At 48.4% G+C, this 72,089-nt stretch overlaps 1 pseudogene; it reads right to left on the bottom strand.

Moving 5' to 3' along the window:
• Positions 1-17,972: 17,972 nt before the first annotated feature.
• On the bottom strand, positions 17,973-69,561 carry LOC8028456 (annotated as a pseudogene).
• Between the last annotated feature and the right edge of the window lie 2,528 nt (positions 69,562-72,089).

Genomic DNA, 72,089 nt, shown 5'->3' with positions numbered 1-72,089 from the left:
TCAGGGGTGTTCCCTTGTCCTTGACGGCCTAATAAAAAAGACAAAGAAAAACACTCTTACAACACGGCACTATTTAAACACTACCAAAACATGTGATATGGGACTTGTTACTCCTCCAAGATAAAGCGTATTTCCATTGTAGGGTTGTAAAAAACTGGGTATCGTAAATTAATATATATATATATATTCCTTTCCTGCCCGGTAAAAAAGGTGACCACAAATATGAAATCTTTTGTGGATTTTCAGACCATTGAAAGCCTCTTATAATATATCTGAACGATAAAAAAGAAAATTTAGACTTTTTCATTTTCAAAACGGACCCACACAAATGTGTGGGTCGGGCTTTTATTGCTATTAATCTCACGAACTGTAAACAAATATATGCCAAGGAAAACATTGCCTCAGGGACACATTTTCCTCACAGGGAAGTATGAAATCACTTGAAGCAGTTCCTCTCGCTTGTCAGGCAAAGGTAAACGTTGCATTCTTCGCAACGCGTCCTCGACCGTGAGTTGCATCCCGACAGCCTGCACATTCGGGGGGTCTTCAGGGCATCCACGGTGGGCCAGTGGTCAAAGGAGTCTAGCCGCTTATCTTCACCGGGGAGCTTTGCCACCTTGTAAGGCTGCTGAATCTGGCCATTTGAGACGTCAATCTCTTCCGTGGCTTCCCTTCTTTTTTTTAATGTTGAGCAGAAAGCTTCAGCGACTGCCAGGCGGAAGTTGAGAAAGTCCTTGGTGTCTCGCCGTGGCACAGCATTTGCCCTGCAGGCGTCTCTGTATTCCATCCAACATTTGGCAAGAGAGAGGTCGATCATGTGGAGGCTGACCTTTAAACTCCATTTCCTTGTCTTGATGGCGATCCTGTAATATTCCAACAGCTGATCACAAATGTCGACGCCCCCCATGCACGGATTGTACCTTGGGACAATTGCCGGTGCTGGTACATCGATGTACTTTTTTCCTGTTTTCACCAGCGCTTTACAGGTTCAACAGGACTGGCTCCAGCAGAAGTTGATGCAAGGGTCACGGCTCTGCTGTTCTTCCACTTGACTACAACCACATTTCCATCGCCACGGGTGTACTCTTCGTATTCTCCCTGCTTCATGATGTTGTCACTTCGAAACCGAATGTTCTTAATGCGATTTGCCATTATTGTTGCTGTTCCTTCGATGTCCCTCTTTAGAAGCTCACCCAAGAGAGGGATCGTTTTGAAGTATCTGTCAAAGAAGGTGAGGGACCTCTCGGGCAGAATTTGCACAAGTCTCAAAAGAGCATTAGGACCAAGGCCAAGTGCTGTGTCAGCAAGAGGGGTTGATTTCCATTGATATATCTCAAATTCTATCACCAGGCCTTTGGAGGTGGTCGCAACAAAATTTTTGAGTCCCACTGGCCGTGGTTTCCCTTTGACGCACTGTCGCAGAGAGGACCTTCCCGTGAAAGGTATTATCTGTTCATCAATGGAGTAGGAAGCAGGTTTCCTCTCCAGCTCATGGCAACGTTTTCTGACAGCATCAATTATTGGCTGCACTTTCCACAGTCTGTTCTCGTCTGGTTCTGCAGGTGGCCTCTCCGTGTCAACGAAGTGGAGGCATGTTCTTAGCATCTTGAACTCTTCACGTGCCATGACACTGCTCACCAGCTCGAGCTGAAGCCCCCTTCGCCAGTACATGTGTATGTGCGCAAACCGGAAACAACCCATTATAATGTGCATGCCAAACAGTTGCTTGATCTTGTGTGAAGTCACCTTCAGAACCTTTCCAGTCTGAGACATGTGGTACATACATGTCTTTTCAGCAGCGTTCTCGAAGAACTCGTCGTCGAAGTATCGCACAAAGTAGCTCAACGGTGTGCCGACATTAGTTGGGGGTGTTGTGTCCCGGGCTACGGGGACACTGCGAAGTGAGCAGCCAGTCTGGTCCGCGCGTTCTGATATACTGTTCTTTTATTAGATTGAGCCAATAGAAGCAAAGAAAGATGAAGATGAGAAGAATGATGACAGCATCGAACTATTTACAACACTGTGAAGAAGATGAAGTTGAAATCGAAACTAGGTGAACACAACATTCTCCCCCCTCCTCTTGAATTTGGAAATTAAGAATGATACATTGAATATAGTTAATAGAGAGAGCCAAGAAGAGAACAACATTTCAAGGAAATTACAAATTAAACCGGATCACTATACAGTACCAAAGGCATGTGAACAACAACAATTACACATATATACAACTGGCAATTTTTTTCGATGTACAATGCTAAGTTCGTTACCTTGAAACCAAGAACAATTTCGAAGGCATCGCTCAAGGTGACACGACCCATTTTCAGACTTATTTACAGCACATTCATTCCAATTCTACACGTTTAGTTATTCCTGACCAGGACTATAGACGTTAACACATACTACTACATGTACTCATTTTTAACCACTCACACACACAGGTTTCATGAGATAAACTATGACAGTTCCGTTATATATAAGTTCTACTGAATCGCTCTGGTGGTCGCCGGCTGCGCTGAGACCGTCGCAGTCTTGGTACTTGGGGCGGTGCTGCTGTTGAATTTGGATCCGCTGACCCTGGTCTCAACCGAGGTGTCAGAGCGACAGCTGTTGGTTGCCAGTCATGATGACTGCACATCGCCTTTGCTTTGTCGTTGGTTTTGTTTTGGAGGAGCCTTTTAGGCACAGTCACCTCCGGCTCTGGAACGGTTGCTAGCTTGGAGGCATTCCATACCTTGCCGTCCTCAAGTCGGTAGGTCCACCTTCCGACTTGCTGGGTTATGCGCGTAGGAGAACTGAAAGCTGGGCTTCCCTTAGGCACTTTTCCAAGCTTTTTCACTCTGACGAGGTCTCCCACTCTGAAGCGCGGTATCCTAGCCGCCCGTCTTCCATCGGCATATCTCCTGCAGCGGTCTTGTCTCTGCTCTACACGCTCACGCAGTCGCCGCATCTCCTCAAACGGGTTCTTGAGGAACTCTGTGTAGGATAGACCCAAAATGTGCAGCCTGTGTCTTGGCTTGCGACCGTGGAGCAGAAGAGCAGGAGACAACCCGGTGGTGGCGTGCGGCGTACAGCGGTAGACGAAAAGGTAGTCCAGGACTGCAGCCTGCAGTGCGCGGTTCTCGAGTGCTGCGCACTGTATGTAGGACTTGAGGGTTCTGTTGAATCTTTCCACCTGCCCATTGGCTTGTGGATGGTAGTTAGAGACAAGCTTGTGTTTGATCCCCCGTTGAGCCAGGAAAGTTTTCAATTCCTCAGAAACGAACTGGGGCCCATTGTCGCAGACGAGACTGTCGGGATAGCCCTCGCGCGTAAACACCAGATGTAGAAAATTAGTCACCGTTTTTGTGGTGACGTTAGAGCAGAACTGAACTTCCGGCCATTTAGAGAAGTAATCCACCAACGTGATTACGTAGCGGTATGCCGGTGGCGCTCTCTCGAAAGGGCCTACTATATCGATGCCGACCTTTGACCACGGGCGATCCGGCAGAGGTGCCGGTTGCAGAGGCGTGGTTGCCGTCTTCGCGGACTTGTCGGCTGTCTTGCAGATGTCACAGGCGTCCACTGCCTGCTTCACATCCGCGTTCATGCGAGGCCACCAGTAAAGTTTGCGAAGGCGAGTTGTCGTCCTGACAATGCCAGCATGACCTTCGTGTGCCCTAGCGATCAGCGTCGCTCGCATGCTTGTTGGGATGACAAACTGCTCACCCCTTAAAAGAAGGCCGTCATCCACCGAGAGTGTGTCTTTCTGATCATGGAGAATGACCTCATCTGCGGACAACGCCTCCAGGGTGGCCACTCAGAGATGATGTAGGTCATTACTACAGAAAGGAGCGGGTCCGCCGCAGTTTCCTCTTGTAACTGCGCTTTTGTTACGCATTCACTGTCCAGGGAGACAAATGACACAATCTCTTCGTCGAATTGTGTTCCGCCTTCGTCATCTGGCACCGGAAGCCTGGAAAGCGCGTCTGCAACCTGATTTTCACTGCCCCGCTGGTACTCGACTTGGAAGTTGTACTTCAGGAGACGGGTCGAACACCGCGTAATTCTGAGTGGGCGAAGACCATTTCCTCGGGTGTTTAACAGTGCAACGAGTGCCTGATGGTCTGTCCGCAACTTGAAGCGACGACCCCACAGGTACGTGTGCCATCTTGCACACGCCCACAAGCATGCACGGGCTTCTCTTTCCCCCGCCGAGTACTTGCGCTCTGCCGGGGTCAGCGTACGTGATGCGAAGGCGACCGTCTGGACTTCCGTGCCGTGGAGTTGCTGAAGCACGGCTCCAAGCCCGTACGCCGAAGCATCGGTAGTCACAATGATGGGTAGGTCTGGATTGAACATCCTGAGTGTTTTTGAAGACGAAAGCAACTTCTTCACTCGAGTGAAGCTCTTGTCCGCGGCTTGGTCCCAAATAAAGGGCGTGCCCTTCCGGAGGTACTTGCGCAAAGGTTCTACCTCAGACGCAAGGTGGGGAACGAATCGTGCATAATACTCGACCATGCCCAGGAAGGACCTCAGCTGCGTCAGGTCTGTTGGGATCGGAGCAGCTTGAAGAGCATCCACTTTTTGTTGCAAAGGAGCAATTCCGGCGCCGCTGACTTTATGTCCCAGAAAGGAGAGTTATAGGGCGCCGAAGACACACTTGTTGTTAAGCTTGAGCCCTGCGTCAGAAATGCGTTGAAGGACCTCCTGCAGACGTTCCAGATGTTCTTGTTGAGTCTTGCCAAAGACGACAACGTCGTCAAGGTAAAACAGTACGCCTTGACAGCCATGCAGGATTTTGGACATCATCTGCTGGAACGTTGCCGGAGCAGACGCTAGTCCAAAACACACCCTTCGTGTGTGTCCAAAACAGCCCTTCGTGTGTGATGAATGCTGTTATGTCACGGCTTTCTGGATGCAATGGCACTTGATGGTAAGCAGCCGCGAGGTATAATTTTGAGAAGTGACGGACACCGTGTAGAGCGCTCAACAGCTCTTCGATGTGAGGAAGCGGGTAACTATCAATTACAACCGCTTTGTTTGCGCTACGAAGATCAACGCACATCCGAATGGTGCCGTCTTTCTTCTGCACTACCACAATGGGCGAGACCCATTCTGAGGCATTAATGCGCTTAATCACGCCTTCTTGTTCTAGGCGTTTGATTTCTTCCGAGACGGCTTGCCGAGCCGTTTGAGGGATTCGTCTCAAGCGATGTTGAACCGGTGGAACCGACGCTCGAATCTTTACCTTGCATTGGATTCCTTTCACTCGACCCAAGCCAGGAATGAAGAGGTGATTAAAACGTGCGAGACACGCTGGAAGTTTTGGATTTTGCATTGCCGGTGCGGATGCGGTGGGCAGAATTACTGCCGCTTGTTTTTGTGGCATGGCACGCACCGCCCACTCTTCTTGCAGCGCCGCAGACATGTCGTCGGGCTGGCAGGTTACATCAGTTGTAGATGTGGAAGGTGTTGGTTGTCGACCTTCCGTGTTGTCAGTAGTCTTCTCAGATACCAAAGGAGGGTCTGGCAGTCTCGACGCTTCATCAGGCTCGTCAGCGTCGGTATAGAAGCATGTTCCGGCTGCTCCACTCATTTGAATGTCCAGTGCTACCACAGCGTTCATTCCAAGTAGCGGCGTACCGTTGCCCGCTATATAAAACAGCACTTGTGCCTGTCTCGTTTTGAACGTAACAGTGGCCGTGAAAGCTCCCAACACGTTGATGGGTTCGCGGGAAAAATTCAGCAACGTGACAGGGGGTGGCACAACTTTGGCGTCGCTTGCGAACTGCTGTATAAATGTGGACTTGTCCATTATCGAAACAGACGATCCCGTATCAAGCAAGAACGGTAGTGACGTCTTAAAAACTTTTACCGTAATGAAGATTCGTGATTTGCACATTCCCGTGATGTGATTCACGAGCGTTGAGTCTTCGTCATCGTCGTCGTCGTCATCCGACAGAATCTGTTCGACTTTTTTGCGCCGCGGCCGTTGTGAATAGCCCTGGGGCGTGTTTCTGCAGACAGCGCCGAAGTGACCACGACGACCACACTTGTAACAGTAAAGATTCCGGGCTGGGCACGTGTCGTAACTCTGGCAGCGTTCCAACCCGTGTCCGCAGTTCGCACACGTTCGTCCATAAATTCTCTGACTGTTACGTCTTGGGGGTTGGTCTTGCCACGAGCTAGGCGAAAGTGTGAATTGGACCGACCTACGACCTGGCTGTCCAGACCGTCGTGGTCCACCTCCAGACGATTGTTTCCGGCCGGTACCACCACAGGTGGCACAGGGCGAAATAGCTGGCGCGCGTGCGTCGCGCGTGCTTCGAGATGTCGATCTTCGGCTCTCAGCACGTTCACTCCTTGCGGGAGAGCGAGAACTGTACCGACGGGAAGACTCTCGAGGTGATGAGTTGCTTGAAGACGGTGGTGGTGTATGATTCCGTCTCAAGCTCCTTTCTGTTGACGATCCTGCTTCGAAGCCTGCACTTCCGGTGGAAACGTTGCAAGTCGATAGAGAGTTCGGTGAAGGCGTCGATGCCGTTGTCCATTCCCGAACTTCACGTCGTGCACGTTCAATGTTGAGAAGCGTCTGAAGGACCACGTCGAATGGAAGAGCGGCATCTAGAACCATTCGCTCTTGCATTTCAGACGACGCGACGCCGATCATGAACTGTTTCCTGACCTCTGCTTGCGTTTGGTCTCCAAAACTTGCCGGAATCGCTAAGGCTCGCAGCGCCGACAAAAAGTCTTTGAGGGACTCACCCTCTTGTTGCTTACGAAGGTGAAATTGCAGCTGTTGCAGAGTCACGTTGACGGGTTGAGTGAACTCTGCTTCCAGGAGTTCCACCGTCTCTTTGTAGATGTCTCTCACCGGTGGACGGCAAGTTTGTTCGCCGCTTGCTGCTGCCGACGTTGCTGGCGCCGTTGCAACAGCACTCTCGGGCGTTGGAAAGGAGTCGAATATCTGTTGGCCTGCTTCGCCGAGACAGTTTAGCAGCATGGCCTGCCGACGTTCGGCGTCGTAATCTCGAGCGCCAGTGGCCAGAAGATATCGCTCAAAAATGCGTATCCAACGTTTCCATGGAATGGGCGGAGTACCCGGTTTCGCCAAGAACTCTGGTGGAAGTCTGCCGCCGGACGTCGCCATCATGGGTTGATGACCTTCTGCTTGCGAGGGAGGCCGTTCTATAGCACAGCCATCTTGAATGTGGCTGGGGATGACCGAAGGACGCGGCTGGACGAACAGAATAATTCGCCGAGAACCAGCCGGCGAAACCAAGGGCGCAGCCGATGTCTTGCCGGTGAAGACAATCGGGTCCAGGAACTCCTCGTCGCCAGAAATGTATGTTGTGTCTCGGGCTACGGGGACACTGCGAAGTGAGCAGCCAGTCTGGTCCGCGCGTTCTGATATACTGTTCTTTTGTTAGATTGAGCCAATAGAAGAAAAGAAAGATGAAGAAGAGAAGAATGATGATAGCATCGAACTATTTACAACACTGTGAAGAAGATGAAGTTGAAATCAAAACTAGGTGAACACAACAGGGGGCTCATGGTCCTCTTCACTTGCTGGAAGCTGATGCGGTTTTTCAGTGAAGGTCTTCTTTTTCCATGAAACGTTTCTGGTCTTTTTCTTTAATGTCGCACTTAACGATGAAGGCGGGGGAAAGAGCCCTTTAGACGTTGAAGGAATCGGGGCGGCTTCCTCGTTTTCTCCTTCATTATCACAGCTTTTTGCATCTGGAGCATGTAGCTCCCAATCGGGGTCGTCGTCATCACTGCTGTCACAATCGATGTCAGACGACTCGAGAATCTTGAGTATTTCCTCCATGTCAGCGTCGTGTTCAGGATTTAATATTCCTAGAAATAAAATAAAATAAATCTAAGTAACAAGCATTTTTTCATGGCGACGTCAAGTGGTGTTTTTGTCGTCATGCATGCCCAACCCACACAAATGTGCGCTGTTTTGAACGTGCTCAGCACCTCTGTGCGATATTGATATGGCTATTTGTACGCCTAATGCCGTTTAGCGAATCTCGGGATTGCTTTCTAATTCCTAGTTCTGAAAATGCACAAGAAAAGAAAGCAAAATGATGCACTTACTTTTCGAAGGCGGCCGGCGTGCGTCTCTCGAGGAAAGCGCCATTTTTGGAAAAGGTTTAACTAGCCCCCTTTCGGCGCAAACTGGGAACTACTCGTTTCAATTTATTCCACGCACAAACACAAACGTGCGGGCTGGGTCGGAACACCTAGATTTTTGTTGGATAAAGGTAAATCAAATTCTATTTGAACCCGCACGTTTGTGTGGGCAGGGCAGGAAAAGGATATAGTTGTTCCTTAATTCTGCTAAGGTTTGAGGCCGTCAAACTGTGCACGCGAGGCCCGCTACGCCGGAATTCAAAACGAAACTTCTGAAAACTGTTCTAATCTACCACTATTGCTTAGAAGTCCAGGGTTGTGTTCGCTAAATTGTGCATTGTTTATGCCTGTCTGGTTTTCACCAGACAAAAGATTGACGTGGAATATTCTTTCGACCGTTATTGGTCACTCTTTTCAAAATACCACCGGGTAACATATTCGGCCGCCATATTTTGGGCATAGCTTTTAGTGCGAGACTCGTGACTAGAACCCATTTTATATTCAGTATTGACGCAGCATTCGTGTCTAATACATTTAGACTCGCATCCGCGACAAACAATGACGTAGCTCTTTTGCTCCCTAGACACTTGGCCAAAATAAGGCGGCTTCGAAGACTAGCGGCACCATGAGTTGCACTTTTAAAAAGGCTGCATTCAAGTTTCTATTATTTTCTAAATCTACCAAGGAAATCCAACGCAAACATTTCTTGAGTAAAGTTAAACAATTCAAAAGTGGCGAGCGAGTGTGAGTAAATAAAGCTGAGAGGGGGGAATGGTTTCTTTGGTGCAGCTTGCGAGCGCTATGCTCGAGGTCAGCTTTCAGTGGCATTTTCGACAGAAGGGCGCATGCACAGATATAATCATCGTTCAAGCACGCGCATTCGTACATCTGACTGCATAGTTATAGGACGTCCACAAAACGCGACGACTTTACCGATGCCGTGCTGGTTGCAAAGTGATACTCGTTCACTTCGTTTGATTATGCTGTTTTGTGTTACATAGAACTCAAATCGAATGGCTTACTTTTTACGCGCGGGGCGTACGCTCTACTTCTTGATTCGACCTCTTTCAAGCTGAGGTCACGGTCAAAAACATCGACGCGTATTGAGTAAGTGCAGCCATCTTGAGATCTAAGCGATCACGCTAAGGACGTTGAGGGCAGTCCGCTCTACAACTTGTGAAGCGGAGCGCACGCTCACTCCGCTAACTATACGCTCCAACTCAGAGCGGGCCACGCATGCGCTGTGGGGACGATGCTTCTCGCAGAGCGTAAAGTAGAGCAACGGGGGCTCATAAAAGTTGCCTAATAATACTCATAGATTACGAACGCGCTCGTCGTGACTTCTCCTGACACTGCCCATGTACACCTTTGGCGTATAGAAAAAAGTAACTTTTCACCAGACAGAGCAGCTGTGCTAGAAATAATGGAAACGCGAAATTTACACAAACCATGCAGGGTCTCACCTGTGAGCACAGCTCAGTTTCGCCAGGGTCAACCACCTATGTTTGTTCATGTCAGCGAGAAGGTGGCCGAACCTCTCGTTGATGTGACCCACAATGAAGTTCAAGTTCACAGAACTGAAGGACACCGACAAGTTCCGTCCAAACGCTCATCCAAGTACGAACAGACGGTTGGGATAGGCCAGTCGAGGACGAACCATGCAAAGCGTCTCGCCAGATTGGCAGCACCCTGCGCCGATCTGTCGGGTGCTGGTATTTGGAGGCCCGCATGCAGAGCAGCCGGGGGGGCTATGTTGCGCTTTTTGCACTCCCAGGAGACTTGGAAGAGGGAAGTGACGTCAACGACTAGAGCAAATGCAGATTGGATGTTGACAGAAGAAAACAAAATCAACATCCAATCTGCATTTGCTGCGTTGTTGACGTCACTTCCTTCTTTCTAGTCTGCTGGGAGTGCAAAAAGCGCAACATAGCCCCCCAGGTCCTTCTTTAAGCAGGATAGCTTCCTAAAAGGTTTCTTTTCTACGTTGGAAATATCCAGCAAACCGCGTTCGGAAAGGAAGCTTCGGCGCTTGATGGCACGAGGGATACAAATCATAGATTCGATGTCTCGCCAGCTTAATCTCGTTAGTAGAAGTCTCCTTCCTTGAGAACAGCGGGGATTCATCGTGCAGATGCCTTGCTAGCCTTGAGCAACACTGTACTCGTACTACGCAAAAGGATGTACTCGCAATGCGTAAACTTCGTCCTTTTCTCTTATTTTTCTACTTCGAATGAGTAAATCGGTTTCAGTTTTAATTCGAGTGGAGCAGAAACTACGAGAGCGAGTGCCCGCCTTTCAGCGTCCTTGATAAGCACGCGCGCTCGTGCAGTGCAAGTACCGTTTAGAGCAACATGCTCATGCTTATACCTTCGGCTTCACTCGCACACAAGGTGGAACGATTATATTTATATTTTATAGCTTAATATTTCTTCAGGTGTGTGCCTATTCTTTTGTGTTCATTATTGTCGCCTTCGTTTTTAGTACCTCTACAATCACGCTCCCTTTTACTCTCTTGGTGTTAACGCTTAGGTTTTTTTTTTTTTGTCTTACTAGAACTATAAACGTCCACTTGTGGGGCTACGCAAGCACATTTTTCGAACCCACTCAAAACGCTCTTACGCTGAAGAAAAACGCTCTACTAAAACGCGTTTTTGGGCCTCCGCTTTCCATTCCGGCGAAGCGGGCCGCGCATGCGCAGTTTCGCACCCTCAGAGCGGAGCGGAAGATGAAAACGGTCTACTAAAACTCTCTAATTACTAGCTCGAGAATCATTCGGGTAGTGGCCCGTGTCCAATCGCTGCAACGGTGACAATAGCCGAGCCATAACAATGTCTGGAATTCAGCGCGTGTCCTGTCTTTTGCCAACCCCAGCGCGCAGCTATGATCAACATTGGCGGCATATAATCGGTTCCAGATCACGTGGCTGCTTGTTCTGGATGCGAGTTAAAAGGGTAAACGCCGCTCTGTTTTTTTTTTTTTTTTTTTTTGGGGGGGGGGGGGATTTTTATTGCGTGGGGTGAAAAACGAACGCATGTTTCGTACGTCATTAGACAGTTTTAGTAGATCGTACGCTAAAGCCTTGCGTACGCAATAAAATTGCGGGTCGGGAGTGCGCGTGCGCAGAACGCAATAGAAGAGCTAGCGTATTGCGTACGCACGCAACGCTGGGGATTTTGCGTGGCGGGCTAGCGGGCTCTGCGGGACGTTCTCGAGAGATCTCGGACCCAACGAGAGCGCCAGTTTCAAGATGGCGGTTACCTCGACTGGCGCAGCAAAGGCGACGTGGTGTTTTCGAAGATCTGTGTTACGTGAAATTGCGTGGTGTTCAGCTCGGCAATTCTTTCCGGGACCTACGGCGGTCGAATCAAATCGCCGTGCAGCTGAAGGAGTGCACAGTGAAAATGTTCGCCGCTTGGAATGTGCGTCAACGCTGCGATCTGCTCAACGCCAAGCCTATTCGCACAGTTCATCACCGACGGACGAGCGACTCTAAAAGAAATCGCCGAAGTTCTCGCTATGTACTGGACATCAGTAGGTCATGAATTTCATTCCGCGATAGCATTGATAAAAGGTGCCGTTTCAAAGGGAAGATTGACGGAGGCTCCGTGATCGATTTTGGCTACGCACTCTTAAGCCTGGTTCAGACAGTTGCGTTTGACTGCGTTGCGGCAGCGAGAAACCAGGACATCCCTGCTTCTTATATCGCGTGCTAAGATGATTCTTTGAATTGGATTGCACGCTTCACACAAAGCACAGATGTGCCGGTGACTCGCTTTCGGTTCTCGACGCAACGCAGTCAAACGCACTCAAACGCAAGCGTCTGAACCGGCCTTTACTCGTAGCCTCTGTACCCCGCAGAAAAGCGCGCTTGACGAGGCAGCTGCGGCTTAGTTTAATTTGAAATAAAATCATTGGACACGTTTTCATTTTCAATATTTCTTTCCAGGAGCATGGTTGTGCTATAAGCACGCGGAATTCTGCAGCTCTAGCAAATCTAACCAAGATCATGCGCGGTGTTCACTCGAAAACGTAACGCACAGCTAAATTCGGTTCGAGCAGGTCATTTTTAGCGTACGCTATACTATTGCGTATTGTGTACGTAAGAGCTTTAAATACTGAACCAAAGAATTTAGTGCCCATAATAAGTGGCGCACGTTCTTTCCACCAGCCAGCAGCCGCCGGTGTGCGCGAGCACACGCAACAAACATGACGTCACGGACCTCCATTCGCGGTTGAGATGACAGTGAAATGCATGGGCTTCGGACTAAAGGAGAATAAAGACAGGCTTTTCATCTCTACAAGTGAAAGCTACGTGCTTGTTAGACCAATTCATCGCTTACATTTTACACCAGGCACCACTGTGTAGATGAAAAAACTTGTCTTTATTCTCCTTTGGTCCGAAGCCCATACATTTCACTGTCATCTCAACCACGAATGGAGGTCTGTGACGTCATTTTTGTTGCCTGTGCGCGCGCACACCGGCGGCTGCTGGCTCGTGGAAAGAACGTGCGCCACTTATTATGGACACCAAATTCCTTGGTTCAGTATCCCTTTAAGTCCAGACGCAGTGGATGCTACAAGCGCGAGCATGTGGCGCTTAACAGTGCTTGCTCTGCACGAGCGGGCGTGCTTGGCAGGGACGCTGAAAGCCCAGAGCTCGCGCTTGCAGCATCAGCTGTGTCTGGACTTCAGCTGAAACGAAGTATAGCGCCCCTCATGGTGTCTGCCGAAATACGGCAAGACGGCGCCGTCCAGACAGACTTCTTTCATCGTGGTCGCTACCTTCCTTATCCAGGGTCCCCAGGTACGCTGCGGGACACTGTTAGCGCGAGCACGATTTCGGAGGTCTTTCGCATGTTAAGGCCTGTTCACACATGCAGCGGAGCGCTACACGCATAGCGCTAACCTTGCGCTTTGCGCGTGCTGACGGCATCGTTCACCAGGTTTGTATCGCACCGTCAAAACTGTTGCTCATGGCAGACGATAAGTAGCTGACGACACGTGAGGAGCGCTACATCAGCGCTTCGCTGCAAGTGAGAACTGGCCTTTACTGTACTGGCTTGTATCAATATTTGCCAGATACGTTAGAAGCGCAACTGAGTACATTCCATCGCTATAGACGCTTTGCACATGCGCTAGATTACAGCCGCCATTGCTGACCTCATGTCTTACCGAGATACCGAGCCACTGAAGCGGTCGCCAATGCTGTTGAAAAGGACACAGTAGAATCTAAAATGGCAATAACATGGCCTAATGAAGTGAAGGTATACGAAAAAACAAAAACTGGCGGTCGATTGTGGCGGCGAAAATGCCTAGCTGCTGCAAAGCGTCTCTACCCTGACGCAGATGAAGAAGAGCAAGACAAGTTCCTCGGGCCGCCAAAGCCCTTCATTGTTTCCACCTGAGCGAGCGAACGCTAGCTGGAGGGGCGGCGAGGGAACGCACTCCAGTGTTCGTTCGCGGAGGCGAAAAGAGCGGGCAGTTTTGCAGGAGTAGCTATAGTCCTGCTTAATCTGCAACTGTGTATATAGTTTTGATGGCAGTCCATCAATACTGAGAGAAAAACAGAGAAACTGGTAATGGGCGCATTCGCGCTAACATTGCCGCGAAATGCACATCTTGCGGGCTTGCAATGGCTCGTGCTTCCTTCGCAAGTAGAAATGTGGCATCGGCCATGATATCCGGCTTCGCAATAGGACCCCAGCGATTCAGCACCGTTACTAATGTAACAAGTATTTATTTGATGTGTTACTATAAAAGGAACCATGAAGATGATTTTGTTTGTATGTCTCTTGGAAAGGGGGCGTGTTTTTACTGTAGGGACCTCGCAATATGCTTAATCTTTTTATGCAATTTTATTATGCTTATTATTCCGTGTAAAATAAATCAACGAAGCAGAAGCTGACATTTCGTTTTTCCGCCGTACAACCTCTCCTGAAATGGAGGGGGTGTCGACAATGACCTGTCGGTTTCGGTAGAAGTTAGTGGTCATGAGCATCGATGGCGTGGTGAGTTGTAGCGGCGCTTTCGGGGTCGAGGGCGTTCGTTGAGACTGCCAGTAACCCCGACATTCGTGATGCGTATGCAGCTTGCCAAGCTACTCCTCGAATTGGTTGCAAAGTTTCGCACAGAGCACTGAAAACCCGGTGACTCGCGCACGTTTGTCGACGCAACGCAGTAAAGTGGGTTTTACATGCAGCGATGTTGGCCCCAGAGCGACGCGATTTCTGCCGTCGCGGCGCTCAGGCCAGCCGCAGCGGCTGAGCGGCACGGTTCCACTGGTTGGAAACTTTTCGCCGCGGCAGAGCGGCAGCTTCCGCGCATGCCACTCACAGCGTGGCGAGAAGTCACATGACAGGAGGCGAAACATTGCGGGAAAGCTGGCGCATAGGGCGGCGGCGTTTTCGCGCTCCTGAAGCAGACGACAAGCAGAGAAGGTAGGCAAGCGACTGGTTTGCGGTTCCTTTTTTCCGGCGGGCCGAGCTTCTTTGCTTCAGCAGTCGCGTCGGAACTCATCAGGAGATGGGGATTAGGGAGGAGGGGGTTCGGCTGTCCCTTTCCTCGGAATTCGCTTTCTCAATGAATTAAACGGCTCTTTTATTTTTACTTTCCTCGTTTGAGTACCAAGTGTAGCGATCGCAAGAGACGCTAATCGGAAGCGGCTTGTGCGAGCGCTAGTGCGAATAACAAAAGAAGAACTCGGCAACATTGACGTGTCTTTTCCAACAGAGATCGTCGCGCCAAGTAAAACAAATGCATCGCGCCCAGTTCAATTTACTGCGGATCAGTGAAGTGTCCAAGCGTCGGGTTCTTTGGGACGCGCATCTCGAAGAATTTAGGAACCATGGGACCAAAGGGTACTCTTCCAGTTCGCGTAGACGGACGTACTCCGGATCATGACCACATACCCCCATTTCGGAAGTACCAACTAGTCCAACGCCGTCCAGGAGGCTCGGGTCGGCCATATCATTTGGAGTCTTCAAGTCCGAGGAAGGCGCTGCCCGTGACGCTGCCGAAGAAGATCCCAGGTTTCATCCTCCGCAACAACAAAATTAAAAAAAAATAATAATATTAAGGTTTTATTTGGTATTCTATACGTTTATTTTTTATTAAGGTTAAATGGACCTTTTTCCACACACCGACGGCACCAGGCGGTGGCTGCACGAACTAACAATCGAGGAAGTGACCTACCTGCGCTACCAATCGATAATGGGAGCTACGCTACCAGTTTCTTCGCTCTCTGAGCAGCGGCGCCTGCCCAACCCCACTTTAAAGAGGGGCATCCGTGGCGTCCACCCAAACGTCGTGTTTTCCTTTCCGTCGGCTTTCTTTTTTTGTGTAACACAATTATATATATATGCTGCAGTTACGTGTTCTACTCGCTGATACGCAGCCTCCTTCCGATTTTCCTCGATTTTTCGTTCCGACTTCCGCCGCTTGGCATCGGGCGCTCGCGCGTGCGCAGAACGCTTCTCGGTAAAGGTCCATTAAAGGGGAAACTGAAAACTAAGGCATTAAAATTATTGTAAGAAGCCGTTGTAACCGACTGTGCGCATCTGCTTGGTGCTAGCGATATTGGCCCATCGCAACGGCAGAAAACGCTCATGTGAAATGAAACCTCGCGATCCGCGCCGCCGCGTCGCTAGCGGCAGCGATTTTGGCCGTGGAATCTCTGCATGTGAAACCCGCTTTAGAATTGCTACTGTCTGAATAGATTGCAAGGAGCGATAACATGCATGCTGGCGAGCTGGTTAGGAAGCATCGAAATCTAAACCATCAGAGAGGGAGAACTAAAACAACGGAAAAGGCGACGTCTTGTCCGTTATGCTACATAATAAAACCGGGGTCAAGGAAACAAAAAGTGCGTGCACAATACCGTCTGTTATTTTTGTTTCCATGTCTTTGGTTTTATTATGTTTCCTAATATTCACTAGCTTTCCTGCGCCCACAATCTCGTTTCCAGTCGTTCGTTACATTATTTCTTCTTGTCCCGGGCTTTAGATATCGATGTGTGTATGGAACTACTTTTCTGTCGACATCGGTTATTGCCAATCGCTTTCCGAGAGGAGCTATTGCGTTACGAAGAGAATTGTTGCGTGTCGCTCTTACGTACCAAGTAAGACAAAACATCCGGATAGGCTTAACGTGGCCGCCATCAGTTTTACCAGCGCCTGCTATAGACCTTTTCTGCTTACTCTCGCCCCCGACCGCCAAGAAGACATATCCGGTATGGGTGAGGAAAAAATATTAAAACGTTTCAACCTGCAAATAGTAAAAAAATAGAGGGGAGACAGAACGAGAATGGGTGACGGTAACGCTTATCTCCTAAATGCATTATATTGGCGTGGCGACGGCAAAACGATGTTTTCGCCCATACTGGAAGTGAGGACATTTCAAGATGGCGGCACCCTCGTGAAAAAGGTCTATATAGTTACAGAACGCCTGTCGCCTCCGAGCAGTGGCCATGGAAAAGGAGAGGACAAGTAGTACCCGTGGCTTTCGCGTGGTGGAGCCAACTATGCGTGCAGCACACACCTGTCGTGTAATGAAGCCAACTGTTTCCTGCACAGGAGACTCCATGATCATGCACCGACAGTAAGGTGTTCTAGAACGGGTGGTTGTAAAGCGAAGGCCGAGGCTTGGTAAGCGGGGATGTCGCATGCTGGCGCCTTGGAGAGCGCCGCTGTAAACGTCTCGGGAAATGCAACGAGCAAAAGCACGGCGGCTGCTCTTTCTTGCCTGTTTTGCAGCTGCTGGTTACATCGGCCTATTCTAACATTTGGGGTATTATTTTTCGTGAGTGCTGTCAACGTCGCACTTTTGCTTTTTTTAAGCAATTGCAGCGGTTTGCACTTTATTAGCGCGAGGCGGTGCACAGACATACCCACCTGTCGTCAAAATGCCTTTCGCATACGGCGGAGTTTTTTTCGACAGCTTTCGTCTGCCCTGTGGATTGCGAGGGCCCACTTCTGAAGCACGTCGGGGTTTCTCGGTGCTCGAAAAAGGAATAGCTGATCCCCACACCACTTGTATTCTCCATCTCACCCTGACACGAAGCACCAGCGTTGCGTTTTCTTCATTTTCGTGGATCGCATGGCATACCACCACGAGAAAGCCGAGGAAACACTGATGCGACCGTAAGCCTGCTTCAGAAGCCACGTACAAGGTGTTCTAGTAGGGTTCTAGAAGGGGCAAGGTGTTCTAGTGCACCACGTAGCAACTCGACCGCGTACAGCGCCCCTAGGTACAGCGCCAAATTTAACCCTAGTGGCATCAACGCGCAGAGGGACCACACCGACCTACGGGAAAGGGCCGCGCTTTCCTCCCCTTCTAATACACCCTGCCGACAGCGAGGCATTTAAACGTCCTTGACCGACAGTCTCTACACCAGCTAATGGTTTGCAACGAAATATAATTTCTTACTAATTGTTTTATTATGCACCCGCAAACAAGTCGGCGCTAACCATTTCTTTGTGCGAAATACACAGTAGCCTCCAAGACCCCAAAATGCCGCAGAAATCTACCAGTGGACTCTGTTCATTTTGACCAGTCGCCTCACGAGCCTCAATTGATGTCAGGCTCTACGTCACGCAAAGATTGGCTTTTTTTCGCGGTCTAGGGCGTCGTGGTCATAGGTCCCGGTCTGATTTCTGCTGGATCTGTTAAACTAATTTTTGGGCACGCGAGCGCAACTTTGGGTTAAAACTGCCTCAACCTTAACTGGAATACGCAAGAATATTTTTTATTTCGGTAAAGTGAAGCTCCAAATCGTCTTATGGTTTCTTTAACTGGTCTATTGCAAATTATGCATTAGCTTGGTTATATAGAGTGTACTGGACGGCGTCAGCGGATATTCACAGCCACGGAGCCCATGTGCCGTTGTGACGCTCCGGGAAAGACCTCGCATCCGTTTCGTAGACGTTTTCGGGGTCCACGGCAGTCGTGGCGTAGTCTTCTAGTCTCTTCAAAAGTTGGCGCAAAATCTGCGGAAGTTTAAAAATCAAGTTCCACTAAATTTTACGCGTTACGTACGACCTGAATGAGTGATTCCCCGGATAACACAGTTTTTTGGGATAAAATTTGGTTTTCATATAAAAGGTAAAGGCCCTAAAAAATGCAAAAGAAACTAACAAAGGTTGAGCCAAACTTCCTCTTGTTTTGGCTAGAGTCTGGGTCTCTAAGCCCTAAATCGCCACACAAGTGCCTTTACTTTTGATTTTTCAGTTTTTCTTGAGGCCACTTTGAGCCTAATTGCTAGTGTTGTGCGACTATTCGAATTCTTATTAGTAGTTCCAAATACTACGCTATTCAATATTGGTTTTAGAGATGAACCGTGATATTGGTTCTTTTCGAATTATTGATTGCGGCGGGTTAGCCCCATTGAGTGCGCTTCTCACCGGGCCCATATGCACTACGGAAAAGCAATACCCGCCGAGCTCACGGCCTTGGCGGCTATTATTCCCCCGTAGTGCTCGGTGAGGAGCGCACTGGACGGCGCTAACCCATCGCGATTGTGCAAAAGTCCAATACAGGATACTTCAACAATCGCGAGGGGACACGATTCCGACGTAAGTCGTGCGGCGGCCCGCTACCGCCCTTTTTTAGAGCGCAGCTCTTAGGCGCGCGTCTCCGGCTTCAGCGGCGTCGCCGTCGTCGTAACCGCGCGGTGCATTATGCGACCCGTGATGTCACTGATGACATCCCCAGTCACGATGACGATGACGTCACTGAGGACGTCATCAGTGATGATAACATCATCACGATGACGTTACTGATGACGTCATCACAATGACGTCAATGTCATCGTCACATGACCCCCGTGAGGTCACGTGACCCTCGTGAGGCGACGGCTCGCCGCTCGGAGGGAGCAGTAGCAGACGGGATGAGGACGTGAGGAGGAGGGAGGAAGGGTATACCTTCCCCTCAGTACCCTTCCCTCCTCCTCCTCAAGAACTACGCTCTAATTCGGCGTTACAGGGCTTTCATTTTTTTCCGTAAACGGCTTTCATTTTTTTTTTTTTTTGCCGGAAGGTCGTGAAATTTTGCCCGTGTCCTCCACGGGGATCTTAAGCATGCTCATCTCGTGGGTCCGGACAGCCACTCACAAACTCTGTTGGCTGTCGGTCAATCGCTCAAGGCCTCCGCTTCTCTTCAGGTCCCCAAAACGGGAAAGGGAAGGTCTATGTTCGACATCTTACCCAAATAGATCCGAGCGACTCCAATGGGTCTTGTCACGTGATAACACAGATAGAGCGACGCTGGACGCGGTAAGGTTTTCGAACGCAAAGGTACAAAATCCTTACCCGGGAGTAATATCGAGTAAATTTTGGAACACGGCCCAGGATACCAGGGCCCGACAAAACAGATGGACAGCATTGGCAGGTGGCGTGTGACGTCAAGCCTGACGAACACCGACGTCCCAAACAAGCGGGGGAAGCGAGGAGGAAAATCGAGATGTTGGCTCGGTGGTGTTCAGACGTTGGACTGCCGGACTGCTGGACGCTTTTTTTCACGATTTGTGCCGGAGTCGCTCCCCCTTACGATTTCTGATGTGCCCTGTTTGGACAGGCCTTTAGGCTGCGATTTCTTGATAACCTGGGCACATCATTCGTTATCGTTTTTTTTTAGCCATGATTAATATTGAAGAAAAAATAATTGCGATAATATTTAATATTAATATTAATAATATTTAATAGTAATAAATCTCATCGTTCATAAATGCCATAGTTCATAATTATAGTTATAATAAAATTGACTGAGCTTGAAAGTGGCCAAGTGAAAGGTTTCGAACAGCTGCACGAGTTCAGTTAAATTTTCGTTTAGGCATTGTACAGGGTAGTGAACGACTTGGAGAAACTATGCGATATCGATTCGAAAGTATTCGCTGAGAACCACTATTCGCGTCGAATTCGCTTCGAACTCAAAATTCACTATACGCACATGACTACTAATTGACAAATAAGGCCGCATTTAGGCTACACTCTTTCCTCTGTTCGTACTTTACATATTTGGATTAAGTTTGGCACTTTGGATTTTACGTGGCGAGCGAGAGAAAAGGCGTACAAACGTAAAAGAAAGGTACACTGGCACTGGCACTAACTAACGCCTTTAAGGAAAACTAGAATAGGCCCAAGTTAGGACCCCTGCACCGCCATGGCTCGTGCCAAGCTGGGCGTTTCTCTGCCGTGGTACCTGGGTACTGCTCTGAACTAAAAAAAGGACAACGCACCGGCGGAAACAACGATTGTGTCATTATAAACGGTCCAGACTGCGAGAAGAATTCGATCACTAACGATGACGTATCGCACAGGCTTTCTTCTAGGTGGCACTGGCCGAACACGTCCGCCAGAAGCCCTATTGTTAAACGGTGACTGAGACCGATACTTACTTCTGGATGTTCCGCAGCGAGGTTGTTCAACTCGCAAGGATCCGCCACCACGTCGAACAAGTAAGGCGGGCTCGATGGTTTTACGTTGTCCTTCGCTAGGTTGCACTCTCCGCATCGCACTGTCGCCCTCCGTCTCCAACCAGCTGGAAATTCAAGGTCAACGGTACGGTAGAGACGACGTAACACGTCAGCTGCCCTTGACCGCTTCGTCAGGAAGTCCAGGTCGTTGACAGGACGCCGTCGTCCGGTCGTCTTAAAGCGATGATCGAAGGATCCATTGTGGTACGTGCCGAGCACAACCTTGTGGTTCTTGTACCGGAGGGAAGACGTGTTGAGGACCGGGTCGATGTTGAGGAGCATTTCTTCGCGAGGTGACTTGGTGCCCTCCGAGAGCGCCTTCCACATGTCGAAACCATCCTGCTCGCCAAGGTGGGACAAATTTCCACCTGCAACGGACAAACGGTTTGTTAGCAGGTCGCCCGAAGTCAAGGTGCCCCCGAAAGGTGCCTCCAACCGGCGTGTTTGCGCTCTAAAGCCGCGATCCCACTGTTCATACATTGTACAGAAGTCAGACTGTAGACACTGTCGGAGACGCGTTTCTTCCTTGTATGAAGGTCCCGACACATTGGTTACACAAAAACCTTCTGCGGACGTGTTCGAAGTGCACAAATGTACTACGCCTACATGGTTCGAGCATCCTTAAAGGGCAACTGCGCTTCATTTTTGATATTTAGAAAACTATGTAGCCCTCTTCAGTATCATATAGGAAGACCCCATGTCAAATATTACGATCTAATTCCGTCTATATATTTAATAAACTGGCCAGCAAACCTTCAAGCGAGCCAAGTCGCCGAAATCTGCCAACTCTAGCGTGCGGCGCGAGGCGCAATCACCAGCGCAGTCAATGCCACGGAGATGGAGCGACCAACGTTGAGCCACTACGTCAGAGGCATGCATACGTCATTCTCACGTTTTGTTTGTTTTTACTTCTCAGAGCGAAATTGAACGATGACGTCATGAGTTTCTCCTCCCGGTGTTGGCTGACCGGGCGTTCACGTGATCACCGTAACACAGATGCGCCTGGGATGCGCTGCCCTGCGCGCTTATCGGTCTGTTTCTCCGCTCCTTTTCTCCTCTTTCGTCTTCTCCCCTTCCCCCTCGCCCCCGGGCCATCACCGTCCACGCCATGCGAAGCGACCTGCTCGCGTCCCGTGTCCTGTCCCTCGCCCCCCCCCCCCCCCCTTCCCTCCCCGAACGTCACAAGACCACGTGGTTCGACGTGACGTGCCATGACTCTGACGACCCGAGACCAATGTTGCCTGACGCAACCGAAGTTTCGGTTTCGGTATCTGCTGATGTTTAAATTAGGATTACACAAATATTATTCCACATTTCGCGAATCCGAAGACGTAGAGTTGTTTAGTAGCGCTTTGTGAATGTGAATCACATGGAAGCCCAAATTTTTCGGAATTGAGCGGAGTTGCCGTTTAAAGCGTGCACCGGAGATAATGAAGCGTTTTCGAAACCCCATTGAACAAATGATCGGTCGCCGCCATTCCTTGGGCACGAGGAGTGTGACTGGATCCGAGTCCACGTCGAACAATGACGCAGCCCTCGTGTCCAGTACACGCCCAGAGGATCCGATGAAACAATGACGAACCATTACCTCCGAGATCCCGAAGCGCGCCAACGCGCGCTTCTCCGTCCGGATCCATTTGTGCGGAGAGAGCGTAAAGGCTCTGATTAAAGGCTCTGTTATACTCCGACGTAACGCGTGCGCGCGTGCGAGCGCGTCACAGCGACGCCACGTCGGCGAAAACCCGACGCTCTATACTCCGGCGTCTTGGCGTAACCGACGCGACCGGCGGCGTTCGACGCAGCATAACCGCCTCGGCACCAAAATGGAGCATGCCGTATTCCGCGCCGGCCGCGTCAGCGACGCCGGACCAGGATGCATCACGCGCTGGCTCCCAGTAGCCCTCGCGCGGGCAGCGCGGCGAATACGAGCAAAGCAGACGACAGGAGCACCACTCCGTATGGCGTCATGTTTGAAGAATCGGACTCGGTCGTCGAGAATCTGATCGAGGGAATTCGTCCTCACCCGTGTGTCTACGACACGAGGAAGCTTGAGTACCGTAGACCGTGCGCTTGACAAAGATGTACCGTATGTACATTGACCGCCTACGCTTGCGGCGCAGGTGGTGCACCAACAGTGCAAGCGCGAGTTTTCGTCGTGCAAGGTACGTCGACGCCTTCGCTCGAACTTGGCGCCCAAGAAGCGCGAGCATTTTTGTCTGCTATTTGAAACAAAAAGGAACCGGAAGTGGCGCACTCTCACAGGAAACGTGCCCTCGTAGCCAGATTCCGCGCATGCGCCGCGCTGGCGACCCACCGACGCGCGCCGCGGGAGTCGCCAGGGCCGCCGGAGTATACACCAACTCATGTTTACAAACAAACCGGAGCGCCCCTAGCGGACGCCGCCGGCGCCGCGCATGCGCGGTGGATGGTGGGCAAGAAGCCCGCCGTCGCCCATAAACAAACCATTGAATTGCGTTGTTGTCGGCGTCGGTGAAAGTCCCCGTGCTCTTTTTCGCGTTGGAATTGTTGATTTTACGTCCTCCTAACAATGCCTGACTACTTGAGCGGCTTCAGCAAAACTATCGAGGCAAAACTTTGCGTGAATAATGTTACGTGGGGCGATTCATTTCACGTGGACGCCGCAGAATGGGCGCTAAAGCCTGACTCCCACGATGAGATTCCGCTCGCTATTTTCAGTCGCGACGTCGCTCGGACTGCAAAAGCGTGGGCCGTAGCTGAGATGGTGGATATCGATACTGAAAACCGCAAGTAGAATCGGGCATTACAAGTCGGTGATGGCCACTGGTAACAATGATCAACAACTTCTTGTATCTGTTTACACTTAGCCGACTTACCCCAACCAACCTTCAAACATGTTTTTGAGGCCTGCACTTAGTTCTTATCGCAATTGCCGGGTCAACGTTTGGTTTACGGGCCGCTGTCGTTTGAACGAACTGACGACAAAAAGCAGCCAAGTTTGAAAGAGCAGACGACAGTTCGAACGCACGAGCAATGGAGTACGGGCAAGAAGCACCGCGTCCCGCGTCAGCAAACCATTCGAATGTCACGTTGTCGGCGTCTGTGTGAGTCTGCATACTTTTTTTCGCGTTGGAATTGTCGATTCTACGTCGTCATCGCAATGTCTTACCACTTCAATCGCCTGAGCGAAATTATCAAGGCTCGTTACGCCGCTTAACTTTCCGTAAATAATTTGAAGTGCGGCGATTCATTCGCATGAACGCTGCAGAATGGACGCCAAAACCATGATGAAATTCTTGTAGCTATTTTCGGTCGCGACGTCGCTCGTGCTGCAAAAGTGTAGAAGGTAGCGGCGATGATCGACGTCGATACTGAAAATCGGAAGCGGGAACAGACCAAGCGTAACAAGTAGGCGATGGCCACCGGTACCAATAATTAACATCTTGTATCGACTGTTTACACCGAGCCTACGGTGTAAACAACTTTTGAGGCCTGCAATTACTTCTTATTGCAATCACCGGGTCAAAGTTTGGTCTACGGGCCGCTTTTGTTTGAACGAGCAGACGACAAAAAGCAGACAAGTTCGAAAGAGCAGACGAAAGTTCGAACGATCAGGCGGCCGTGTGAATTTGAAGAGGCACTGAATCCGTGGGTGGTCCGGACAACTTGGGGGTTTTCTCTCGTTCATGTTGGAACAAAGCAAATACATCTGGCGACCACAAATTGTGGCCCGCACACGCAATCGTAGTTCGATAGCGTCTGGTTTGCTCTTTTCACGGCTGCTATCCACGTTCTCGGAAGAACGGAGGGTGCAAAAACACATGAAAACTGATCTTCAAACCTTTCCAGACTCTCTTGGTAAAGCCCACATCGCAGCATTTTGACGAGAAGGCAGGTTTTTTGTCTCGTTTCTTCCGAAGGAACACAGGAATGCATGTCTGGCACGGCGGCTTCTGCCCACCGCCCCAGACCGGAAGTGCGTCCGGCGCGCCACCACCGCGGCGTGACGTAGGAGAGTTGAGTTGGTGTATAGAGAGGTCGAATTTTCGACGCGCGCGGCGTGACCGACGTGACGTAGCCGACTTCGGCCAGCGTTCGCTTGCGCGCGCGTTACGTCGGAGTATAACAGAGCCTTAAGGCTCTGTTAAGGCTCTGTTATACTCCGACGTAACGCGCGCGCAAGAGAACGCTGGCCGAAGTCGGCTACGTCACGTCAGTCACGCCGCGCGCGTCAAAAATTCGCCCACTCTAGACTCCGGCGGCCCTGGCGACTTCCGCGGCGCGCGTCGGTGGGCCGCCAGCGCGGCGCATGCGCAGAATCTGGCTACAAGGGGCGTTTCCTGCGAGAGTGCGCCATTTCCGGTTCCTTTTCGTTTCGAATAGCTGACGAGAATTCTCGCGCTTCTTGATCGCCGAGTTCGAGCGATGGCGTGGACGTACCTTGCACGACAAAAACTCGGGCTTGCACTGATGGTGCACCGCCTGCGCCGCAAGCGTAGGTGGTCAATGTACATCCGGTACATCTTTGACAAGCGCACGGTCTACGGTAGTCAGGCCTCCTCGAGTCGTAGACACTCGGGTGAGGACGAATTCCCTCGATCAGCTTCTCGACAACCCGAGACGTCCGATTCTTCAAACATGACGCCACACGGGGTGGTCCTCCCGTCGTCTGCTATTGGTCGTATTCGCCGCGAGGGCTACCGGGAGCCAGCGCGTGATGCATCCTGGTCCGACGTCGCTGGCGCGGCCGGCGCGGAATACGACATGCTCCATTTTGGCGTCGAGGCGGTCAGGCTGCGTCGAACGCCGCCGGTCGCGCCGGTTACGCCATGACGCCGGAGTGTAGAGCGTCGGGTTTTCGCCGACGTGACGTCGCTGTGACGCGCTCGCACGCGCGCACGCGTTACGTCGGAATGTAACAGAGCCTTTATACTCCGACGTAACGCGTTAGCGCGCGCGAGCGCGTCACAGCGACGTTACGTCGGCGAAAACCCGACGCTCTATACTCCGGCGTCGTGGCGTAACCGACGCGACCGGCGGCGTTCGACGCCGTCTGACCGCCTCGACGCCAAAATGGAGCATGCCGTATTCCGCGCCGGCCGCGCCGGCGACGCCGGATTAGGATGCATCACGCGCTGGCTCCCGGCAGCCCTCGCGCGGGCAGCGCGGCGAATACGAGCAATAGCAGACGACGGGAGTACTACTGCGTGTGGCGCCATGTTCGAAGAATCCGACTCGGTCGTGGAGAAGCTCATCGAGAGAATTCGTCCTCACCCGTGTGTCTACGACACAAGGAAGCTTGAGTACCGTAGACCGTGCGCTTGTCAAAGATGTACCGTATGTACATTGACCGCCTACGCTTGCGGCGCAGGCGGCGCACCAACAGTGCAAGCGCGAGTTTTCGTCGGGCAAGGTACGTCCACGCCATCGCTCGAACTCGGCGCTCAAGAAGCGCGAGAATTCTCGCCTGCTATTCGAAACGAAAAGGAACCGGAAATGGCGCACTCTCGCAGGAAACGCGCCCTCGTAGCCAGATTCTGCGCATGCGCCGCGCTGGCGGCTCACCGACGCGCGCCGCTCATGTTTACAAGCAAACCGGAGCGCCCCTAGCGGACGCCACCGGCGCCGCGCAAGCGAGGTGGATGGTGGGCAAGAAGCCCGCCGTCGCCCATAAACAAACCATTGAATTGCGTTGTTGTCGGCGTCGGTGGGAGTCCCCGTGCTCTTTTTCGCGTTGAAATTCTTGATTCTACGTCCTCCTAACAATGTCTGACTACTTGAGCGGCTTCAGCAAAACTATCGAGGTAAAACTTTGCGTGAATAATGTGACGTGCGGCGATTCATTTCACGTGGACGCCGCAGAATGGCCGCTAAAGCCTGACTCCCACGATAAGATTCTGCTCGCTATTTTAAGTCGCGACGTCGCTCGGACTGCAAAAGCGTGGACCGTAGCTGAGATGGTGGACATCGATACTGAAAACCGCAAGTAGAATCGGGCATTACAAGTCGGTGATGGCCACTGGTAACAATGATCAACAACTTCTTGTATCTGTTTACACTTAGCCGACTTACCCCAACCAAGCTTCAAACGTGTTTTGAGGCCTGCACTTAGTTCTTATCGCAATTACCGGGCCAACGTTTGGTTTACGGGCCGCTGTCGTTTGAACGAGCTGACGACAAAAAGCAGCCAAGTTTGAAAGAGCAGACGACAGTTCGAACGCACGCGCAATGGAGTACGGGCAAGAAGCGCCGCGTCCCGCGTCAACAAACCATTCGAATGTCACGTTGTAGGCGTCTGTGTGAGTCTGCATACTCTTTTTCCCGTTGGAGTTGTCGATTCTACGTCCTCATCGCAATGTCTTACCACTTGAATCGCCTGAGCGAAATTATCAAGGCTCGTTACGCCGCTAAACTTTCCGTAGATAATTTGACGAGCGGCGATTCATTCGCATGAACGCTGTAGAAATGGACGCCAAAACCATGAAGAGATTCTTGTAGCTATTTTCGGTCGCGACGTCGCTCGTGCTGCAAAAGTGTAAGAGGTAGCGGCAATGATCGACGTCGATATTGAAAATCGGAAGCGGGAACAGACCAAGCGTAACAAGTAGGTGATGGCCACCGGTACCAATAATTAACATCTTGTATCTACTGTTTACACCGAGCCTACTTAAGCCTTTTGAGGCCTGCAATTACTTCTTATTGCAATCACCGGGTCAAAGTTTGGTCTACGGGCCGCTTTTGTTTGAACGAGTAGACGACAAAAAGCAGACAACTTTGAAAGAGCAGACGAAAGTTCGAACGATCAGGCGGCCGTGTGAATTTGAAGACGCACTGAACCCGTGGGTGGTCCGGACAGCTTGGGGGTTTTCCCTCGTTCATGTTAGAACAAAGCGAATACATCTGGCGACCACAAATTGTGGCCAGCACACGCAATCGTAGTTCAACAGCGTCTGGTTTGCCTTTTTCACGGCTATCATCCACGTTCTCGGACGAACGGAGGGTGCATAAACACATGAAAACTGATCTCCGTACATTTCCAGACTCTCTTGGTACAGCCCCCATCGCAGCCTTTTGACGAGAAGGCAGGTCTTTTGTCTCGTTTCTTCCAAAGGAACACAGGAATGCATGTCTGGCACGGCGACTTCTGCCCACCGCCCCAGACCGGAGGTGCGTCCGGCGCGCCACCACCACGGCGTGACGTAGGAGGGTTGAGTTGGTGTATAGTTTTGATGAGTCACAGATGTGGCTAAACAAGAGCTACCCCTGCAGCTACGCCACTCTGGGCTCCTGACGCTGGCAGACGACCGGAATAAAATGGTGCCCGCTCATTTCATTTAGCGCTCTCTGGGCGGCACCATTTTGTTCCACCGCAGCGCCCTCTCCACACATCCGGGAAGTTCAGCGGGTTCGGCGGGGTAAAACGAGAGAGAGGGCACGCGCCCGACTCCGCTAGCAGACGACAAACCGGGAGGTTGCCGTTCTCCATCTTTGGGCTGTATCGGCGGGCTCTACCGAACATCGAACTCTCGCTCGTGGCTGCCGTTGTGAAGTGGTTCGCGTTCTTAGAATAGTTGTGGCTACTCCAAAATCAGCCTATAGCTCTCCGTTGTTCTATTTTGCTAAATGATCAACTAGCATATCTTTTTCCTGTTACTTAAATAGCAGTTGAGTCAGCCGGCAGTACTACGCTCAACTACTGCTTGTATTGCGGCAGGAGAGCACGTTTTATTTATCATTTCAGACTTCCACTTATGATCGCTAAAGGCCTACACCAGTACAAACTTTTGTATAGTAAGAAAAGGTACAGCAACCGGATTTACTTTTCACCAAAGAGACCGGCCAATCTGACACAGTTTTCCCTATTTTTTTTTTTATTTGCACGCAGGTAAGACCGCCATTGGACCCTGTGAGTGTTTTTACCTAGCATAATATTACACGACAACTGACATACCAAAATCTGCGCATCTGCGCTTGAAAGTTCCAAAATGACGCGATTTTAAACAGAGTTTGCACGCCAGCCGGACGCTAGCTACAGCCCACTCGGCGGAGCGGACGATATGCGGGGTGAGAGGGGGAGTGCATTTTTTTCTCTTTTGCCCTTTCTGCTATGACCCTAATGAATTTTTGACCTGCGCGGCGTGACTGACGTGACGTAGCCGACTTCGGCCAGCGTTCGCTTGCGCGCGCGTTACGTCGGAGTATAACAGAGCGTAAGCGTAAAAAAAGGAGGCGTCTCTCCGTGGGAAGGCGCTCTCAACCCAGCTATCCAATTCGTTGTCTCAGTGGTTTCAGTATGGAGAAGATTCCTTGAAAAAGTCGTGTTACGTCGAATTCCTGCAGCTTCTACTTAAACAAAATGTTGTGTTTTGTTGCAGAACGGTGAAAAGCTGCTCTGGCGAAGTAGATAGACAAGTTGTGATGCCTACTGAATTTGAAATTTTCATCTGGACATGGGGCGGCTAGCGCTACAAGCGCGCCTTTTGATATATTTGATTGCGCTCTGTACTGCGTATAAAACTCCAGAAGAAAAATGGCTATGTAGATAAAACAATCCGGATTTTCCTAAATAAAAATAATCATGCTGCACTTGTTTCTTTTTTTTTTTTTTTAACCTCCGCACGTTGTTTGGCGTAACTTTTTGAGCCTGAGCACAACGTTTGATGCTATCAAAGCGCAGCCCTCGTTTAGTCCTTTTAATTTTTTTTTTCGTTATTTATTACGCAATTTATGAGGGTCATATTGCTGTGTTTGCTTGTACTAGAAGGATTTTTAGACCGGGGTCACACGGCTTATGCATCATAGAAAAGACAGTCTGCAGATATCAGTCACTACGATACCTGTGGTTCAAATGTCGTGTGCCAAGGTTCTCCTTAAAGGCGTTGCCATGTAGCATTAAAAACACGGATCTTGTGGTGACTCTCGTTCGAATCTCTTTACAGACTGTCTTTTGTATGATTTATAATCAGTGTGACCCCGGTTTTAACCCGGCGTCACACTGCTTAAACATCATACAAAAGGCAGTCTGCAAACACGTGGTTCAAATGTCGCGTGCCAAGTTACTCCCTGAACCTATTGCCATGCGGCATTCGAAGTACTGATCTCGCGATGACTCGGGTTTGAATCTGTATGAGGACTGTCTTTTGTATGATATATAAGCAGAGTGCCCCCGGCTTTAGGTAAAAAATTACGCTGTGACTAGCGTTACGTCCGGACGGAGCACTGAAAAGCGTATACCTAACCCTCCCCTCCCCCCCCCCCCCCCCCCCCCCCCCGCCATCCTCTCTCTCTCCCCCGTGAACCTAGAGAAGGCGAAGATTTGGGCGTAACTTGGGTTACGTCGGACGTAACGCTAGACACTTCGAAAAAAAATTATGGCCGTGAGATACCACTGGCTCGCAATGATTTCGCCTCTTTTTTATAAACTTCGTAATGATTGTAGGTACTGATTCAAAAGGTAGGGCGTTATGTAGTAAACGTCTAGTTTTTGGCACGTACAGCACAAACCCCCGGATACCATTGTGCACCTTGTGATGTAACCTAATTGATATGCAATCAGGCAATCGGATCTCAAGGAAAATTAAGGTCGGTTCACACATACAGCGGAGCGCTAAGTTAGCGCTACGTGAGCGCTTGAAGGAGCGCTGATGTGGCGCTTCCTGGCGTGTGATGTAGCGCTCTGTTAGTGCTTCAGAAGCGCTTTGTAAGCGCTCTGTTAGCGCTCTCACGCCCCTTGTGCCGTGCTTGCTGTTGCGGAATAGCGCGTGCACGGCGACTCCTTGGTTGTTGTTTTCCCTTTGGCATTAAAAGAAGAGAAACTAACCGCTCATTCGCACTGGAAGCGGATCCGCGTTCGCAAAGCGGTTGCGAACGCAGTTGTATAAATATCCAGTACAATAGCACGCGCACTTGATGTCAGTGAGTGCGCGTGCAATTGCACTGAATCTTTATACAACCGTGTTCGCAACCGCTTTGCGAACGCGGATCCGCTTCCAGTGTGAATGAGCGGTAAAAGAGCCGCTCTCTAAGCAGATGGTCGGGAAGGCGACCCAAAGTCATGGAATCTGAGCGACTAATTGATTGGGTACGACATCATAGCTTTCAATTCGATATGTGTGAAGCTGGTTTCAAGGACACGCAGGTAAAAATAATGCCCTTCGAAAGAGATCTGTGTCTCGGTCCCTTAGCCCAGGAACAAGGTTCGCCGGGTACCCGTCGGTATCTCGGTGGCGAAAATTTCGTGCACCCAGAAGGCTCTTTTGGGCGTTAAGCCGTCCACACCGATATGCACTGATCGCGTATGTAAGAACATTTGTCGTATTTCTATTTCAGCATCCCACATGTCCGCCATGGTGCTGCTGATGCACACCCAACCACAGGAACCGAAACCGCAGTGCAACTGCTAATCCGCAGCACTACGGTACAAGAAGCGCTAATGACGCGCTAACACGGCGCTACTAAAGCGCTAACAAGGCGCTACTGGAGCGCTAACACGGCGCTATTGGAGCGCTAACAAGGCGCTACTAAAGCGCTAACCACGCGCTATATTAGAACGAAGTCACGCGCTGGAAGCGCCACATGAGCGCTCCTTGGAGCGCTCACGTAGTTCTAACTTAGCGCTTCACTGTATGTGTGCACTCTAAAAAAAGGGGTATCACCTTACATACACCCTTTCTCCCATATAATACACCCCAAAACTTCATTTCGACGTACAGTCGAACAGACGGTCGAACAGACGGCACCAAACTTTACGAGGGGCTTGATAACGGTGCGACATAACTTATTAAATTGCTAAAGTACGTATCAAAGACCAAAGAAAGAAGACACGGAGCTTCTGCAGTACGGCCAAGAAAACTCCGATAATCTTTTTCATAGTCATTAACACGTACATCAGCTATCTTAATAAGTTGTACCACACGGCTATCCAGCTCCTCGTAAACTTTGGGGCCGCCTGTTCGATTATGTGGCGCTGTACGTCGAATTGAAGTTTTGGGGTGCATTATATGGGACAAGGGGTGTACTAATACACCTTTTTTTCTGAGAGTGTGAACAGGCCTTAATTGTGGCTTATTTATAGATTCCAAACTTGTTCCTATCTGGTTTATTCGGCATTCCAACTTCCAACCTGCTTTATTTACAGATTCCAAGCCTCGAAGTTTTAGATCAGACACGATGTACTTCGCGATGTACTGTGTTCGAGCAGTTTCTTTTGATACGCTACCTTGTCTGTCAGTCACGCCTATGTTGACCCAGTGATGGCCATACAAATTTCTCTTTTACGATCATAAAAGTATTTGTGTCATGTTCATCTCTTGCTGGGCACGCTAGAAGGGGGCACTTCTATAGCAATGTCAAAATCGGTGCAGTTAACTTTTTGAGCACTCTTTGCTTTAGGTAAAACATCAATGTCAAGAGATTTTTGACAGTTACCAGCACTGCCACAGAAGACGAGCGCGTTGGCGGATATTGTCGTTGGTCGTCTGCAGGCATCTCTGCCTTTCCTCTGGCTTTCCCCCTCACCACGCTAAAACGTTGCGCATTCGCACTTGCGACCAATCGGCGCGGGGGGTGTCCGTCCTTAAATTGCAAACGCTCCCCATTGTTTGAAGTGGACGTCCCTCTCTACAATCCAGCTTCTCTTCGCAATTACAGCGATAGCTACGACACCCTGTCGAACCTTAAAGTAAAGATGGAGTGAGCCAATCAAGCCTGCCAAAAGTGAATTGTCACGAAACTTGTACTTTTTGTGCGTTTCCCATCACCACGGATAAACAAATCACGCAGAGAGAAAAAAACGCAGAACCATAACGTATTCACAGCGCGTGATTGGTTGGTCGCTTAGTTTGATACAGCAAACGCAAATAGATGACGTGAACCATGACGATGCAATTGTGCCGCTGCTTGATTGACTCCGAAGCGTCGTAGCGTCTCCTGCGTCGGTCTTAAAAAGAAATGAACTATAGACCTTTGCAAAAGTCGCCTTCTACGCGCTTCCATCTTTGTCTGCTGGGCTGTGGAACGCCTTCTGAGCATGCGCTGCTGCTCTGCTGTGTGGTATATCAGACCCTGCGTATGCGTTCACAGCTCAGTGACTCGGCATTTGTCTCCCGGGTGATAATCCATGGAAAGGTGGAAAGGTCTATAGGCGTTTGCGAGTAGTGCCTCTGGGCGCCGGCCATCTTGCTACTGGTGTCGTTAGATCGCACGATAGTCAGGCATTGCTGAGGCCGTGGGTACGCCTCAGCAATGCTTGACTATCAGACGATCTATACGCGCACCAGCAGCGAGATGGCGGCGCCCAAGGGGCCGTCTATAAGAGAGGTGACTCACCGGCAACCGAATAGAAGGTCGGCAACCAGTCCACGATGTGCATCATCTGGTCGGACACGCGACCGCTGCTCTCGAGGAGCGGGCTCCAGATGAAAGCGGGCACGCGGACCGCTCCCTCCCACAGGGTCTTCTTGGCGCCACGTAGGGGCCAGTTGAAGCCGCGGTTGGGAAACTCGATGATCGGTACAGCACCGTTGTCGCTCGAGAACACCACGATCGTGTTGTTGAGGACGCCCGCGCCCGAGAGCGCCTCCACGAGTCTGCCGAAGGCGTCGTCCATCGAGTCCACCATTCCTGCGCGGGTAACGTCAACACCTCAGAATGCACCCGGTAGCCTAACAAACATCCTGTCAGAGTGCCCCCGTACCCGACGGACACTAGAGCCGCAGTCACACTGCCCGTGCATCTTACAAGAGACAGAGTGTACAGACTGCAGACATGATGACTTAAGTATCTGCGGACATGCCTCACGCACGTTCAATGCATTCTGGCCTCGTAAATATGTATAGACCTTTTCTGTGTACTCTCGTCCCCAGCCACCTAATAGGCGTATCAGGTATGGGCAACGAAAAAATAATAAAACATTTCAACCAGCAAAAGAGTAAAAAAATAAAGGGGAGGCAAAACGAGAAAGTGTGACGGTTACGCTTATATCCTAAATGCCTTCTATTGGCGTGGCAAAGGCAAAACAATGTTTTCGCCCATACTGGAAGTGACGTCAATTTATTTATTTCATAATACTATCAGTCCCCCAGTGGGGACTATGATAGGAGTGAGTACAAAAAACAGTAGACAATATAATACACATGCAGAACACAATGACAAAAAATGAGGGACTATATGGCACCTAATACTCATATCAAAAGCACAAAGTACAGCAAAAATGATAACATGGGGTCTATTAGTTACATGGGAGACACTTTATAAAATCCAAAACAGTTTTGCATTTAATTCAAGATAGCGGCGCACTTGCAAAAAAGGTCTATACGTTTCGAGCATGTCCGCCGACAAACTTCTGTATGGACATTTGGAGAGGACCGTCATACAGGGAAGAATCTCAGACACTGTCTGCAGACTGTCTTTGGACGATGTATTAGAGGTGGGACCGCATCTTTCAAGGGACATCCCCAAAAGATTTTTCTGACTATTCGAGCGCAGCTTTCGAGCGCTCGTTTCCGGCTTGAGCGGCGTCGCCGTCGGCGTAACCGCGTGGTGCATTATGGGAAATGTCCCATAATGCACCGCGAGTGACCCTCGTGACGTCAAACGCGACGTCCCGAGTGACGTGACGAGGGTCCCGCGCGGTTCAAAATGGGACATTTCCCATAATGCACCGCGCGGGGAGGCGGAGGGAGAGGGGAGGGGGATGAGGAGAAGGGAAGGAGAGAAAGAGAAAGGAGGAAGAGGGGAGGAGAGGAGGGGAGCATCTTGAGGGTTGAGGGGAAAAGGAGGTGAAGGAGGAGAAGGGCGAGGACGAGGAAGAGGAGGGAGGAGGGGAGGAGGAGTAGCAGGGAGGATCAGGAGGATGGGTATACCCGCTCCTCAGTACCCTTCCCTCCACCTCCTCAAGAGCTGAGCTCTAATTCGGCGTGACAGGGTGTTGTAAACGTCTTTCATTTTTTTTAATATGTTGTCAGAAGTCTACCCAATCAACATTTTTGCTACAGAGTCGCGTATATTTTTAATGAAGCAGAAAAAAAAAGCTGCACGAAACCGAAACATGACCACGGAGTAATGGAGCGAGATGTCAACACCTCCTAGATAAGACAGCCGTGGTGCTTATAGAGATATCGTCATCAGGGAAGGCCAACGCTGGTCACAGATTGGGCACGATGATTTGCGTCAACGTTCGGCTCAAACTTGAGTCGAAGTTGAGCGCTCACGCAGCACTCATTTCCGACCGAACCTGTGCCCTGCGTCGGCATTCGCCCGTAACGCAGAAATATCAGCACTACGGCATCGCCTTCTAGGTGGTGTTGGACGTGTCCGCTAGAAAGGAGAGAAAATATAAAGGAGGGAGAGAGTTGATCAAGGTCACGTGACCACACTCAATAGCGTTCTTTTCATCTTTTTTGTTTTTCCTTCGTTTTCTGGTCGTGCGAATCAGACGACAGTTTGAACATTTAATGGGCAAGCACACTAGGGGAAACTCCTTGTTCGCAGTAATGCAGCCAGTGGACTGCAGATCAGGAAGTTTGCTGCCGATTCCCTGCCGCAAAGGCACTCCCCAGTCTAGAAGTCGGGCAGCACCACGCATTGGCAACATTCCCACCTAGTGAAGAAATCCTACGCACGCCTATTGAACACCAAGCACGCACATCGTACTCGACGTTTGCGCGCGTTTTAAGCTCTTACCGATTCGGGTTCGTAAGACGAGCGATGTCTTCAGCCAGGAGAAGGGGCGACGACCCGGCGACGTCTTCGTACGAATCAGCTGGTAGTCGGGCGTGTTGTAAGGAATAAATCCCTAATTGGTTGATTGGTAAAAAATGTCTTTCTTGAAGCCAGACAGATTCGCCGGTATCGCGTGTGACTGTCCTGAAGTGGAGGTCCCACGCCCGTCGTCCGCCTCCGTCGCTTCGTCCGCTTCGTCCAGCCGTCCAGCCCGCGACTCTCGCGATATGGCGCCATGTTGAGAATTACACAGAGAATGCACAGAAGGCTGCTAATATTCTGTGGAACTTTTTTTTTTAATCAAAGCAGTTCTTTGAAAAAATTACAAAAAATGAATTTTATTATTTTTTTAATATTGATTGTGTGCTTTCGATGACCTACGACCCTTATTATATTTAGTGGTTTTGTCTAAACGGCACGTGACCACAGAGAAAAAAGTAAGCTTAATTTAAACCGGCCAGGGTTCCTGATTTGGACACCTGGGGAAAAGGTCTGCGAGAAATCCGGCAGCCGTGATTGGCCAACACCCTGCTGGACCTTGGCGCCGGTCAATCATAGCCGCCGGATTCCTCGCCGACTTTTTCGCCAAGTGTCCAGATTAGGCTCCAGATCTCGATCGGTGGTTTTCGGGAGGAAAAAAAAAAAACGAATTTCGAACCGCAAGGTAGCTAGGCTGTCATATTTCACGTACAAATAAAGACCTTGGCGAGCAGAAATACCCTGTGAGTGTCCCACTAAAGGTACACCCTGCCAAACTACAGGTCTTTGACGCGCATTGGAAACAATATTGTCTTTTTTTTGCTTGTATTTTTAGCGTGAAACTTTCTTTGGCTATTCGCTCCTGATTTCGTGAAGTCGCATGTCGGGAAGCCGTGGCCTGTGACGTCCCATAATGCAACGCGCGCAGTGTTGCATTATAGGACGTCGCAGAACTACATACCAATCCAGTTTATCCGCTTGGGAAGTTGAATTGGTATATTGGTCACGTGACATTAGGTGACGTGACGTCATTTTCCCCGCTAAATGTAGCGGCGAAATTCACGTCACGTGACCTGATGTCGAGCGATGCTAGAACGTTTCACGTATGCAACACGTATAGCAAGAAATTTGCCATAGTGACGATAACCGCCTAGAACGTAGATGTACCTTTCGCGGTCAACGTAGTGCAAAAGTATGTCCTCACCGGCGTAGATGGTTCTATTTCTTTCTCCGATGTACCCAAATTTGGCGATGTTTTTCTCTGGAGCCTGCAACGGGGCACTGGTGAATGCACTGTGTGCACTCCGATGGCTGAGGTACAGGAAAAGTGGCTGGAAGAGACGGTGGTAAATAAAAACAAAAGGACTTCTTCTTTTCAAAACGGTGAATGGAACGCGTCTTGAACTGGTGTGTCTGCCGTCCTATTCCGCGCCCATGCATCGAAAGTGGTCGGGAAGTAGTTCACGAAATGACGTCACAGGAGCCACAACACCATGCTGTCGGGCGTCGCGATCCTAGCGGTTGGTGCTATAAGTCCCGGCAAAAAGGTACGAACGAGCTCGAGTGTCGCTACCATCGCAGGTTTCAAACTCCTGGCTGCCGAAGCTTCCGTCGACTGTCAAGCTGGAGAGCGACCCGCAGCAGAACAGGCACCTGCCACATCCTCCACCGCTGCTCTGAATCCGCCAGGATCGCGGCCGGCGACAGCATTACACTTTTATGGCGTCTTCAAGCGGAATTCGAGAGATCACTTCTTTAGGGAAGTGCTAAGCATACCAGTCATGACGCATTCGGGGCATTATATTTTTAATCGGTCTAAAAAATGCAAGCGTGTAACGTTCCAAAGCCCTTGCAGTTCAACTGACCTAGAGTCACTGGGCAACTTGAGACTGGGGACGTTCAGTAAACTGTTACCGTGTTCCGCGTACCGCACTACCGGAACCTTTGAAGCATGAAGTACTAACCACCGAACCAAAGAAGTTTTGGGAAATAATCAATCCGGCATTATCACTTTCATTGCAATTTGTAGATGACGACGGGCCTCCGCTTTCAGATAAACACGGCGCTCTTGCTATTAACAATTTCTTCTACTCCTTCTTTACTACCGAGGACTTGCTAAATCTTCCCCACTCGTGCCAGTCCATTCACCCTCTTATAAATCCTATCTTAATTGACCGCACTGGAGTACTCAAGGCGATAGATCGCATGTTACTAATGTTATCTCATCTGTAAACAAAACATTGGGACTTTTAAAAGTCACCTCCGTCACGCCCCCAACCTGTCAAATTACTCGCCTACAAATCACTTATCAGGTCAAAGTTAGAATATGCGTCCGCAATCTGGAGCCCGCACCAAGTGTATCTCATAAACGCACTTGAAGCAGTTCAAAATCGCGCTACTAGGTTCATTCATTCCTCGTATTCATATAACGTCAGCATATCTTCCCTCAAAACAGAATCAGGCTTGCCTCGCCTCTCTACCCGCCGTCGCATCACCACCCTTTCTTTGTTTCCCAAGTTCTATTATTCTCCGCTTGGATCCATGCCTTACATCATACCGCCGGCACGCATTTCTGACTGCACTGGTCATCCGCTCCGAGTGGCACGCCCATGCGCCCGTACTGTCACATTTTTTTCCTCATTTTTTCCCCGCGCAGCCTTAGACTGGAACGGCCTTTCTAACAAGATAGCTGCCGTCACCTGCCCATCAACCTTCATGGACAATGTAGCAACTCATATTTCTCTCAGAATATGTATGGCACCCAAGAACTAATCCATGTCTACCCACCCTTTATGTAATACATCCTGATGGCGGGTCTTTAAGGTAATAAAGTGAAGTGAAGTCAAGATCAACTGAAGGTGTCCTCAAGCTCCGAAGATGACAAATTAACTCTAAAGTATTAATAAACACTAAACACAATTTTCGACATATTTTCTCAATCTCTTAAACTCTCTGAAGCTCCATCCGACTGGAAAATTGCTAACGTCATACCTGTTCATTAAACAGGCGATCGCCAACTAATCAGCGACCATCGTCCATCTCGCTCACCAGCGATTTCTTGAAGCATATTCTCGATTCTAACGTAATAAACTTTCTAGACCCTCATAACCTCCTTTTCAAGCACCAGCCCGAATTTCGCTAGTCATACTCATGCGAAACTCAGCTAACAGCATTTCTAACTGACGTTTACTCAAATTTCGATTCCAATGTTCAAACTGACGCTATCTTCAATGACTTCTCCAAAGCATTCGACAAGGTCCCTCATCCGCATTTCTTAATGACACTAAGAGATATTAATCCTCACCTCTCTGTAGTCAATTGGATTTCTGAATTCCTTACTAATGGCACTCATTACACTTCTATTAACAATGTAAAATCTACCAGAAGCGCAGTAACGTCTGGCGTCCGTCAGGGAACCGTTCTTGGCCCCCTTCTTTTTTTAATCTACATTATTGATCTCCACCATGGCATCACTTCTGAAGTACGTTTGTTCGCTGATGACTGTTTCATCTATAGACCGATTCATTCACGTCACGATCAACTAATCGTGCAGAACGATCTCTAACTTATAATTCAGTGGTGTCATAAACGGCAAATGGCTTTAAACTGTAATAAATGCAAATCGCTATCTCTTTCTCGCAGTTAACGTGTTTTATCCTCCTCTTACCACCTTTCTAGCATCCCAGGAACTGCTTGTTTATCGCACAAATACCTAGGAATTCCTCTGACATCTGACCTGTCATGAACCACTCACATAACATCTGTCATCGCAGATGCTAACCGCACTCTCGGATTTCTTCGCAACTAGCTTACACTACCTCGGTCAGAAAATTAATAGACCCAAGCGCCCCTGCCCGCTCTCGAGGAATCGTGCTAACGTATAGGTCCTTCAACTCCATAGCGATCGCTAATTTCGACAGATCAGCTTTGAGTGTAATCCTGAGTCACCCTGAACAAGCGTCGCGTAGACTCCAAAAGCTTGTCATACCAATTTTGAAATGTATCGTCAAAGTTAGCGCGTTTTTATACCGTACCTGCAATCCACCCGTTCAACCCGGCTGAGCTACAGAAACCTTTTTGACAATATTGTCATTCTCTAACAGTTTCAGAGAGGGTGATATTAAGTTATAAACGCTAAAAAATGCTATAGACAGCCCTGTGATCTTGAGCTAAATCCTGGTTTTGGTTGTTGCAGATTCTTGGATTTTTAAGAAATTTCTGTTAAAACAACAATCACGAGAATGATGATATTGCCACGCGCGTCGGCGAGCGAGCGCGTGCGTGGCCGAGGAGGTAACAAAATTTTTAAAAAAAGCGTGCGTGGCCGAGTAATTACCGCGCTTGACTGTCGCACGGAAGCTGTAGCTTCGATTCCAGTCAGCGAACCCTCCTCCTATTTATTCTTTCAACTTGGCCTTCACGCAAGTTCGAGAACATTCTCGTCCGATTGAGTTCCGAATGTTCTACGCACCGAAAGTTCTACGCCAAATGCTCTAGAAACCCACGATGGTACATAGGGACTCCACAAGACGAGCGAAGTCAGTCTCGCCCCAGCACTCGATCCTGTGGTTTCTCCGACATCGACGCCCGCGACGCTCTGCTGTTTTCTTCTGTTTCCTTTTTGATTTCGGCACAAGTTCGCCCCCTTAAACGTTTATTTTCTTCAGTTATCATCGCCTCATCAATTGTCATTCGTGACAATATTGTAAGAGTCTTCTGCAGCTCAGCCAGGTTGAAAGGTGGATATTGCATGCATAGTATCAAAAACGCTGACATTCACGAGAAAGTTTAAAAGTGATATGACAGGCCCTTGGACTTTACACGACGCTTATTCAGGGTGACTTCGGATTACACTCAAAACTGTGTAACCATTGAATCGGTCACCAAACACTATGAAGTTGAAGGACCTACATTCCTATGATTCCTCGAATGCGGGCCGGGGCGGTTGAGTCTATTAATTTTCCGCTGCTTCTCGTTTCATGGAGAGAACGGGCACATTTGATGTATGATTACCCTCGAAATGAAGCGAAGGCTATAATCAGATATTCCTTTGTCAGCAGTCGCCCTGGCTGCACAAGTTGCATCATCCGAAGCTATGCAGTCATTCACACCTTGTTGTGAAGACCGCATAGCTTCGGACCTTTACATGTAACTCAAATTTATTGTTTGTGTGCTCTTTGGGCACGCATGCTTTTGCGTTCATGTGTTCGTTTAAGCACTGAAAGCATTTAGTTGTGTGCCCGCTTTCTTTTTTCTTTTTTTTTGTAGGAATCACAGTGAGAATGTGAAGTGAAACTGTTTCCGTGTTTTGTACGTACAGTCTTCCTTTATATCTTTTAACGTCGAACCGCACCACGAAAGAAAAAAAGACACCCTGAAACAAATTTCTGGCTATGCTACTGGGCGTCATCAACTGGGGCCTTTGCGGCCTCCGACGTGTCACCTTCACAGTCGATGGTTCGTCTGAAGTGTGAACAAAGACCGCTATCTATAAAGGTCGAGTATAAGCGTAGGTAGATATTTATTTGCGCTAGTAAGCTCAGGCGTCACGGAAAGGCGTGCAATCTGTACAATACATGCATGTGAGGCCCATCTGGGGAATGATAATGATAATACAGTGAGGTGTAATGAAGGGCTGTGCAGTGGTAATGTGCAGTGGGGGCATCACGAAGGATGGGTCCATGTTGATCCCAGGTGTGGGGCAGCTTCACGACAAAGTTGCAGAATTAGCCGACACTCCTTTAAGCTGGTGACCACTTTGCCTGGCGCACTGGATGACGACGCGTACAAACCTCGCGCGATCTTGGAAACACTGCTTTTACAATTAAAAAGACATTGGGCGTAAGTTCATCAACATGGCGTCTAGGGAGAGTTCAAGCAATACCACTATGGTGCCAGGAAGGCGTCTCCAGGGCGTTCCTGACACCATAGCCACAAGGCAGTGAACAGGAGGTTCCTCGATTGGCCGGTAGTCAGCACCGCTGGTTGCCAAACAGGGAAACTTTGGGAAAGCCAAACCACCGAACGCTTCGACACCAGCGCTGTGTCAGGGTTTGGCACCCGGAGATTCAAACTCGGCAGTCTGTCCAATGATTGTGGTTACAAGCCGTCTCACAGCTGGGAAACTTTCGCAACAAATGGCGCAACCTGTCAAAGCAAACTTCATTGCCCAGGGGCGTAGCGGTAGTAACTATGAATCTATGTTTACCGCGTCCCAATAAGGGGTTACTTGAGTACCGCCTAATGATATCATACAGGTGCCATGTTATCGCCGGCTGCCATCCTGGCGGTGTCACGGCAGCGGTGGTGTATGTGGCAGACGCGTGTTCCGCTGCAGGTCACTCTCCAGTTTGGCGTTTGACAGTCCACGGAAACTTGGGCAGCCTAGGCTCTGTTATTCTCCGACGTTGAGCGCGGCGAACGTAGCATAGCGCAGAACGTGGGATTTTGATCGGCCGTCGAGCAGTAACTCGATATCTGCGACAAATCAATATTGGTGTCCGCTGCACCACACCACGTTTGCTACGCTTGACTTCGGAGTATAACAGAGCCTTCAGGAGTTGGGACGCCGCGTCGACAGCGACATTTGTGTTCGCTCCTGCTTTTCGCCGGAATTTCTATACGACCAACTGCCAGGAACGCGACATCCGGCACGTGACACCCCGGCTTCTCTGACGTCATTTGTTGCCACTTTGTCGGTCGGGGATGCACTAACAATGACGTCATGCGCAGGTCTTATCTTCAAGGCGGTATTGGTTCGATTCGCTGGCACGTAAACGAACGTCACGTAACGTGGATGAACCAATGAGCGTCGTGGCGGCGTCAGACAACAGTGAGGAAAACCTGCATTATTTTGAGCGTATGCGGAGCGCGTGAGTTCGTGTGCTTCTTGCGCAGGGGTCGCGGTGACGTTTGAACGCCGAGCTCTGATTGGCTCCGTTTGGAAGGATAGCGGGTAGACCTCAAGGCAGCTAACATTGAGGTCTACGCACTATCCTTCTATTAGAGCCAATCAGAGCTCGGTGTTGGGACCTCACCGCAACACCTACGCAAAAAGCAGACAACACTGCGCTCCGCATAGTTCTCGGACGACGGCGCGACGTACCTTCGTTGTGTCATGAGACGCGATGATGGACACGGCCTTGTCCGTCAGCATATCGGTGTCGTAATTCCCACATTCGGTTCTCACGGCAACTTCGTTGTCCCACAAATCAAGTCCAATATGGTCGCCCTACAAAGCTCAGAGAAAAAAAGAACATACTAGCGACCTTTATTCCCAAAGTCTGATAATGTATCAGATATATCAACCGGTCGTTTCCGGGACTGAAGAACATTGGTCATTTATTTTCTCGCCAAATTTAACGTGGCAATGGACATCGCGTGATCCGACGGGGCGCGAAACTATTGCGTCTCGTGACGTCACAGCGGCATACGAACATCGTCTGCGAAATTTAGTGGGGAATCCTATTATCATGATAGATGTGTTACATTTATTGACGTCACGGTGTCGCGTGACAAGAAATTAAGCCGAGAAATTAGGCGGGATTCCGGTGTTAAGTGAAGTCCCGGTGTACGTTACAGCGGCACATGAACGCCGTCCGCTTTAATTAGCGGGACGCAAGTCCGCTAAATTCAAACATGGCGGTGTAACTGTAGGCAGTAGTGTGCAGTGCCTTGGCTGTTTTTGTTTGTTTGTTTGCATGGTGTTGTCCAGACAGAAGGAGAACAGCCGGGAGAGGGCACCATTGGCGCATTCCCATCCCAGAACAAACTTTGGCTTTGAAAGACCGAGACACAAGCTGCCTGTTCTCCTAGACACTCTTAATTGTTTTTTTTTTAATGATTAATGAACTTCACTGTGTGTATTTAATTATCCCCACATATAGATGTATGTCTATATGTCTTGTTTTTAGGCGCGAAATATTTGTTAAAAACAAAAACATTTTGCTTGTTTATTCATTTTCTCTTGCCTACAGGAAGGGTATATGTATATATATATATATATTTATTTTATATCTCCACCGCTCTAGCCATTATACGGGGCGTTGAAGCCTGTCACACAGGAAACACTCAACTTTTCTCTTTCACCGTCCTTGTCACAAATGTACATTTGTGGCAAAATAAAAGTGATTTGAAAGTAGAAAAGCGATTTTAAAGGGGGTCTCGGCATTTGCAGAACACGGCAAACGCCACAAGGTTCTTTTACTTTCCTTTCCCTTTTACATCTCTGCGAGCAAGATTTTTGGGTGTGTCTTTTTACGTACCTTCTGCACGAGGTGTCGGAAATAATCTCCAAATCCGTTGTAGAACCCAAAGAAGGAATCGAAGCCTCGGTATGTCGGCGTAAACTCCTTCTTGTAGTAGCCCAGATGCCACTGCAATGAAAACGTGAAGCTATACCCAGGGAACGTTGGCAGGTCAACGAGGAAAGATTATGGTTCAGTGCCTTCGTCGAGTATTCCTGTAAACACAGAAAGTTGACCCCAGAAGCGCGTTTTATCATATACGAAGAAAACGAATAAAAACAAAAACCGAATTTAAAAAAAAATATGTATATTTTAATCAGAAAAGAAAAAAAAAAAGAAGTTTCGCGGGAAGAATTTTTAGGCCGCAATCACACTGCAAATAGTCCACACAAAAGACAGTCCGCAGACAGGTTCGAAGCCTAGAGAGAGAGAGAGAAGTAGGCGTTTATTAAAACCGGGATGTCATCCAGCGTCTTGTGCTGGTTCGCTACACTGTGTAATGAACGGAAGATAAAAAAAATGAAAGGGAGTAGAGAAAGGTAAGGAAACAAATTGTTATAAAGGAAGTATAAGGGAATATAAAAAAATTATACGAGGGAAAAGTTAAAAATAAAAAGAGATGTGAGTGTTTCAGTGGCAAGCGTCATTTCACACTTTAGTTCACCTTAGAACACTACACTCTATGCTGTAAACGAGTATTTTTCAGAAACTTCAGGAGAGCTCCTGTGGCCTTATAACCGTCAGAGGATGTCATCCAGGGACCAAACACGATGTCGACGCTTATTTGTTCTTCCTCTTTGATGTCGAGGTGTTTCTTCATTAACTTCCTTTCATGGCTGTACCCCTCGCACTCGTAGGCCACGTGTGGGATGTTATGGACGCCGCCGCAAGATGCACATTCAGGAGACTGAGCTTTGCCGATTTTATGAAGATAGCTGTTGGTGTGCGCAAGGCTCAAAGCCTACAAATGTAAGAAGCAAACCTCTTTCATACATGCGTAATGCACGCCCACAGGTAATACTATCATTATGTCTGCGGTGAACAGCGTGTTTCTTGTATGACGAATGAGCAATCTGACAGCGGCTTTAATCTGCATCTTCATTTTGTGTTGACAAAGCTCAGAGCCGTCGTGAAACCGTCTGCGCTTCTATCTTCGAGAACCCTCGACTCGTTTTCTGTAGACCCCTTTCGAAAACTCCATTGGCGGTCGCCACTGCTTGGACACGAAGCGCCTGACTGGAACCGAGTCCTCGCCGAACGCTGACGTCACACTCGCTCTCGATGCGAGCTGAGCCCTCGTCCTCGGATTATGCGAGCGAGCGATTGCGGAAATGCGTTGGCGCGTATATTTCTGAAAAGAACGTCTATTATCTTACCGATACTGAGGGGTCATCGTCATTTCGGCCGATTGTCGCATTGGGGCCGAGCGTTTATTACGGCCGAGAGCGGTGGAAGGGCGGGGGGTTGCTTTGAGGCCTAACAGGGCATAACGGCCGATTGTCTCTGAATGGCTGGTGTGGCCGCCTCCTCGGAAATTGTGTTGTGGTTGACGACCGTAGTTGCCACCATATTGGATACATGGCGCCACATATTTCTTTTATTTGTCAGTGCACATTGAATTATACGAACATGCGAACTACGAACCGCATAGAGCGTTGGGACTGCTCCCTGAGCGTGAGGTTTCAGTGCCAGCCAAGAATGCCCCTAGGCAAATTCATGATCGACTTCCAGAGGAACATTTACTATATCACACGCAAAACAAAAGTTTGGAATTCATCACCGTCAAGTTAGAAGCGATTGTATACCGCACAATCGCGTAGCAGCATAATTTAATTTGAGACCAGTACAATCCAGCGTGTACGTCATCCCGAGCAAGGCGCTACGTAAGTTCAGGACCAACGCCAGTGTGGAGTGCATGCTCTTATTTTGACGATACACATTTGCCAACAACAAGGTTCGTAGTTCTCCGCCCCTGCCCCTTTCTATCTGGACGAGCATCGTACCGACGTGCGTTCGTGTAACTATTACCGCATGGAGCACATTCCTAGTTTAGCAGTCGTACTGCGCTGGCTGAATTTATCATCTAAAGCCTAAAATTTTCTTGCCACATTTCAAAGGAAGACCGACCTCATCTTGTATAAAAACTAACCTTAAATTTACTTTACTTGTTTCTGAACTTTGCCACGTCCAACACAATGCTGTCGGAATGCGCACAAGAGGTCACTAGTGGAGTGTTTTCGTTATCATGAGAAGTTCATGGCGGGTATTTTATGTAATAATGTTATATCTCCTCGACGCATTTACTTCTAGGTCAGAATACGACAGCTCCGCAACAGAGAAAGGCCAAACACGAGCATGCCAAGGTACGCGGCAAATAACGACGCGATCAGCACCCACAAGGCGAGCCTGGCGCGAGAGTGGAGCTGCATGAGTGCCGCAGCAGGAATGGGAGCGGCAGCCATGTCGAACCTACAGCACCAGCTCGCAGACATCAATGCCTTCCTTGATGGAGTGTCCTGGCTGCTAGGGCTAAAGACCTAGGCGAGAAAGGGCTTGGTGGCCCGGGTTTCTTTTTTTTTTTTTTTTTTTTTTTTTTACATGGTTTATGTGATTTTAATATTTCTGCATGCATATGTTTTCTTCAGCGTTTCGTTGTAAAAATATTGAAAATAATATTTCTAAATCATCCTCGCTCATTGTTTTCGTAGCCGCCCGGTAGAATCAAAGATATAATTAATTTAGTTGAAGTGCTGAAAATTGAAAAGACGCAATCAACTTTACACTGAGCTCTTAAAAGGCCGATTATTAGAATAAAGGAATGTTATACCAAAAAGGCGCCCTAAATTCATAGCATTTATTTGGAAATACGTGTGTGCGTGAGTGCGTGTGTGTGTGTGCATAATCCATATATGCAGATAAAAGAACTACCGACCAAACGAATAAGAAATGACCATGCGCAGAAAAGCAGATAAGCAAATGAAACGTTTGGCTAGGCAAGGCCGGCGTACCGACTGGTGCCGGCCGTGAAGGGGGAAAACAAACCCAAAACCGCAGTATTTGCAGTCACCGACTTTCCCTAAGAGTATTCGGAGCGCCAATCATTGCGATCTGCGAAGAGACCTCTGCGAATGACGAGGCTGAAAATATGTTAAGCTTAAAAATGAAGTCTGAGTTGTCACACTGAGAATAACGTTTCATCCGTCATGCTCAGTGTGGCGCCATCTATCTTTTTTGGCGTCAACTAAAGTCGTCAACCACAACGCGACCCCCAGGAGGCGGCCGCACCAGTACATGCCAAGGATATCGGCCTTAACGCAGTTCTCGGCCCTTACGCCCTACTAAATTACAAATAGCGCTAGGACGAGGACAGACGAAAAAGTGGACAGGACAGGCGCTAACTCACAACTGACGGTTTTATATACAACGTTAAAGAAGAAGGTGAAGGAAGTGTCTCGAATTGAAAAAAGAAGAAATTGGTCCTTCACCTTCTTCTTGAACCTTGTATATAAAACCGTCAGTTGTGAGTTAGCGCCTGTCCTGTACACTTCTTCGTCTGCCCTCGTCCTAGCGCTATTTGTAATTTAGTATGTATAACCAACTAGCCCGCCAAAATATCTTGATTCCTTCCGCCCCACTTGGTCAAAGAACCACCCCCTTCCCTTCCGCCCCTCTCGGCCCTAATGCACTCTTGGCCATAATGCGATTCTCGGTCTTAGCGGGATGCTCCCGATACGGGGACGGCTTCCAATCACTTGGGTCAGCTGGTTGTTGCCTAGAGGTATAAAGAAATTTTACGTCCCTGCCCTATTTTCGTGAACATCAATTCTGAGAACCACCTTTTCTTTCTTTGTTTCTTTTTTCCTTTTTTTTTTGTTTTTGTTTTTGGTTACACCAACACCTGACATCGAAAAACACCGAATGTTAAAAAAAAAATAAATAAACCGCCAAAAAGAAAATGACCAATAAATACGAAAAAAAACTTAACCTCAAAAGCACTGCACCCTATATATGATATAACCACGGTTGGGCAGTATCGCGATACAAATGTATCGCGACAGTATTTCAGAAACACATTTCGTATCTGAATTTCTGTATCGCGATACATATTTTTTCACCAGTATCTGTATTCTTGTATCGGAATACATTTCGAACGTTTGTTTGTATCGTGATACAATCAGGATGAAATGTATATCGCTAATGTTTTAAAAATGACACCCTCCCCCCCCCCCCCCCCCCCCCAAAAAAAAAAAAAATATGTTCCAACACATTTTTTTTTTTTTTTTACTTTTGAGGGCATTAGGGTTAAGAAAGTGCTGGGGCATTGTTACTATGCTGACCAAGGTTCCTTCCTATTTTCCAAACTATTTTTCTATACGTCCTCTTCTCTCTTCTGAGATATGTTGCGTAGTAGGGAACTCGAACCAGGTAGCGTGCCAGGAGTTGAGTCAGAGCATCTTCTGCCGCAGGGCCTTAGGTAGGGATTTCTTGAGTCATTGTTTGCTGGGATCCAACGCCCGCTGCTAACCGTCTCTGTTGCCCTAGCGTACACAGTACACCCAGCCGGCAATGCTGAGTCACAGTCCGTTGCAGCACGAGCCTAGTGGTGGTGGACTTGAAAAGTAGGATGACTTAAGTAGTAAAGTTCAACACATAATGAAATGCGCCTGCGGCTGCGCCCGTAATATTGTACAGCTCGAGGGTAGGTCATCAGCCGACGTGAACGTGACCCGCTGGTCTGACGATCCGAAACCCAGGTAGGAGGCCAGACGTGGCCTCGCTGTGCCGACCCAGACTTCGTACACCTGCGATTAGTCTCGAGCGCGCTGTCTCTCGGAGAGCTCGCACCTCTGCCGGCAATATCAGGTCGCAATCATCGAGGTATCTGTTTGGATAATGCTAGGCAAAACTTGAGGACTGCAATCCATGCGTCGGTGGCGGAGGGTCGGCAGGAAGGACCTTCACAACAGAAATGCCCATGTATCGTTTTTACAACCGTAACAGAATATAAGACATGTTTTTTTCAGGATGCTTCAGGTGGTCCACTATTCTCAAAACGTCCAAATGACACTGCCTGCACGATCTTCAACTAGGTAACCTGCAATGAAAACACATATTGTCCTTTCAAACAGCAGGGTGGTAAAGTTTCATGTTCAGGGCCACACCTACAGATAAAGAATACGAGTTGATTCCACTGTGACGTAATGATCAATGTGGACAGGGGCGTGGTGACATTTTCATGGGACTTAGGGTGACATTAAATTCATTTAGAGATCGAAGTCTTTTCGCATCCCTCGTCAGACAGACAGGATGTCAAGGAAGGAACCGCGACCAGTCCTTAATGGAACGGTTTTTTTTTTTTTTTAACCCATTGAAGACTCCTTGTTGTCCGAAACCACTATTTTCAAGACAAAGTGCCAAGCCTACGGGAAAGTAATGTCGGGGCCAAAAAGTTCCACTTCAAACGGCAAGCTTCATCTCAGATGGCGTCTCAAACAAATTTGAACAATGTATTGCAGTATCAGTATTTCTGTTGTTGTATTTCTGCCCTCCCTAAAATGTATTCCTGTATTTGTATTTCCAAAGACTTTTTGCCTCTTCTTAAAATGTATTTCCGATACGTATCTCGATACATTTTTACAAATATATTTTAGTATCAGTATTTTAGCTAGTATTTTAAAGTATCCCACAATTTGTATTTCCAAATACATTTTTGAGTATTTCTACCCAACCCTGGATATAACAAACTGGCCAACCTTTCCAACCATGTGTGTCGCGTATCCAAGCTTTTTAAAATGCTGTGGCATCAGCGTAAAACGGAGCGGCAGTCCCCATGCCTCGCCTTCCTCAATGGTCAAGTGCTGGAGACCTGGCGAGGCAAACAAAATTAATCCAGCAACCAATTAATTAATCAATCACTCAATTTATCTACCGATCTATCTAGTATATGCGAGTATATATATATATATATATATATATATATATATATATATATATATATATATATATATATATATATATATATAGCGAGAGAGAGTATAATTGAGTGAGAAGAAAGAAAAGCACGAAGTAAATGAACAAGTAAAAGGCTGAAAGTATTTCTTCTTTATAATATATGCACTAAAATTCGAGATAAACAAAACCTAAACTCACGTACATGAATATATAAAAGAGTAAAACAAGTTTACATGCAAGTGATTAGTGGAAAATATAAGTGAAAAATGAAAAAGCGGCTTAGCGGTCTGGCGTCGACGTTCCGGCAGTGATTTTCGGCAGTGACATTGCCTTCTTCGTCTTAGTATCTGATCGACACAGAGGCGACTTCTAAGTGCCTGGGTCACTTCGCTGTTGCCTGGAGGTATAGAGGAATTCCATGTCCCTGCAGTAATGTTACAGGACCACACGCGCCGGCACGACGCTCATCCAGATCGAAACAGGCAGGGGTGGGGGTTAGACCCAAGATCCCCGGGTTGTGCAGCGCGATTAAAAAGAGCAATTCTAAAACAGCTGCAACATATAGTTTCCCAGCTATGAAGTGCTTGAACTTTTTCATCTTGGCATTGCAGGTTAGTAAACAGAAATCCTGTCATTCTTTCCGTTCTAATAATATTTGCCTTTTGAAGCTTCCGTGCCCTGAAGCCTGCATTGAATCATTTAGAGTGTTGTTACTCCTTTTGTGCGGTGACGTAGAGAGAAATCCAGGCCCTATGTCAAAGGTTGAGGTTGAATTTGTGCAAGGTCTCAACAACAATGTCCTAAAACTCAAGAGTATATTAACCTCACTTCAACAAGAAGTACTCGAACTCAAGGCAAAGCTAAAACAAACCGATGTAACGCTCTTAGCGGTTTCCGAACAGACTACTCTGCTAACTAACGAACTCAGAGAAAGACTAAAACAAACCGATGAATCTCTTCTAACAGTTACAGGACAGAACGCTCAGTTAAAGAACGACGTAGCTTCAATAAAGTTGAAGGAAGGGTACGCTGCCACAAGTGAAGAGCCTCAGTTTTCGGCCGGTCTACATGATCTATCTAATCGAAAAACGCGCTGTGATGATGCGGAGCGCAGGTCCCGTAGATCAAATCTGTTATTCTTCGGTCTCCCTAATAAAGAAAAGGAAACTTGGAATCAGTCCGAAGGTTTGGTCGTCGAACTGTGCTTCGAAAAACTCTGCATTCTTGTTGACCCAATCAGAATCGAAAGAGCGCATCGTTTGGGCCCCTTCAACGAGCGAAAGTGTCGCCCAATTATCGTTAAGTTCTCATCATTTAAAGAAAAAAAAGTGTAATGTCCATCAGCATACAAACTAAAAAACACGTCTTTTGCTATCAGTGAGGATTTCCCGGTATCTGTCCGACTCGCGCGCCGCAAACTGCTTGAATTTGCCCGATCGAAGAGTTTGCCCTTTAGACTTCGTCACGACAAGCTGTTGATGGATGAGAAGTGCTTTATATTTGACACGGTACAGAGTTTGGTTCGAGAAAAAAAACAGGCGTCAACGCCGCTTCCCTTTCCCGCCGCACCCCCATCAGGTTCTGTCGACCAGAGTCAAACGCATCTGTGATGTGCCCGTTGAGCATTCTGTACTGTTCACAAACATTAGAAGTTTCATACCTAAAAGGGAAGATGTGCACTCTTTGATTGATACATGCAATGCGGACTTTGTTTTTCTCACTGAAACGTGGTTAAACCTAGGGATGTCGCGAACCACCCTAGGTTCGATTTCGAAAGGTTTCGATATTTGCGAAGCGAACTATGGTTCGATTTCGAAAAATTTCGATATTTTCGTACCGACCGAGGTTCGATTTCGAAAAATTCGCAACTTTTGACCACAGCGGAGTTTCGAATTCGAAAATTTCGAAGCTTTCACGGTTTCCAAAATTTCGAATTCGAATATTTCGAATATTTTTTTACTTCAGGTTCGATAAATTCGAAGATCTCGAAATGCTTTGTAAAAAAAATTCGAAAACTTCGAACGCTTCGAATTTTTATAGACATGAAGTTCGAACAATTCGAAGATTTCGAATTTCTTTTTGCATAAAGTTCGAAAAGTTCGAAGGTTTCGATTCTCTTTTAACGCTAAATTAAAAAAAAAAAAAAAGAAAACTTCGAAGATTTTGAATTCTTCTTTAGTCCAAGTTTTCAAAGTTCGAAGTCCGATTTTCAAGTTTTTCCACAGTTTCAGTTTCAAATAACGTTTTCACGACTCACTGGTTTTCGCGTAATCAAGTTGAGAAAAGTTAGGGTGTGATGTCTAGATGCTGCGAAGTTGGTCAGGCAATTAAATGAGACGACGAGTGTCCCGGACGTGCTAGAATATTTGCCAGTGCAGAATTGTGACCGCCAGCCCCGGGAAGGGGGGGGGGGGGGGGTCTTTAACCTGCATCACGCAATAGTGATTGCACGAACACACTGTTTTACGAGACTCATCCCGTTGGAAACGGCCAGGGGCGAGCAGGAGGTTGAGGCTCAGAAAAACCTTGAAGCGACCTGGCAAACTACCTCGCCACCCCTTGCACGCTGGTAGTAATCCGATCCGGTGAAGTTTATAATTGTCCTGGAGGTTTATTTTCTGGGACGGAGGAATCGCCTCGCAAAAAGCACAAAAGCCGACACAACTCGAGGTCGAGGAGCGTTCTACCATACAAGTGGCGTCGGAAGAGGAAAAACGGGGGGAAAGAGGGTAGCGGGGGGGGGTTGGGGCTTCAGCCTTTTTCTCCCCCTTGCAGGTATTTCGAACTGTTAAAGAAAACAATACGGGGAAAGAGGGCGTGGTCGAGCTTATTTTAATCTGAAATTATTTATGCATATGTATAGCTACTGTCGCTCTTCACTGCATAAAAGGTTGCGTACATGGTCATTGTTAGAAACTCGTTGTCAGAAGGCACTGCTCGTCACATGCTTAGTGGTTCGGAAGTTCAAAGCTGTCTTTTCGACCTAAACACCTGTGCCGATAGTAACAAAAAAAAATAAAAATAAATGCGGGAATAAAAAGCAGGAGAAAAAAAACAAAACTATCAAGAATTCGTCGGAAGTGTTCTATTCTAGCATATTCAGAGGTTCAGAACTTCGAAACAAGTTTCTTTTACCAAAATGTGTACAGGCTAAAAGAAACACGTCCCAAAAACGTGAAGCGAAAAAAAAAAAAAATTCTTTTAATGACGTGCTGAACTTGAACACTATTAGAAATCTTCTCCCATGAGTTAATTTATTCCTTAACGTGAAAAAACAATAAATATATTATTTCGTATTCTGCAGATGGCAATGATATCTACTGTCTGTGGTGTTAATTTAAATGCGATACCTCAAACAACTTAGACGAAAATAAATATCAAGTTTAGGTTATAATTGCATGCAGATACATGTTTGGACATTTCTTCGAAACTCACGTTGAATAACAATAATCACATCTTAAGACGGCACTTACCTAGGCTATACATAGATCATTCTTAAAAAAAAGTATAACATATCTACCATAAATAGCTCCGGCTGCTGCGTGCTTCAAATCTGGCACAAACGATAATCGTCAAAAAACCGTCGTCCTTCCTTGCCCCTTCGGGGATTTATTTCTTTAAACCTAAGCATTTATTTATTTATTCATACTGCTCGCCCTTTTCAAGGCTTTGGCAGGAGTGGTACAACATAAAGTCAAATATACAATGCTCGGTTACATAATATTGTCACGACTTTATGTGCAACACAAAAAGAGTTCGGCTTCGTGGAAAAACAAGAACTTTAACTTCTTCACTTCAGTGTCAAGTCCCAGCGGAGTAGATGAAAAGAATGTCCCAAAAAACAAAGCTCACAGTCACGCGATGGCACGAGCGCAAGACGCTCGTGCGACCGGCCCGTGCGTCTGGTGTGCGTCTGGTGTGCGGCACTGCCCAATGTCACGTGCTTATCTTAATGCGATAGCCTGTGCCATCCGCCGGTGTGTCTAGCGCGTGGCACTGCCCTCCCCTTCCGATGAAGCATCGTCCCGATGCTTAAACAAAAATAAATGCAGAGTGAGAAGTGTCTATTGTCTGGCGTAGTAGGGCTTTAGCCGGACCACGTGGACGACCTCAGGGCGTGCGGAGCGTCGGAAGGAAAGATGTCCACTATCCGGAATGACTTCGTATGTGAGGTCACTCAGGCGACGAAGAACCTTGTAGGGGCCGAAGTACTTTCGCAAAAGTTTTTCACTGAGTCCTCGACGCCGGATAGGTGTCCAAACCCATACTTGATCCCCCGGTCGAAATCGGACGTCCCGGCGGCGCAGGTTGTAGCGGCGGGCGTCGACGAGCTGCTGTCGGCGGATTCGTACTCTCGCCAGTTGACGAGCTTCTTCTGCACGTTGCGCGAAGATATCAGCGTCGGCATCCATCATGTCCGGGAAGTGAGGCAGAATGGCGTCCAACGTAGTCGTTGCCTCGCGTCCGTACACTAGTCGAAATGGCGTGAAACCCGTTGTTTCCTGTGGGGCCGTATTATACGCGAACGTGATGTAGGAAAGAATCTCATCCCATGTCCTGTGTTGGACGTCCACGTACATGCACAGCATATCGGCGATTGTCTTGTTGAGGCGCTCTGTGAGGCCGTTAGTTTGCGGGTGATATGCTGTAGTTTTTCCGTGAGTCGTCTGACTTAGCCTCATGACGTCTTGCGTGAGCTGAGCTGTGAATGCGGTACCACGATCTGTTATAACCACTTTTGGGGCGCCATGACGCAAGACGACGGTGTCGACGAAGAACTTTGCCACCTCTAATGCGGTTCCTTGGGGGAGTGCGCGTGTCTCGGCGTACCGCGTCAGGTAGTCCGTCGCAACGATGATCCATTTGTTACCTGAGGACGAGGTTGGGAAAGGACCCAACAAGTCCATTCCGATTTGTTCAAATGGTGCTGACGGCGGGTCAATTGGTTGAAGAAGGCCTGCGGGTTTCACAGGCGGCGTCTTACGCCGCTGGCACTCGCGGCATGTCCTTACGTAATGGTGTACAGCAGCATACATTCGAGGCCAGTAATACTTCTTACGGACTCTCGCGAGTGTGCGGGCAAAACCAAGGTGTCCCGACGTTGGCTCGTCGTGGCTGGCGTAAAGAATTTCGTCGCGAAGGGCGGTCGGAATGACAAGAACGTATGAAGCTGCGATTGGCTGGAAATTTTTCTTGTACAGAACACCGTCTTTTAAGCAGAAAGAACCTTGACTTCGAGAAAATGCGGTTGGTACAGGTGTATCACGGCCTTCCAGGTGCTCAATAAAAGCACGAAGCTCGGGGTCTGTTCGTTGCTGTTGGGCCATGATCGCAGTGTCAATAGCTCCGAGAAATGCGTCGTCCATTTCCTCGGTTTGCGGAGCAGGGTCAACAGGAGCACGAGAGAGACAGTCCGCGTCGTTGTGTTTTCGCCCCGACTTGTGCACGACGGTGATTTCGAATTCCTGAAGTCTCAGGCTCCAGCGCGCGAGACGCCCGGAAGGGTCTTTGAGGGTGGCCAACCAGCATAGAGAATGGTGGTCTGTGACCACCTTGAAAGGCCTTCCATAAAGGTAGGGGCGAAACTTGATGGTGGCCCAAATGATTGCGAGACACTCTTTTTCCGTGGTCGAATAGTTAGTCTCTGCTTTGGACAGTGAGCGGCTGGTATACGCAATCACCCGTTCGACTCCATCTTGCCACTGGACTAAAACAGCTCCGAGGCCAACGTTGCTAGCATCAGTGTGGATCTCGGTCTCTGCGAGCTCGTCGAAGTGTGCGAGAACTGGTGCCGACTGCAGGCGACCTTGAAGCTCTTCAAAAGCACACTGCTGCTCTTCCGTCCACGTAAACGGGACATCGTCACGCGTGAGTCGAGTGAGCGGTTCGGCGATTTTGGAAAATTGCTCCACAAAGCGTCTATAATAGGCGCACAGTCCCAGAAACTGTCGTACGGTCTTCTTGTCGGTGGGAGCAGGGAACAATGCGACGGCAGAAGTCTTCTCAGGGTCGGGCAGAACGCCTTCTGCGCTCACGACGTGGCCTAGGAATTTGAGCTCTTTGAATGCGAAATGGCACTTTTCCGGCTTAAGTGTGAGGCCAGCGGTCCTTATGGCTTGCAGTACAGCTTCTAGTCGATTCAGGTGTTGTTCAAAGCTCGTGGAAAACACTACGACATCGTCTAAGTACACAAGGCATGTTTGCCACTTGAGGTTGGCAAGAACACTATCCATCATCCGCTGGAATGTGGCCGGCGCCGAGCATAGTCCAAACGGAAGGACCTTAAACTCATAAAGACCATCGGGCGTAATGAAAGCGGTCTTCTCTCGGTCTCTTTCATCAACTTCGATCTGCCAATAACCTGTTTTGAGATCCATCGATGAGAAGTACTTCGCACCACGCACCCTGTCCAGAGTATCATCTATGCGGGGCAGCGGGTATACATCCTTCTTGGTGACCGTGTTTAGCTTACGGTAGTCTACGCAAAATCGTAGTGTACCATCTTTTTTTCTCACAAGCACAACAGGCGATGCCAAGGGACTTTTTGATGGCTGTATAACGTCGTCATGGAGCATTTCTTCGACCTGTTGCCGTATCGTTTCTCGTTCCTTATGCGAGACCCTGTACGGTGGCTGTCGTTTCGGCGTTGTTGCTTCATCCGTGATGATCCGATGTGTGGCGACAGTCGTCCGGCGCACCTTCGATGACGATGAAAAACAGTCATTATACCTATGTCAATGATCCAGCAGATGTTCCTTTTCTTTTTCTGGGAGCTCACGATTAACGTCAAATGTTCTTGTGGAGGTTGTCGTTATCTTGCCTGGCAGTGAAGCTTCTAGTGAAAAGGACCCACTGACATCAGCGACGTCCTCAAGGTAGGCGATGGTAGTTTCACGGGAAATATGCTGGTGTTCGGAGCGAAAGTTCGTAAGTAATAACTCAGTTTGTCCGTCGTGGAGATGAACGAGACCCCTGGCTATGCAGATTCCCCGTTCCAGCAGAAGAGAAGAGTTCGCCTCGGCGATTCCTGAAGGGGCAGTCTCGTCGGTTCTTACAGTCACGAGCATGCTGCTACATGGCGGGAGACAAACGTGGTCATCCGTTACTCGGAGTGGAGAACGCCGTAGTGTTGAATTCTCCTCTTCAACGCATCGTGCAGTGGAAAATGTGATCATTTGCCTGCGTAGGTCTATGATTGCGCCGTTCTCTCCGAGGAAGTCCATTCCGAGTATAACTTTTCTTGAACACTCCTTGAGAACGACAAAACTGGCGATGAACGTAATTCCTCGTATCTGGATCCTTGCTGTGCACCTGCCGACCGGTGTAATTAAATGACCTCCAGCCGTGCGGATTTGTGGCCCCTCCCAGACAGTCATAACTTTCTTCAGTCGAGCGGCAAGATTCCCACTTAACACGGAATAATCGGCGCCCGTGTCGACCAGCGCAGTCACTTCGTGTCCGTCGATAACCAGGGGGAGGTCGGAGGTAGTTAGTTGATCGTCGCCGTACGGTGTCTCCATGTCGTCGTCTTGTGCGTCTCGCGTCGTTGGAGGGTCTTCTTGGATTCGGCGGCAAGCAACTTCACCTCCCGAAGTCGCCACCTTTAGTTTCCCCGGCGTGGACTTGGCGATCGTGCCCTTGGAGCGTCAGGGGAGGAGCGGCGTCCAGAATACTCGTGACGTCTCGGTGACGGAGACCTAGACTGGCGTCGATCAGCTGAAGCACCAGCCGGTTGGTTGAGGTAGTCCTCGATTTCGGGTGGTCGCTGGTCGTAGTGCGGGCGGGGAGCATCAGGTGAGAAGCCTCGAAGTCCCATTTGGCGGTATGGGCACTGTCGGTACACGTGCCCTGCTTCGCCACAGTGGTAGCAGAGCGGCCTGTGATCTGATGTGCGCCAAACCTCGGTCTTCCTTGTCGGCGGGCGCTGTTCGCTAGGGCGTCGAGTGAACTGCCGTGTTGGCCGCGGATAAGGCGGAGCTTGCCTGGAGAAGTCAATGAGTGGTGCGGAATTCCTCGCGGCGGCAGCGTATGACAGAGTGCGCTGTTTCGAGGCTTCCTCCTGTACTGGTGTTATGCCAAGGGCGTTTTGAACTTCTTCCCGGATGATTGCTGACACAGGGGCGACGGTGGGTTGAAGTACCGGCGTCTGTAACTTTTGAAGTTCCTCACGGACGACACCTCGAATGAGCTCACGAAGGACGTCGCTGGTGCTACCGAAAGCCGTTACTAGATGGTCTTGCGAGGCAGTCGGCAACTGGCGTTCGTACAGCCGGGAGCGCATCTGTAGCGTTTTCTCGATTGTAGATGCCTCTGCGACAAACTCAGCCACCGTCGAAGGAGGATTCCTCACGAGGCCTCCGAAAAGGTCTTGCTTGACGCCTTTCATCAGGTGCCGCACCTTCTTTTCTTCGGTCATGGTCGGGTTGGCACGACGAAAGAGGCGAATCATCTCTTCTACGTACGCGACGACGCCCTCATTGGGGTGCTGCGTTCTTGCCTGAAGCAACTGCTCAGCCCTCTCCTTGCGCTGTGCGTTGGCGAAGGTCCGCAGAAGCTGGGACTTGAATTCGTCCCATGACGTAAAGCTTGTTTCTCGGTTTTCAAACCAAACGCGGGCTGCGTCCTCAAGCGAGAAGTAAACGTTCCGTAACTTCAACGAATCGTCCCAGCCGTTTAGTATCGCTACCCGATCAAAATGCTCGACCCAGTCTTCCGCGTCTTCGTAAAGGTCCCCGTGGAAAGCCTTTGGTGTTCGTGGAACCTGGAAGACTATTTGACTCGGGGTAGCAGGGGAAGACATGATCCCGGTGCCTAGGTCTCGGTTCTTGCTGAAGCCTTGTCCGAAAGAAGCCCGAACTCCGCTGGTAGGCCTTGCTGTCGTCGGCTTAAGCGAACGTCGGTGCTTAACGACGTGCTTCCTTCGATGTGGGCGTCCCTAGCTGGGCTGGGGTCACGGGTGTTCGAGGATGTACTAGACGTGAGCATGTGGAGGACATTACCCCGCACCTCCACCACTTAATGTCACGACTTTATGTGCAACACAAAAAGAGTTCGGCTTCGTGGAAAAACAAGAACTTTAACTTCTTCACTTCAGTGTCAAGTCCCAGCGGAGTAGATGAAAAGAATGTCCCAAAAAACAAAGCTCACAGTCACGCGATGGCACGAGCGCAAGACGCTCGTGCGACCGGCCCGTGCGTCTGGTGTGCGTCTGGGGTGCGGCACTGCCCAATGTCACGTGCTTATCTTAATGCGATAGCCTGTGCCATCCGCCGGTGTGTCTAGCGCGTGGCAATATCAACAGCGTTGGCAGTGCCCCACAGCACTGCAGCACTGAATACAAGCATCAATTCACACCAAAAGAAACACAAGCGTGCAAGAGATAAACGTGAAGATACAGTTATTTCAAAGTTAGAACACGATCGGAATCACACATATGAAGGAACAGCAAGGCAAACGTGCAACAAGGTTTTGACAGAATCATATCTACTAGGCTTGCGACAAAAACCGTGACAACGAACTCCATCGACCACGTTGGCCAGCAATGACTCGAAAAAAAGAAAAAAAAAAAAAGAAACCGACAAAGAAAGCACAGAGCAAGGTTCAAAACAAGATTGTCTATTCAATTTGTGATAGAAACTGTGATAAAGAAACACTCTCGATCACGTCAGCTGGCAAGGAATTCCACTCGCGGATAGTGCGTGGAAAAAACGAATGAAGAAATGCATTGTTTTTAGCAGAAAATTCTTTGATTGACAGTCGATGTGATCTCCTTGTGGCCCGTGGTTGGAAGAAGGAAATATAATTGCTTTTGTTGATTTTTAGGCTGTCGTTCACAATAAGGTACAAACATTTTAACCTGTCCCTCCGGCGTCTTGGTTCCAGGCATTCAAGGTTAGCATCTGCTAAGAGCTGGCTTGGTGATACTGACCAACTGTAGGAGTTGTAAATAAATCTAATGGCCTTTCTTTGTATTCTCTCCAGCTTCGTTATGTTCACCTCCGTGTGTGGATCCCATACCACGGCTGCGTATTCAAGAATAGGCCGTACGTAAGTTTTGTAGGCAATCAATTTTGCTGATATGCTAGAGCACGGGTGGCCAGGCTGACCCGGCCTAAGAGCCGCAAACGAAACCAGGAAGCTTCTGAGAGCCGCGGGGGGGGGGGGGGGGGGGGGGCAGGTTCAAATTTTGTTCAGAGTCTGACTGTACGTATGAGTGCACAAGGCTGTACGACGGTACGTATGGGGTACAAGGCTGCCAAACCGCGAGCCGTACTTTATTCTGCCTGAAATCCCTTCTTTTTTTCTTGGGGAAACGCGGAAAGGGGCCGGGGGGGGGGGGGGGGGGGGGGTTCCACTTATGAGGGATCCGCGAGCCGCACTTGGACCAGCAAAGAGCCGCATGCGGCTCGCGAGCCGCGGTTTGGCCACCCCTGTGCTAGAGTGACCCAGGGACCGTCTTAGATAGCCTAGCTTTTGGTACGCGCTATTTACAATGTGGTCGATGTGACAGTTCCACCGCAGATCGGATGATATGACGACTCCCAAATATTTAAAAGATTCCACTCTTTGCAAAGGTGCGCCATCTATCTTGTAGGGAAATTGTGAAATGTTTTTATTTTTTCGCGTGATGGTCATACATACGGACTTTGTTGCATTGAGTGTCATCTGCCACGTTTTGCACCACTGATTAATTTTTTCCAGGGAATTTTCAATAAGGAGATGATCTTCAGGACTACTAACTTCTTTATAAAGGATGCAGTCGTCTGCAAAGAGATTAATCTGGACTGGAATGTCGTTTAAGACATCATTAATAAATACAAGAAACATTAGGGGCCCGAGAACAGACCCCTGCGGTACCCCAGAGTCAACACAAACGGAATCGGAGAATGTACCATCAATTACAACAGTTTGGCGACGGGACGATAGATAGTCGCTAATCCAGTTCGTTATCGTGTCGTTTCTTAAAATTGATTTTAGTTTTATTAATAGCTTCGGGTGTGAAACTTTATCGAAGGCTTTCGAAAAATCCAGGAGGACTACGTCCACTTGACCACGCCGGTTTAAAACTTCTGAAAAATAGTGTGTAGTTTCCACCAACTGTGTAGAAGTAGAGAGGGCTCTGCGGAAGCCATGTTGCCTGGGATGAAGCAAGTTATTTGATTCTAAAAAAGAAAAAATGTGAGCTGATATTATGTGTTCCAGTACTTTTCCTGTGGTGCATAGCAATGAAATAGGGCGGTAATTCGTCACCAGCTGTCTGTCTATGGCCTTAAAAATGGGAATAACTTTGGCGTGTTTCCACTCAGTCGGTACTCTGGCTTCTATAAGAGAATTACGAAATAATATTGCAAGATACTTAGCACACCACTCCGCGTAACGGCGCAGAAAAGCGTTTGGAATGTTATCTATACCGGTAGATTTTTTATCATCAAGATTAAGCAGCAAGGAAAAAATTCCTTCTTCAGAGATTGACAAGTCATCTAATAGCGGGGTGTTTACCGGCAAGTCATAGTTTGGGCGTGTGTTGTTATCTATTATGAACGTTGATTTGAAAAAGTCGTTGAAACAGTTTGCCATAGTTGCGTTGTCGCTAATCTGTTTCCCGTTTACTTTAAGGTTTGTGATTCCCTGCTTACGTGGCGAAAGATATCTCCAAAACTTGTCAGGAGAGGACAGCATAAAGTTTGGGAGGGTTTCAGAATGAAAGTGTAGTTTGGCCGCGTTTATTTTTTCTTTCAACCGAGCTCTGAGATCAACAAGTACGCCGATTTTGCCGTCGCTTCGGCATCTCTTACAACTTTTCCTTGTTCTGTTAGTTTTTCGTACTAGGTAAATAATATCCCGGGTCATCCAAGGATTCTTTCTGTGCGCCGTTTTCTTGAATTTAGGTACGTATTTGTTGATGCAGGAATGTACAAGAGACTTGAAAAATAACCAGAGTTCATCGACGTTGTGTTGTGCAGAATCTCCAAGGGTCAAGTAATCACCAAAGGCAATATCCAACTCGTCTAGTATACAAATATCGTTGGCTCTTGCGAAGTGAAGTACGCTGGTTTGTATACCATGAGTTGGAGTATTAACACCGACAGCAATTGACAGTAGGATTGTTTTGTGGTCGGAGATGGCATCCAAAACAGAGAGCGTGTAGTCTTTTTGAGCGAGGCCGCTGCTTACGAAAATTAAGTCTAGTATTGATCGCGCTGGGCCACACACACGAGTATCACACTTTACCAACTGTGTCAAGTTGTGAAAAAAAGCAATGTCGACCAGGGGCTCGGCATGCGTTCAAAGGGGAACCGGAAATGTGGAGGACCAATCAATCTCGGGCGTGTTAAAATCCCCAGCGAGAATAAAGTTACGTTCCCCCAAGTTGTTGTTCATGATATACTGGTTCAGCTTTTCGAAAAATAATACTTTTGAATTTGGAGGCCGATAACATGCTCCTATAACAATGTTCGCATTCGCGAGAGACGCCTTGACCCAAACGCACTCCAGTTCCGGGATGTCATCTAATCTGATTACAGGTAAATCTTCTCTAAAGATGACCACTACACCTCCCCCACGCCTATCGCGGTCTTTACGTATCATGCAGTATCCGGGAGGGAGTATCTCATGATCAGCAATATCATGATTCAACCAGGTTTCCGTTACCACAATCACGTCCGGTGAATAGACCAAAATTAAGCTTTCGATATCGACCACCTTGTTCACCACGCTTCTCGCGTTAATATTTATTAAAGTAAATTCCCTGTAAGAGTCGGATAGTGACAGGTCCGCCATTTTCCCTTGTGTGCCTCGTTGTCAATTGCTGCCTTCCGCTCCAGTGCCTGATGGGGAGGATAGGCTGTCGCATATGTATCTACTCTCAGTGTTGGCGTCCCAACCATAAATTGTTCCGTTTACCTTAATTTTGTCATATATTAGTTTAACATGCCAGAACATTGAAATAAACGACATTGTCTTTCGTAAGGAACGCAGCACCGCGTGTAAAAGTTCGAGAAAAAAAATTACGAATGCACCCCACTACTTGAAATCAAATGAAACCGTCCGCCGGTCTTTCGAAGTTCGACGAACGTCGAACTTTTACCCTAAAAGTTCGAAGTTCGTCGAACTTCTGACTTTTCAGAATCCGAAAGTTCGAAACTTTTCGAATTCTCTTGATAAATAAGTTCGAAAGTTCGAAATTCATCGAATATTTTGGTCAGTTAAGTTCGAAAGTTCGACAAGCATCGAACCTTGCAGCGCAATAAGGTCGAAAGTTCGAAAAAGATCGAATTTTTTAGCGTAGTAAGTTCGACGGTTCGAAAAGCGTCGAACTTCTTAGCTTCACAAGTTCGAAAATTCGATCTCCGTCGAATTTTACGATAGAGACAATTCGAAAAATCGAAATCTTTCGAACCTTTCGAACCGCTTGATTCGATCATCGAAACTTCGATTCGAAAAAAGTTCGCGGCATCCCTAGTTAAACCCTGATATCACTGACTCAGAATTGTTTCCTCCACATTTTGGTTTTCATGTTTACCGAACTGACCGCGTCGGAAAGAGAGGGGGTGGTGTTCTTTTAGCTGCGAATAAACGTATCCCATCAAGGCTTATCTCGATAGAAACAAGCCTGGAAATCGTCTGGGTATGCCTTACCTCTGAGCCAAGTATTATGATGGGTGTATGTTACAGGCCGCCAGATAGTGGTAGGGATTTCATTACTGAGCTTCATAAGTGTCTCTTTCAGCTTACAACCCTTTATCCTAGTGCCACCCTTGTTCTTCTTGGAGAGTTTAATTGTCCAGACATTGATTGGACTGCCCTCTCCTCCGGCAGTGCTTTTTCCGATGCTTTCGCTGACCTTTGCCTTGACTTTAATTTTTCCAACGTTATCACTCAACCCACCAGAACTACCAAAATCTGCAGCAATGTGCTGGACTTGTGCCTAACGCAAGAGTCAAACCTTATCAGTAATGTTACATACTTACCCGGCTTTAGTGACGATCTTGTTAATGAATTAACACTCTCCCTTACCACTCCTCTCAAATCACGCTACACTAAATTCATTCGGAATTACGCGAGTGCCGACTATAGTTCTATTAAGTCGCAACTGGAACGCTTCTACGACACGTTCTCTCACAATTTTGAGGAAAGATCTGTCAACGCTAACTGGACGCTGTACAAAGATAAACTAATTCAACTTATTGAGTCTTTTATACCACTCACTGGTGTCATCTCTGATAACAACAATCCGTGGTATAACAAATCTATCCATAAACACTCCAACAAAAAGAAAAGGCTTTATAGACAGGCTAAGTGTTGCGACACGCTGGAAGCCTGGAACCAATACCACGATTGTGCAACAGGATGCAAAACAGCTATAAATGAAGCGAAAACTAAATTCTATACTCGGGACCTCTCCAACATTTTGGTTGACAAGCCAAAAAAATTTTGGAAGATTATTAATCCTTCTACGTCGTCTCCCTTGTAATTCACTGACAACAGGGGGCATAATCTTTCCGGTCACCAAAGTGCTCTTTCACTTAATAACTTATTTAGTTCTGTCTTTACAGAAGAAAACCTGCGTAATATTCCTGTCCCACGCCAGTCATTGCACACTCCTATAGGGCCCATCTCCTTTGACTATGCCGGCGTCCTGAAAACAATTGAGAACTTGAAGCTGTCTTCCAGCTCAGGGGATTACCAAATCAATTCGAAGGTTCTAATAAACACGAAACACACTTCCGCAGCTTTTCTTTGTGACATATTTTCCCAGTCAATTAAACTTTCTGAAATTCCGAGGGATTGAAAAACTGGAAACATAACTCCTGTGTTCAAATCTGGTGACCGCCGCCTAAGTACGAACTATCGGCCCATCTCCCTAACTAGCGTATCATCTAAGCTCGTGGAACACGTACTTTACTCCAATATGATCAAAGATTTAGAAGATAACAACTTTCTTTTTAATCACCAACATGGTTTTCGGAAAGCGTACTCTTGCGAAACCCCACTAACGGCGTTTCTTCATGACATTCACGCAGGTTTTAATACCAACATTCAGACTGACCCCATATTTATCGACTTTTCTAAATCGTTTGATAGGGTCCCTCATCAACGTCTTACAATAAAACTTAAAGAATTTAAGATCCATCCCGCTATCGTAAATTGGATATCCGAATTCTTGACAAACCGCACCCAGTACACCACCATTAATAACTCTAAATCCCCCTCGTGCCCGGTAACCTCAAGCGTCCCTCAGGGTAGTGTACTCGGGCCCTTACTCTTTTTAATCTACATCAATGATATTCACGAGCACATCTCGTCATCAGTTCGGTTATTTGCAGACGACTGCGTAATTCACAGGCCCATTCTCTCGTTCGACGATCACCATACCTTGCAAACAGAAATTTCACAAGTCATTCAATGGTGCAATAAATGGCAGATGAGTCAATTTTGTCAAATGTAAATCCCTTTCGTTTTCTCGTAGTGCTCTTCAACCTTTTTCTTACCATTTTGACCCGTCCCCCATCACCGTTTGCAGTTCATATAAATATCTCGGTATTCATTTACCATCTGACCTTTCATGGACGTCTCACATTAGTAATATAGTAGCTAGCGCAAACCGTACCCTCGGTCCTTTTGCGCGGAAACCTGAAACCCGCAACACCAGAGATAAAACAACTAGCATACTCAACTTTGGTTCGGTCTAAGCCTGAATTCGCTTCTTCTGTGTGGTGCCCTTGGCAATCGTACCTATCAAACAACCTTGAATCAATCCAAAACAGGGTTCTTCGTTTTATTTCTTCTGATTACTCACCTTTCACGAGCATATCTGGATTGCGCGAAGCAGCTAACCTTCACACGTTTTCATTGAGGCGCCGAGTGTCCCGTCTCTCTCTCCTTGACCGAATCTTTCACCGTAACATGCCTCTTCGTGAATCACTGCTTTTACCCCCGTGGCAGATTTTCCCCCGCTTTGACCACTCCTGCAAGTTGCGGCCCATTTTTTCGTCAACTACTTCATACAGTAATTCAACTTTACCTTTGGCAATAAACGATTGGAACGGGCTACCAAATGACATTGTTACCATAACTGACACACACAAATTTGCCGCCTCTGTAACCACTTTCGTCTCTGCTTTATCCGACTAGTTCCCTCTTCTATTGCGCTAAAATTGCGCGCGGAAGTGTTCGATTAAGAAAAAAAATTACAAATGTACCACTCCCTCGTGTAATGCCCGTAAGGGCCTTAAAGGATAATAAATGATGATGATGATGATGATCTATCTCGCTATCTATCTATCTGTCAATCATATGTTTACCTATCTATCTATCCATCTATCCATCGATCTACCTATCTTTTTATCGATTGCAGTGGTAGCTGTTTGTGCCCCTTCCCTGCAATGAATGCTCATGTACGAACGCAAAAACGTCCTCCCTACACCAGATGCACTGCTCTTCTTCTCTTCGTCCTTCTTTTTCAACACACGGCCCTCTGTCGCTCCCCCCTTTCCCCACCGGTCGGCCTCCCCTGTTCCAAAAAGCCCACATGATCACGGGGAAAGCGCCCCTCGCCTCCTTATTCGTCCTGCTGCCTCGACGTACCCTCCCACGACGCCCGCTCTTCTTGCCACGCCTCTGGCAGCTGCTACTGCGAAATGCCCGCGTGGTCGCGCTGTGCGGACACGCTCCCTCGACTTCCCGCTGCGGCCGTCCAGGTTCTGTTCTCGAGTGCTCGTCGCACCTCAGCAGAACAACTGGCGTACGGACTTTCGCTTCGTCCACCGCAGCCGCTGTCACGGGTGTCCCCGCACTAAAACAAGTTTAAAAAAGCACGTTTTTGTGCTTTTGTTTAGCACATGCAACATCTCGCGAAATGGTTCCACCACAGCACACATCTCACACACGTTTCCTAGATCAATTCCACTGAAAGCAAAAAAAAACATTGCAAACGTGGTACAGGATCGAGGCGAATCGCTTAGTCGCAGCACACCATGCGTGGTCGTTTGCAATGTGCTATCTACCAGGCTTCATTTCTGTTCCAATTTGTACCGATGTCGTAGGGAATTTCCTGCACAGGGTAGTTGGCGATATCATCCTGATTTTACACTCAGACCCCACTCTTTTATTTGAAGCTAGACTGATTACGTCAGCGTTTTATTGTGACTCCAGCGTTCTGTACGATCACGATCATTTTTGGAAATCGCTGCTTAGGGGGTTTCTGGTATGAAAATGCGCGAGCATGTTTTCCATTAAACGCAGATATTCCCTCGGTCAAAGAAACTAGATCCTGCTGGCTGTATTTAGCTACAGTGACCTAGCTTTCCCAAAGCTCCTGGTGTACCTATAGTGGCTTAAAGGGCCCATGAAACAAATTTTCGGCTAGAATAAATCAATTTATATTGGGATTTTACTAATAGCAGATCGTTCAGTGTGCCAGAAGAAAAAAGGTAGAAAGTCAAAAGCCTGACTTTCGGTACGGAACTTTGAAAACACAGCGGACTATTTTGTACCTCCTTCCCTTCGTAAGCTCTCTGCCTTTTCACTGTGATACATCCGCGGTTCCCGCAGCGCGTCGGCGGGCCCAAACGCACGTCACACGTCACCGGACCTCACTTATTTCCTTCACCCCTAAGCTGACATTGTGGTGGAAGCGACGCGCTTGCCGGACGAATCAGTTGCCTCCCTTTCATCACCTGACCTCATTCTCCACGCTTAGGTATGCGTGAGAGAGCGTGATCACGTGGCAAAAGTGTGGCTGGTCCAACAAGCACGTAGCTTCCACAGCACTGTCAGCTTCGGGGTGAACGGGGTGGGGAAAGCAACTTTTGTCTGAATCTTGAGCGACGGGCTAATCTTCTAGGAGGACAATGGCTGTGTCCGGATACACAAGCGAGTGTCCGAGCAAGAGGGGACTGCCCCCTTTCCGTCTTCTTGAACTGTTTTGTAGAATGCGCGATTTATGAGCTGAGGAGGAAAGCTAAACAGGAAAAGTTGGAAAAGCGTTTCATGACTCCTTTAACCTTTGCTCCCAAGCTCGTTAAAAAGTGTTTCTTTCATCTGCTTCCGAATGCGTACATTGTTTCTTTCTCATAATCTTCAAACCGAGCTTTTCACTAGCTGACGCCAGGTATTTATAAACTCTTAAAGTCTGATTCTGGAATCTCACGCTACGTATATCCTGGCATAGCCGAGCTAAGCGAGCGCAATTTTTTTAGTTCGCGTTTAGATTTCGCGTCACTGCGCCTTGGTCACACTTAGGGTGCCTAGATGTCTGTCTGTGTCAGGGTGAAGACATTCATTGTTGCCTGATAATGCCAGCGCGTGACGCTCTCGCGCACCCGGTGCGTGACTTGGGCGGTAAAATGGCGTCTATGCATTAGCCAAAGCTACGCGCACGAGCTGAGTGACACCGGATTGCGCGCACTTCAAAATGCATAAGAAAACGATTGGGCGGAAAAATGGCGGAGTTGGCACCACTCAAGCAAAAGCGCGCGTGTGTATGAAGGCACTCTAGTCACACTGCTTATAAGGAGCATTCACTCGGCGCCATATCGGTGGGGGATGTCTAGAGCGCATGCTCTGAACGAGCCCGCAGTAATAGGTTGCTAAGAGCGGAAATCTTGAGGGTGCGGAATGCACGTTACAAAAGAACTGTGGAAGCTCACCATCAGCACGGGCTCAGCAGTGCACACAGCTATGGCCGCCAGTGCTTCAAAGACAGTCTGCGAAAATCAGTCACCACGATATCCGTGGTTCAAATGCTGCATGCCAAGTTTCTCCTTGAGCTTATTGCCATGCGGCATTCCAAGCACGGATCTCAAGGTGACTTGCGTTCGAATCTGTTTCCAAACTAGCTTCGTTCGATTTACCTGCACTACCACGGGTGCAGAAAATTGTAGCGCAGTGTATTTCCGGTACGTATAATGAGAAACGACCGGAAGTTCACCGCCCTACATTTTTCTGCACCGGTTCAAAAAGAGCAGGTAAATCGAATAAAGCTGGTGTATTTTGCATGATGTATAAATAGTGTGACTCCGGCTTTACGTTGTTGCGGGCGCTATGAAAGAAAACAAAAGAAACGAACCGGATGGAAAGAACACCTTCTCGGCGATACGATGGAAAGCTGAAGCCACAAACTGCATATTTTCGTATGTTACTTTTATTTTTATTTTTTTATCTTAGGTGCTTTGCAGCGAGGTGGGGGGGGGGGGGGGGGGCGCTTCGAGCGATAAATTGGTATTTCTTTCACCAGTCAAAAGTGACCCACTTGGCTGCCGCCATGTAGTACGATTTTGACCACTAGACACGTGACCGTACCAAATCCTGAGGCTTTTACGCAAAACTGAGCCGAAATTGGTATTGCGATCGCTGTAAAAAGAAACATAATAAACTATTTTTTCAATGCTGATAGATCAGCCTCCAGCTCCGATAAAAACCCAAAATACAGTACTGCGGCTGACGGCATCTAGCGGAGGCATTGCGAAGCTGCCCGAGTTTTTGTCGTAAAAGCACATTTTGGACTTCAAACAAAAGAAACATAAGTTATCTGGTCAGTCCTGTGAATAAAGATAAAGAACAATTATTTGTGCGCTCTACCTCGTTAAAATCTAGACGTAAAACTATAAGCTGGCGTGTCTAGTGGTCAAAAATGGGCACCATGGTGGCGGCCAGTTCGGGGTCACTTTCAGCTGCCAGTCTATCGCTCTAAGGCCCTCTAACTTGTTGGTGCTTCGTTAGCGCGAACAGACAGACGCGGGCAGACGCTTGTGTTCACAGGTAGCTCGGGCATTTACTGACACTACAGCGCCGCCTTTGTGGTCGCGTCTTGGTGGCGCTACTGTCAGCTTTACATGATCGCGTCCTCGTTTGCTCCCCTTTTCCGGGAGAAACAGGCCAGGGTGTGCGAAGCAGTCTTTCTCCTGTGAGTGATTGTTCCCACGTACCGGTGTGTATGGGGTAAAGTCCGGTGAGAAGCGCCGCCCTCGACGGCGAACACAAGGGCTGGACGTAGTAGTTGTTCAGAATGATGCCGTCAGCTGCGAAGGCGTCGAGGTTCGGCGTGGGAATTTGCGCTGATCCGTGAAAACTCACGTCATCCAGACCCTAGGAATCAGCAAGTAATTACGGATTTTGGCACTAAATTAATATGTTCTTTTGTTTGCGGCCATTCGTGTGCGGACACGGTGTAAGATATGTTCCCCAATGGCAATTGACGAGGCGACAAATTACTGAAGTAAACTAAACGTTTAATTTGGCCAACTTGTGCCCAAAACAAAACAGAAAAAGGTTAGGCATGCCAGGCGTCGATGGCGGCGTAAAAGCAGGATCGAGCACTGGGGCGAGACTAACTCCCGCTCACCACCCGGAGCCTCTTATGTACAGACATAGCCTCCTTTATACTGAAAATGCCTGCCCAATGGTTTCTTTGTCGTCGTCGCGCTTACTTCACAGATTTGCTACTAGGGGCGCCAAAACCCCATACAGAAATGCAGACGACGCTTGTCCGCTGCCTGCTGCTACAGTTCACCGTAGCTAGCGTAAGCTACGTTATCCGTTAAGCTACGTGATAACGTAAGTTTTCTATGTTAAGTTACGCGGTAACGTGACCTTACGTTATCAAATAGGTCACTTGATCACGTAATTTGTTTGTGACGCGAGTAACTTTTTTCGGTCGTCGTTCGACCCGCAGATAGAGCGCTTAGCAATTGCCGGCATAGCTCAATAGCACGAAGCCGTCTGCTGCTCGTGGCACGCGCACCGCGACGCCACACGTACAGGCGCGGTCATTTCATTCCATTTATTGATCATGGGCACATCAGCACCTTGTACTTAGCCCCAACTCTTTGTGCTGCATTCTAAGTCGCATGATACCTTACTGGTGTGTGCCAATGTGCAACTCGGACTCGCGAGTTGCACTCAGGCTTCTATGGCTCCTGGTAATTCCCTCCTCAGGCACCAGACAGGGGAGTACTATACTATCCATCAGTGAAGCTAGTGAGGGTGTTGCATGCGCTGAAGAACTTTGTAGAGATTTTACCAAAAAAAAACAACAACGAAATATGCTGAAAATGAAAAAGCCTTAGCATGCAGCTGGTGATACTGCGGTGGATACTCTTACCGCTCATTCACACTGGAAGCCGATCCGCGTTCGCAAAGCGGTTGCGAACGCGGTTGTATAAAGATCCAGTACAATTGCACGCGCACATGATGTCATCGAGTGCGCGTGCAAATGCACTGGATCTTTATACAACCGCGTTCGCGACCGCTTTTGTAGGGGTATTCACACGAGGGAGAAATCCCGGGGATTTCTCCCTGACACGCGCATCCCACGACGAAAACGTCAGGCTTTGCGATGTGCAAAAGCCTCGCGTTTTCATCTCGTGATGCGAGCGTGCCGGGGAGAAATCCCCGGGATTTCTCCCTCGTGTGAATACCCTCTTGCGTTTGAGTGCGTTTGACTGCGTTGTGTCGAGAACCGAAAGCGAGTCACCGACACATCTGTGCTTCGTATGAAGCGTGCAATCCAATTCAAGGAATCATCTTGGCACGCGATATAAGTAGCAGGGATGTCCTGGTTTCTCGTAGCCGCAACGCAGTCAAACGCAACTGTCTGAACCAGGCTTTATACACCATGGCCCTCTGAAATACGCAAAGCTAGAGAAAGATGTCAACCACCACAAAGATTTTCTGCAACTTCTGTGTACTAGATATTTCAGGCCAATTTTCACAAACTACTCGGCATCCGTGACTGACAAGCATGACTCCAACAAGATCTTCACCAACAAGCCACAATCTACGAAGCCGTTAAAAAACTCTAGAACTACATTCGTGAAAAAGAGTGCGGACCACAAGAGACCGGTCAAAACCATCAAGGGGCTGAGCACTTAAAAAAGACAAATGGGAATTGTGTATCAAGACCCCCGGTCAGTGTGTTGCCGACGGGTGCGCAGGCCTTCGGTCAGCGGGGACGTGTTCGCGGTCCTGAGAAAAACCACATGACTGCCGCATGTAGTCCGCGGGCCGTATGTTTTGCGGCTGTGCTCCAGTAGCAATAAAAACTCTACAGTGGTCGCTGCTTCAACGCCGTGAAAGTCCGTCAGCCTGTCTGTCTCCTTTTTAATTGGCATTGACTATTTCTGTTGTCGCTATGACAAGCACCAGAGGTCTGGTAACATTTCAGCATACAAACAAAACCAAAGCCAAAACAAAGGTATAAGACTTATTTATATATAAAATCTATTCTGACGGTGCCCTGCGCCTGGTATGTAGCATGGGTTACGAATGAATTAAATTCACAAACGGCATCACAGTGGACTAGCAACGGGCAGTGAAGAAGAGTCGTCTGCATTTTTGTATGTGGTTTTGGCGCCTCTTGCAGCAAACATGCGAAGCAGGCGCGACGACGACGAAGCACGAGGAAGCCAACCATTGGGCAGGCATTATCAGTATAAAGGAAGCTATGGTACAGAGTGTCACAAAAAAAAAAAAAAAATTTACACGCTTCTTTTTTTTTTTTTATTGCAAAAACAATCTAGGCATCACCGACACCAAACGCTCATTCTCCGCACAAAGGAAGCGCTAGAGGTCACAACTTAATGCCGAAGTTTCAGCCCGATCCCCGATAACGTATTCAAAAGTTATAA

The sequence above is a fragment of the Ixodes scapularis genome, unplaced genomic scaffold (genome assembly GCF_016920785.2).
Source record: "Ixodes scapularis isolate PalLabHiFi unplaced genomic scaffold, ASM1692078v2 PGA_scaffold11__112_contigs__length_91849675, whole genome shotgun sequence".
NCBI lineage: Eukaryota > Metazoa > Arthropoda > Arachnida > Ixodida > Ixodidae > Ixodes > Ixodes scapularis.
This window is presented reverse-complemented; position numbering and strand designations above follow the sequence as displayed.